The sequence below is a fragment of the Aegilops tauschii genome, chromosome 7 (genome assembly GCF_002575655.3).
Source record: "Aegilops tauschii subsp. strangulata cultivar AL8/78 chromosome 7, Aet v6.0, whole genome shotgun sequence".
NCBI classification, from domain to species: Eukaryota; Viridiplantae; Streptophyta; class Magnoliopsida; order Poales; family Poaceae; genus Aegilops; species Aegilops tauschii.
This window is the reverse complement of record NC_053041.3, coordinates 213,092,877-213,164,361: the sequence shown is the minus strand read 5'-3', so window position 1 is coordinate 213,164,361 and position 71,485 is coordinate 213,092,877. Positions and strand designations below refer to the sequence as shown.

General features: G+C 43.9%; 4 protein-coding genes and 1 pseudogene across 4 annotated transcripts; 3 read left to right on the top strand and 2 right to left on the bottom strand.

The window, feature by feature from the left end:
• The first annotated feature begins 15,272 nt into the window (after positions 1–15,272).
• Positions 15,273–19,716, top strand: LOC109750149 (probable protein phosphatase 2C 66). The gene is made up of 5 exons (XM_020309102.4): positions 15,273–15,698; positions 17,560–17,940; positions 18,063–18,180; positions 18,372–18,595; positions 18,734–19,716. The coding sequence occupies exons 1-5, from the start codon at positions 15,411–15,413 to the stop codon at positions 19,295–19,297; spliced, it is 1,575 nt and encodes a 524-aa protein (XP_020164691.1). The 5' UTR covers positions 15,273–15,410; the 3' UTR covers positions 19,298–19,716.
• Positions 19,717–21,387: 1,671 nt separating this feature from the next.
• On the top strand, positions 21,388–24,367 carry LOC109750156 (uncharacterized). The gene is made up of 4 exons (XM_020309110.4): positions 21,388–21,804; positions 22,173–22,320; positions 22,691–22,852; positions 22,991–24,367. Exons 1-4 carry the CDS (start codon positions 21,617–21,619, stop codon positions 24,182–24,184), a joined length of 1,692 nt encoding a protein of 563 aa, XP_020164699.1. The 5' UTR covers positions 21,388–21,616; the 3' UTR covers positions 24,185–24,367.
• Positions 24,368–27,244: 2,877 nt separating this feature from the next.
• Positions 27,245–29,459, top strand: LOC109750154 (putative serpin-Z8; annotated as a pseudogene).
• Positions 29,460–31,534: 2,075 nt separating this feature from the next.
• Positions 31,535–34,962, bottom strand: LOC109750147 (protein DETOXIFICATION 35). Its single transcript, XM_020309099.4, has 7 exons — positions 34,492–34,962; positions 33,753–34,378; positions 33,577–33,633; positions 33,210–33,448; positions 32,990–33,108; positions 32,783–32,869; positions 31,535–31,828 (listed from the first exon to the last, which is right to left on the bottom strand). Exons 1-7 carry the CDS (start codon positions 34,726–34,728, stop codon positions 31,754–31,756), a joined length of 1,440 nt encoding a protein of 479 aa, XP_020164688.1. The 5' UTR covers positions 34,729–34,962; the 3' UTR covers positions 31,535–31,753.
• A 12,696-nt stretch (positions 34,963–47,658) lies between these two features.
• On the bottom strand, positions 47,659–51,838 carry LOC109750157 (uncharacterized). The gene is made up of 6 exons (XM_040395818.3): positions 51,749–51,838; positions 50,970–51,099; positions 50,193–50,260; positions 48,727–48,897; positions 48,332–48,518; positions 47,659–48,174 (listed from the first exon to the last, which is right to left on the bottom strand). Exons 1-6 carry the CDS (start codon positions 51,836–51,838, stop codon positions 48,026–48,028), a joined length of 795 nt encoding a protein of 264 aa, XP_040251752.1. The 3' UTR covers positions 47,659–48,025.
• Positions 51,839–71,485: the final 19,647 nt, after the last annotated feature.

The following is a 71,485-nucleotide window of genomic DNA, read 5'->3' as shown; positions in this document are numbered from 1 at the left end:
GCTTAGGTTTCTTGCCAAACCATAGTTCATACAGTGTCGTCTCAACGTGAATGCAGCTGTCTCTAATGCATAACCCCAAAACTATAGTGGTAAGTCGGTAAGAAACATCATAGATTGCACTATATCCAATAAAGTACGGTTATGACGTTCGGACACACCATTATGCTGTGGTGTTCCAGGTGGCACGAATTTGTGAAACTATTCCACATTGTTTTAATTGAAGACCAAACTCGTAACTCAAATATTTGTCTCCGCGATCAGATCGTAGAAACCTTATTTTCTTGTCACGATGATTTTCCACTTCACTCTGAAATTCTTTGAACTTTTCAAATGTTTCAGACTTATGTTTCATCAAGTAGATATACCCATATCTGCTCAAATCATCTGTGAAGGTTAGAAAATAACGATACCCGCCACGAGCCTCAACACTCATCGGATCGCATACATCAGTATGTATTATTTCCAATAAGTCAGTTGCTCGCTCCATTGTTCCGCAGAATGGAGTCTTAGTCATCTTGCCCATAAGGCATGGTTCGCAAGCATCAAGTGATTCCGAAAGCCCATCAGCATGGAGTTTCTTCATGCGCTTTACACCAATATGACCTAAACAGCAGTGCCACAAATAAGTTGCACTATCATTATTAACTTTGCATCTTTTGGCTTCAATATTATGAATATGTGTATCACTACGATCGAGATCCAACGAACCATTTTCATTGGGTGTGTAACCATATAAGGTTTTATTCATTTAAACAGAACAACAATTATTCTCTAACTTAAATGAATAACCGTATTGCAATAAACATGATCAAATCATATTCATGCTCAACGCAAACACCAAATAACACTTATTTAGGTTCAACACTAATCCCGAAAGTATAGGGAGTGTGCGATGATGATCATATCAATCTTGGAACCACTTCCAATACACATCGTCACTTCATCCTTAACTAGTTTCTGTTCATTATGCAACTCCCGTTTCGAGTTACTACTCTTTAGCAACTGAACCAGTATCAAATATTGAAGGGTTGCTATGAACACTAGTTAAATACACATCAATAATCTGTATATCAAATATACCTTTGTTCACTTTGCCATCCTTCTTATCTGCCAAATACTTGGGGCAGTTCCGCTTCCAGTGACCAGTCCCTTTGCAGTAGAAGCACTTAGTCTCAGGCTTAGGTCCAGACTTGGGCTTCTTCACTGGAGCAGCAACTTGCTTGCCGTTCTTCTTGAAGTTCCCCTTCTATCCCTTTGCCCTTTTCTTGAAACTAGTGGTCTTGTTAACCATCAACACTTGATGCTCTTTATTGATTTCTACCTTCGTCGATTTCAGCATCACGAAGAGCTCGGGAATTACTTTTGTCATCCCTTGCATACTATAGTTCATCACGAAATTCTACTAACTTGGTGATGGCGACTAGAGAATTCTGTCAATCACTATTTTATCTGGAAGATTAACTCCCACTTGATTCAAGCGATTGTAGTACCCAGACAATCTGAGCACATGCTCACTGCTTGAGCTATTCTCCTCCATCTTTTAGCTATAGAACTTGTTGGAGACTTCATATCTCTCAACTCGGGTATTTGTTTGAAATATTAACTTCATCTCCTGGAACATCTCATATGGTCCATGACGTTCAAAATGTCTTTGAAGTCCCGATTCTAAGCCGTTAAGCATGGTGCACTAAACTATCAAGTAGTCATCATATTGAGCTAGCCAAACGTTCATAACGTCTGCATCTGCTCCTGCAATAGGTCTGTCACCTAGCGGTGCATCAAGGACATAATTCTTCTGTGCAGCAATGAGGATAATCCTCAGATCACGGATCCAATCCGCATCATTGCTACTAACATCTTTCAACATAATTTTTCTCTAGGAACATATCAAAATAAACATAGGGAAGCAACAACGCGAGCTATTGATCTACAACATAATTTGCAAAATACTATCAGGACTAAGTTCATGATAAATTTAAGTTCAATTAATCATATTACTTAAGAACTCCCACTTAGATAGACATCCCTCTAATCTTCTAAGTGATCACGTGATCCATATCAACTAACCCATGCCTGATCATCACGTGAGATGGAGTAGTTTCAATGGTGAACATCACTATGTTGATCATATCTACTATATGATTCACGCTCGACCTTTCGGTCTCAGTGTTCCGAGGCCATATCTGTTATATGCTAGGCTCGTCGAGTTTAACCTGAGTATTCCGCGTGTGCAACTGTTTTGCACCCGTTGTATTTGAACGTAGAGCCTATCACACCCGATCATCACGTGGTGTCTCAGCACGAAGAACTTTCGCAACGGTGCATACTTAGGGAGAACACTTATACCTTGATAATTTAATGAGGGATCATCTTATAATGCTACCGTCAATCAAAGCAAGATAAGATGCATAAAAGATAAACATCACATGCAATCAATATAAGTGATATGATATGGCCATCATCATCTTGTGCTTGTGATCTCCATCTCCGAAGCACCGTCATGATCACTATCGTCACCGGCACGACACCTTGATCTCCATCGTAGCATCGTTGTCGTCTCGCCAATCTTATGCTTCTACCACTATCGCTACCGCTTAGTGATAAAGTAAAGCATTACAGGGCGATTGCATTGCATACAATAAACCGACAACCATATGGCTCCTGCCAGTTGCCGATAACTCGGTTACAAAACATGATCATCTCATACAATAAAATTTAGCATCATGTCTAGACCATATCACATCACAACATGCCCTGCAAAAACAAGTTAGACGTCCTCTACTTTGTTGTTGCAAATTTTACGTGGCTGCTATGGGCTTAGCAAGAACCGTTCTTACCTACACATCAAAACCACAACGATAGTTTGTCAAGTTGGTGCTGTTTTAACCTTCGCAAGGACCGGGCGTAGCCACACTCAGTTCAACTAAAGTTGGAGAAACTGACACCCGCTAGTCACCTGTGTGCATAGCACGGCGGTAAAACCAGTCTCGCGTAAGCGTACGTGTAATGTCGGTCCGGGCTGCTTCATCCAACAATACCGCCGAACCAAAGTGTGACATGCTGGTAAGCAGTATGACTTATATCGCCCACAACTCACTTGTGTTCTACTCGTGCATATTACATCAACGCATAAAACCAGGCTCGGATGCCACTGTTGGGGAACGTAGTAATTTCAAAAAAATTCCTACGCACACACAAGATCATGGTGATGCATAGCAACGAGAGGGGAGAGTGTTGTTTACGTACCCTCGTAGACCGAAAGCGGAAGCGTTAGCACACGCGATTGATGTAGTCGTACGTCTTCACGATCCAACCGATCAAGTACCGAACGCACGACACCTCCGAGTTCAGCACACCATCAGCCCGATGACGTCCCTCGAACTCCGATCCAGCCTAGTGTTGAGGGAGAGTTTGGTCAGCACGACGGCATGGTGACGATGATGATGTTCTACCGACGCAGGGCTTCGCCTAAGCACCGCTATAATATTATCGAGGTGGACTATGGTGGAGGGGGGCACCGCACACGGCTAAAAGATCAAACGATCAATTGTTGTCTATGGGGTGGCCCCCTGCCCCCGTATATAAAGGAGCAAGGGGGGAGGTGCGGCCGGCCAGGAGGAGGCGCGCCAGGAGGAGTCCTACTCCCACCGGGAGTAGGACTCCCTCCCTTCCTTGTTGGACTAGGAGAGGAGAGGGAAGGAGAGAGGGGGAAAGGAAAGGGAGGGCGCCGCCCACCCTCCTTGTCCAATTCGGACTTGGGGGGGGAGGGGCGCGCGGCTGCCCCTTGGCCGCCTCTCCTCTTCCACCAATTGGGCCCATGAGGCCCAATAGCCTCCGAGGGGTTCCGGTAACCCCCCGGTACTCCGGTATATATCCGATAACACCCGGAATCATTCCGGTGTCCGAATATAGTCATCCAATATATCAATCTTCATGTCTCGACCATTTTGAGACTCCTCGTCATGTCCGTGATCACATCCGGGACTGCGAACAACCTTCGGTACATCAAAACATATAAACTCATAATATAACTGTCATCGAAACGTTAAGCGTGCGGACCCTACGGGTTCGAGAACTATGTAGACATGACCGAGACACGTCTCCGGTTAATAACCAATAGCGGAACCTGGATGCTCATATTGGCTCCCACATATTCTACGAAGATCTTTATCGGTCAGATCGCATAACAACATACGTCGTTCCCTTTGTCATCGGTATGTTACTTGCCCGAGATTCGATCGTCGGTATCCCAATACCTAGTTCAATCTCGTTACCGGCAAGTCTCTTTACTCGTTCCGTAATACATCATCCCACAACTAACTCATTAGTTGCAATGCTTGCAAGGCTTAAGTGATGTGCATTACCGAGAGGGCCCAGAGATACTTCTCCGACAATCGGAGTGACAAATCCTAATCTCGAAATACGCCAACCCAACAAGTACCTTCGGAGACACCTGTAGAGCACCTTTATAATCACCCAGTTACGTTGTGACGTTTGGTAGCACACAAAGTGTTCCTCCGGTAAACGGGAGTTGCATAATCTCATAGTCATAGGAACATGTATAAGTCATGAAGAAAGCAATAGCAACATACTAAACGATCGAGTGCTAAGCTAACGGAATGGGTCAAGTCAATCACACCATTCTCCTAATGATGTGATCCCGTTAATCAAATAACAACTCTTTGTCCATGGTTAGGAAACATAACCATCTTTGATTAACGAGCTAGTCAAGTAGAGGCATACTAGTGACACTCTGTTTGTCTATGTATTCACACATGTATCATGTTTCCGGTTAATACAATTCTAGCATGAATAATAAACATTTATCATGATATAAGGAAATAAATAATAACTTTATTATTGCCTCTAGGGCATATTTCCTTCAAGAATGGCTAACTCCTACTTTAAGGAGTTTTTCACAAAAGATCCAACCCTCTCTTCGGACGTGGTGCTGGACTGTATTGCCCCAAAAGTTACGGAGGAGATGAATGTTTCGTTATGCAGGCCTTACTCAGATGAGGAGATCTCTAATGCTTTATTTCAGATCGGGCCACTGAAAGCACCGGGATGTGATGGACTACCTGCTAGGTTCTTTCAACGGAATTGGGCACTGCTAAAAACTGAGATTGTTGCTGCGGTCCACGAGTTCTTTGCTTCTGGTGTTATGCCTGATGGAGTTAATAACACGGCTATTGTGCTAATTCCTAAGGTCCCTCATCCGAAGGACCTGAAAGATTTTAGGCCGATAAGCTTGTGCAATGTTATATACAAGATTATCTCAAAATGTATGGTAAACAGACTGCGGCCCATTCTGACTGACCTCATATCTGAAAATCAGAGCGCCTTCATCCCTGGGATGCTGATCTCTAATAACTCTATAATTGCGTTTGAATGTCTCCACCATATTCAGTCGATAAGAAACAATGCAACTGGTCTATGTGCTTACAAGCTTGATCTTTCTAAGGCCTATGACAGGGTGGATTGGATTTTCTTGGAAAAGGCCTTGGCTAAATGGGGCTTCTCGCCCATCTGGATTGCTCGTCTTATGGCTTGTGTCTCGTCGGTGAAGTACTCGGTAAAATTTAATGGGAAGCTACTGGAGTCCTTCTCTCCCTCAAGGGGACTCCGTCAAGGTGATCCACTGTCTCCATTCCTCTTCTTATTTGTAGCTAATGCTCTTTCTGCGTTGATTGAAAAGGCTGCAAGGGAAGATGGTCTCAGTGGAGTCAAGATAAGTAGAGATGCTCCGAAGATTACACACCTCTTGTTTGCGGATGATTCACTCCTATTTTTGCATGCAACAAATCAGCAGGCATTGTTAGTGAAAGGGGTGTTGAACACATTGGCGACGGCGACTGGACAAATTATTAACCCGTCGAAGTGTTCCATTCTATTCTCAAATCAGTATCAACCTGATGTGGTTCAAGAGGTAAAAAACACGTTGGATATCACCCAGGAGGCGTTCGAGCCAAAGTATTTGGGCTTGTCGGTTCCGGAGGGGAGGATGCATAAGGGGAACTTTGAGACTATCCAAGAGCGTTTGAGGAAAATACTTGTGGATTGGAGTGAGCAGTACATGTCGTCTGGGAATAAGGAGATCCTTATCAAATCAGTGGCACAGGCCATACCAGCATATGTTATGAGTGTTTTCAAAATCTCGGCTTCAGTCTGTGATGATCTAACACGGATGATACGCCAGTATTGGTGGGGGGGGTGGAGAACGGGAAGAAGAAGATGGCCTGGATGAGCTGGGATAAATTGCGATTGCCTAAATCCATGGGAGGTATGGGTTTTAGGGACATGAGGGCGTTTAACCAGGCGCTGCTAGCTAAACAAGCATGGAGGCTCCTGGATAGGCCGGATAGCCTATGTGCGCGTCTGCTAAAGGCAAAATACTATCCTTCTGGTCAGCTTTTGGATACGGTGTTCCCGGGCTCCGGGTCAGAGGTGTGGAAAGGAATCCTACATGGCCTTGAGTTGGTCAAGAAGGGCGTCATTTGTCGAGTCGGTAATGGCATGAAGATTCGTACTTGGCGAGACCCTTGGCTGCCTCGGCCTTATTCCTTCCGTCCGATCACTCCGAAGGGAAACTGTCGCTTCAACAGGGTCTCTGATTTCTTGGATGGCAATGGAGCGTGGAAGCAGGACCGGTTGAGGGAGTTTTTTGGGCCGATGGATGTTGATCACATTCTGAAGATCAGAACCTCGCCTCGCCAAAGAGATGATTTCTTGGCCTGGTATCCGGAAAAAAGTGGTGGGTTCACGGTGAGAAGTGCATACAAATTGGCTACACATGATCACAATGTTGTCGCTGCCAATGGTGCGTCGAGTACTGCCCCAGAGGGGAACCGAGCTGGGTGGAACTACATTTGGAAGTCCGGGGTACCTCAAAAAATGAAAATCAATGCATGGAGATGTGTGACAGGGACGATGGCAACACAGAGTTGTAAGGTCTTCAGACATTTAGCGACGCGCTCAACCTGTCAGCTATGCGGGGTGGAGGAGGAGGACTCGTTCCATCCATTGATAACTTGTTCACATGCGAGAACGCTCTGGACAAATATGCGTCGCCGTTGGCCACTTCCTGAAGATGATCTTCTTATCCATGATGGGAAGGAATGGCTAACTTCATTGCTGGCGAAGTGTTCGATCGACATCCAAGATATGTTGATTATGTTCATTTGGCGGATTTGGCAGCTCCATAATGATTTGACCCACGGGAAGGAAGTGCCTCCTGTGCCAGCCACTGTCGAATTCTTGGACAGTTACTACAAGTCCATAAAGCTCGTTGCGCGTTACACTACGGAGGAGATTATTAAAGGGAAAATGTCAACCTCGGCTGTGCTGGTGCCAACCCAAGGAGACAAGCCCCCGGCGGCTCCCTGGCCGGCGCCGCTGCTTGGCAGGGTGGCGCTGTTAGTTGATGGTTCTTTCCTGCATGAGGATGGCTCTACGGCCGTCGGTATGGTGCTTCGGAACGACAAAGGCGAGATCCTAATGGTAGCTTACCGTTTCATCTTCCACTGCAATGACCCACTCGAGGCAGAACTGCATGCGATTATGCAGGGGTTGGCCCTAGCATTACAACATTCTGACCTGCCGGTGGTGGTTCAAACGGACTCCTCTGAAGCACTGTCTAGCTTGACAAACGATGCACTTCTTCGTTCGGCATATGGACAAATCGTCCTGCAGATCAAGGCCCTGTTAGGTACTAGGGAGTTTTTCCCTCAAAAGATTAGTAGACTTCAAAATAGAGTTGCGGTTGGCTAAGTATAGCTGCACCGAGCGTGCCACGGCTCTTTGGCTTGGCTCGGTTCCACCATGTATCGAGGATTTGTGGCCTCTCGACTGTAACTCTATATCTATGCAATAAACTCTCTTTACCCCTGAAAAAAAATGAATTGGATAAACACTGTCGTAGTAGACACTCGAAAAATCACGGTGCCACGTCACTGCGTAGCAACCAACGAGATACCTCCTAAAAAAAAGACCAACGACATACGAAGGAAGTTCCGGGCCTTCATTCTCATCGATGGAGTGAGTGACGCGCACACACGCCAACGCCATTTCTCGGAGCAAGCCCGGACAGTGTGAATTCCATGGAACCCGCGAGTCAGCAAATAGGCACCTACTACGTAGGAGGCGTCAGACAGACCTGGGCCTTGTTGGCACACGACACCTTCGGATTTGTCGATTTGCCATTCACGTTTCGACTGAACTTTTTTGTTGTTTGCGGAAAGAAGACTTTGGGCGTAACTGATATGACACCCTCCCTCCCTCCCATGGAAACGGCCAAGCACCAATAGCGTCGAGATTACGAGATCGGGCGGGGCTGCAAAACGCACACGCAGAAAGAAAGTCGGCGAGCTTCTCCTCAAGAGTGGCCGGTGGGCACTGGGTGGGGTTGGGTGAGTAATTCGGGTCACCATCACCGTCGGGCGGCTGCTCTGGAGCGATCTCGGCGGTGGCCTCATTAAGTAGGCGAACGTGATAGGTGGGTTGGGTTGGGTTTGGTTCGCTCGCTCGCTGGCCTCGCCTCGGGGTCTAGTGAACTCCTCTCGGACGCGTATGTCCGATCCGATCCGATCCGTGACGCATCTCCATCCGTTTGTAGTAGCTTCGGAATGCAGCATGCTCCTACTGGCCAGGCAACCTGCTCTTGGCCCGGACGTGTCCACATCTACTCTCTTCCCTCTCTAATAAAAGGGGACCGGACCATTAATTTCACCCATGGAATTCGGCAGTACGCTTGTACTAATATAAAATGATTATTATGTCAACAGCACGGGAGCACCACACACGGGAGCAGTAGACACTGCATCCATCTTGGTTGTAGCCAGGCAGCAGCAGTGAACATTACTGCTTGCGGCGAGGTGAGTGAGCCTGCATGCAACTAAATGAATAAATTGGTTCATTTGTACCCCCTGACTCAGGGTGTGCGTTCGGTTTTTTCGGTTTGATTCGGTTCGGTTTATATGGTTTTTGGTTTATACGGTTTTTATATTTCGGTTTATATGGTTTAATACATAGACACGGTTTGGTTTCGGTAATAACCGTTTACTTTCGGTTCGGTTTCGATGATAACCAAATTAACCAAAGTTAACGCGAATTTTTGAGCAACACAATGTTTGGGTACATGAAGAAACAAATTTAGTATACAACGGCAGGACACAGACATGAAATGTATTAATACATGACACATACATGACAATACATGGCCTCGATGTCCTGTACCGAGAGCCTCAAGTCAAAGGCCAAAGCCTACTCACGGTGAAACTGCTCTTTTATTTTCTTTTTTATATTTATTCTTAAGCAACATAAAGTAGCACACGTTTGTCCATGTGTAGTGTACTGTGTAGGCCTTGAAAGTTTGATCTCTCTCTCACAGACTCACACGCACACAATTTGTAGCATCACAGCCCAATACTTGTTGATCCATCGGCCCATGTAAGTAGAAGTACAACACGGCAACGGTGAGAGGCGCTGGCGCGCAGGCAATTCATGCACTAGTTTAGTACCACCTCAGGTAGCTACAAGAAATTAAGGAAGCGAAACTGCTCCATGAACGATATTTATGCCCGACGTATGCACGACATTCAGATCCAGCGGCCGGTGCTGTTTCAATGATACGCATGTGCGGCCTGATTCAATCATCGTCTGTGAATCGTCCGCTTTTTGTCGTTGTATAGCATGACTCGTTCATTGTGCTCAATCCCACAAGTGCGCAGCGCACTGTGCAGGAGTTTCTTCTCTGTACTCTCCAGTGCGAGAGAAGTTATATATTTTTCGGTTTTTTCGGTTTAACCATATGGTTTTCGGTTATTAAACGAAAAAACCAAATTGAATATGGTTTGCTATTTTGCAAACTGTAACCATAACCAGAACCTGAAAAAACCGAAATTTTGGTTCGGTTTGGTTTTTTGGTTCGGTTTTATATTTCTGAAAAAAACCCTGCCTACTGTTTGATCCATGACTTATTACTACCATCAACTCCCGTCCACCCTGGAGTGTGGTGAGGTGGGTCGGTGTTGCCGTTTGCCAACAAGGGGCCAACGTACTACGTCCATATGCCCAGTGCACAACACTCACGTGAGAGGTTGAAATGATCGACGATGCCACGAGGCATCAAAGATCTGGGTTTCTGGGAGCATCTACAATCACGCATACCTAATAGAACATGGCTCACAGACCCGCTCATGGGACTCAAGACTCCGCCGTCTCCCGTTTCCTACTTTTTCTCATCGGAGTCCGTGACCTGTTCGTCACCGGTGGACGTGAGATCGATGATGGAACTGCGGGGCAGATGGGCCTAGCGGCCTGAGACTCCGCCCCCGTAGCCTCGACCGCAAGAGCTTCCGCAACCATCCATTCTTGGTGCCTTGCCCGGCGGGCATGCCTTGCGTCGGCAACGTGCGACTCCGCCTCCACGGCCATCCGCGCTTGGTGCCTTGCACGGCGGGCATGCCTCACGTCTACAGCGTGCTTGCCGTACACCATGCCGGTGTTTACCTCCGACTCGGAGCCCGACCTCACGAGGACGACGCACCACCGAATGGGTTGCGCCGCCATCATAGTTTAAAAAACCGAACTGAAAATCGAACCGGAAAGGTTGTCGGTTCAGGTTTTTACCGGTCGGACCGCCGGTTCACCGGTTCGATTGTTGGTTTTTTAAGAAATAAAATAATATATTGATTAATATATGTGCTAACATAGAGTGAAACAATGGTCAATTAAAATTATAACCATGTAGTGGACAACAAAGTAGCACAACCAAGTTGGTTATTGGGCCATGGGCAGGCCCCGCCTACTGCCCACATGCCCTTGGATCGAATCCTACTTTCCCAATTTCTATTAAAACTTTTTTCCTGGTTTTTCCCGGTTCAATTGCCCGGTTTTTCACCGGTTTTCCAGAAAACCGGCCGGTTCGATTGGTTTTTTCCGGTCTGGATGCATATCGGTCTTATTAGCTTAAAAACCCGATGAGGCTGCCGGTTCCGGTTTTTCCGGTTCGACCGCCGGTCCAGTCCAGTTTTTTAAACTATGGCCGCCATCCCTAGGTTCGGCGCCAGACGGACCACACCGCGTCCGGCAAGGCAGGTGTACATCGCCTCCCACCACGAGCCCCGGTGGATCCAATCACCATTTGTGCGGACGCAATGGATTCCCGCCAGAACGAGTCCGTCCGCGTCCTGGTGCACTCCTCCCGGGAGCGTCAGAGTGCAGCGCAGACGACCATCTCCTCGTCGGAACTACAAGGGATGAGATCCCAGTCGTCGGATCCGGACATCTTGGAGTCGGATCCACTGTCATCCATGCCGGAGTACGCCAGAGTTCACCGGAAAGGAGCATGGGGGCAATGGGGAGTGGAATGGAGTGCGGTTAGGGTTTTCTCCGGAGCACGGATATGGTTGAATATATGTGGGATTGGGCGAGCCAATGTGGGCAGGATCCGACATGGCAGATGCGTCCGGGTGTCTCCATATCCGCCCCACATATGGGTTGGATATGGGGTCGCTGGTCAGCCTGGACGTTTACACTGCGTTTCGCGTCCGGTTGAGTAGCAACTTTATGTCCAGACAGTGATCAGGTAGACTGCTGGGACGTTTGGACTGCGTTTCATGCGTCCAGTTGGGTGGTAATTTTAGGTCCAGACAATGACCGAGCGTTTGAGGCGGGTATGAGACGTCAGGTTGTAATGCTCTCAAGCACCAATATGGGCGTGTTTGGTTGCCCGCATTAGGCCCAGCCTGGCCCGCGCAGGAAGAAAGTGGCCCATTTGGTTGCCTGCGTTCACTGTGCGGCACGCATCGCACGAACCTTAAAGCACGTCCAGGCCAGGCCCAGGAGAAACGCCCGAATCGGCAGTAGCTCGCGAGCCTGGCTGAGGCGAGCACACAAGGTGGGCCACTTGCACGAGGGGAGATGGGAGGTATACGAGCTGGTATGCAGCTTGTGCGTGCTTATCTTCTCCTACCTCCAGTAACCTTCTCTCTAATCGTGTTCTTCCTAACCCCTTTCGATCTACACAACGGTGCTTCGATTCGAGGTAAGCTCTACACGAAAAAGATGCACCTCGATGCTACGGTTCCATTCAAGCGATCGGTTCGTAGTTTCGTCGGTTGTAAGTTCTTAATTTCGTCTTCCCATTTGAAGTTGTTCTTGACGAATTTTGTCAGATTCGTCGCGCACGATCGATCGTTTGAATTTTCCTTTGACCAGCAGCCTAATCTCGCAGTTCCTCACAACATTCGTGTTGTAAGTTTTTGGTTTCGACGATCGTAGCTTCATCTCTCTTTGAGCAGCAGTCTACTGCACTCACGCCGCCATGTCGAGCTCCTCTGTCCTCTGCACACTGCAGTTCGCCGCGCCGCCGACGGGGTCGATCATCTTGGCCTCCTCTCTCTCGCCCTACTACACTGGAGTCATTTCCGGTGTCGATCATCTCGGCCTCTCCACTGCACTGACGATACCATGACGCGGGCACTGCATTCTCCTCCTCTGTCGACTGTCTTTGCGCGATCATCACAACTAGTTCGCCGACGGTGTCGCTCGCCGTGCCGCCGACGGGGTCGCTCGTCCACGATTCCATGCTCGTCATGTCGGACACGGCGCCAGGGCCACTATCCACCGCAGTCGCCATGGTCCGGCGCACACTGCATTTCTTCTCCCACTTCCTCTGCTATCTCTTAACCCTGTGTGCTAAGTGCAAGTGCTAGCTCTTAATCATACCCCATGCGGGCAACCAAACAGCGTGTAGTTGCATGCGCCGAGACAATGTAGACAACCAAACAACGTGCCAAAGTTGATCTACTAATACAGACAGTCCATATGCAGGCAACCAAACAACTCACAGATGTCGCATATGAGGCTGTTTTTTAGAGCCAGGCCGAGTGGAGATGTATATGCAACGCGGGCACTGCAGCAACCAAACACGCCCTATATGCATTAGCAGATCACCCAGGGTTGGGCTCTCCATTCCCCAGACGAGCTTCTGCCTCTGCATACGTGTTTGCCTCCAAGCTCCAACTACCTTCTCCTCTCCTCTCTCCTCCTAACCGCATATCATTCATGTAGTTAGTAGTTAAGCTCTGCGAGGACGAAAGTATCTTGTTCTATCTTTCTTGGCCAACAATAACATATCTGATCTCTGTACGGTTGATCGCTACCACTATCATACTGTACAATTCTATAGTGGATGCTACATTAAAAATCATCACCAGTGGTGCATTGACAACTCAACCCACAAATCACTACTTAATTCCTCTGCTTGACCGTCCAAGTCTGAAATGGGAGCTTATCTGAACGTTGGACCTGGACGCGCCCACAGCTTCCTTCCACACATCGCTTTTCTGACCAAGATTAGTAGCAGCATACTTTGCTGCTGCCCCCCATTGACTTGGCACCAGTTCAACCTCTCAATCAGGAGAGCAAGCACAATTAAAAACACAAATAGCCCCCTTCACATAAAAATAGAGAAAGGAGTCGGAATACCCATGGATACACACAGCTGTGTCACCATCTTGCATCACTGCGCAAGTAAGCATAGCTCAGCGACAGGGACACTCGGGCTGATCCAGTTCCCTTTGCCTGCGCTAACGAGGACACAGAGCAGCCTAATCTCTCATCTTTTCCGGTGCAGATAAAAAGGCCCATTCCAAAAGAGGAGTCCCAATGCTCATCACAATCTAGAAACCCAAGAAAAGACATGAAAAGCACTTCGCTTTTCGTTTGGAAGGAACGACCGGCTGGCCGGCTGAAAAAGATGTCTGAAACGACGACCGGATTTCACCGCTGCTTTGCCATCTCCGGTGGTCAGCGGCGCAATGTAAACCTTCAAAAAATCAAATTTGACAGACGGTCTTCCTTCTGATCCACCGAGAAGAGAACACACATCGCTGGTCTGCGGAGAGGACACGTATATCATGTGGGGTGTTGGAAGCCAGCGCTCTCGAATGGATCTGCCCATTAAAACAGTTTATGTTTATATGTATAGCACATCGGATTTTAAGATTCTTTTGGCACTTGCAAATAAAAAATATGCACGCTTTTTGTACCGTTGTGCCCATCAATGTGCCGAGAAGACAGACCCACATGCTTCTTGGTGTGCCCTCGCTTCGATCCATGGTGGAGTGCGCCAATACCAGCAGGAGTACTTGGATTTGCTCTACCTTACCACGATGGCCAACAGTACTGGTACTTGGATTTGCTCTTCATAATTTCCTCATTTTCACTTACCATCATACACCCAATTCAAGCTTAAAAAACATACATTGTTCTTGCAAAGGCTGGGTGTACTCGCATCGCGATGATATTAATACATTTCCTTTGATAGAAAAATATAACTACATTCCATGGTATAACTGGAGTCGGTGTCCTTTGCTGTTCGGAGCTGTTGGTGGCGTCTGGTTCTAGTTGCGACACGACTGCCTGCTCATGCGAGTATGGTCTTCACTTGCGTAGCACCTCACGTCAAGACCGCGGTGTGCATGTAATTGCTGAGATCATGAAAAATGGTGACGGTATCACAAGATGATTTTGATTTGATGGTGCTTCTCAAGCATCGGTTTTGAGCTCTGAGGTGAAAACCCAAAATCCGGCATTCAGTGGTTGGATCCGACGGCGATGGCGCTTGATCGTTGATCCTTTGGAGAATTTCTTCTCATTGTATTGAAAGAGATGATTGGTGCGGATGTGGTTGTTGTTATGGTTGATTCTTTTATCATTATTTTGATTGCTTCAGAGTTTTTTTTTTTGCTCCACCAAGGCGTAGCTTCGGTCTTGTTAGACTTTGCTAGTCGCTGGTGTGATTTTTATGTGTGTTGGTGTTAGTTGCGTGCATCTTACCTATACAGAGGTTGGATGTGTGCTCATTATGTATGTATCCCTTAATCCTGCATTTAAGCTAATAAAAATTTCCTTTATCATTTTTTAAAAGCCCACAAGAATGCACAAAATTACCACAACAATCTTTCATTGACACATATATCCATTATAAATCTATATTCATTGACACAAAGACACATCACTATAGAAGCCTAGACAAAGTATTTTAACATAACTTGGAGATGATTTTATCTTGGAGTAAAATTCTCCCCATCCTAGGATTCCTTCACCCAAAAGGTGGAACACCATGGCTCCTACATGCTAAACATAATCACTTGTACTACTCCCAACCTAACCCCACTTATAAAAAAATAACAATTTTTAACCTTTTGTTTAGCCCAAATCTCCAAGCAGTAAGAAGGCCATACAAACCAAATGATGCAAAAAGGGAAGCTCAAGCCTACAAGACGAGGAAACATCAGGCATCAAAACCCTACAACCACCTAGCATTAGCACAGCGCCGCGCAGCAGTTACTGCCGCCCCCAACCCTGTGCTCTGCCGTGTTGCCCCGCTCCCATTGGCCGCCATGGGCTCCTGCCTCTCCACCCAGCCCGGCGACGAGCCGGCGTGGCCGCTGCGGTGGCGCAAGAGGCCCCATGGCGAGCGGGAGGGCGCGGCCGCCGGCGGCGCCTTCTTCTCCGGCGGCGGCGGGGGCGGAGGCGGCAAGAAGCTCCCCGGCGAGGGCGAGATGACCGAGGAGGAGCTCGCGCGGGTCGCCGGAAGGACGTGCGCCAACGGGGCGAGCGCGGCGGCGTGCCTCCACACGCAGCAGGGGCGGAAGGGCACCAACCAGGACGCCATGGTCGTCTGGGAGGTAAGCTGCCAGCGCCTAGCAACCGCTATATTTTTCCTTCAGCTTGGTGGTTTGTTCCGGTGGATTTGGAGTCCCGATCGGCGGCGGCGCTGGGTCCACGGCCGATTCTTGGTTCAAACCGCGGCCTTTCTAAGTCAACTGCTCGCGTTTACTCTCGGAAGTCTTCCCTCAGCGCTTCGTGTCAATCACTTGGTTTGCGCCTGGATTACTGGTCGATTTGGATTCCAATGTTGTTTGAATCAAGGGGAGACGCGTCTTCGTCCAGCGGAGTGTTTGATTCGAAATGAGAGGGATTTTACTTCAGAACAGTGATTAGTTTGGATTTCTAGTGGGGTTGGAGTTGGGTCATTGTTTAATTTGGTTCCAGAGGATGCACCATTTTTTGCTCTTCTGGATCGATTCTTATGAAAACGAGCAGTCTGCTAAGTTTTTGTGTGTGCTCCTAACGGTTTTCTGATAATTTCTGTGAAGTGTTCTCTGGTACTCCCTCCGTTTCAAAATAGATGATCCAACTTTGTACTAAAGTTAGTACAAAGTTGGGTCATCTATTTTGGAACGGAGGGATAGATGGGACATGAGTTGGTTGTGGTATTGAGTCACTGTTCTTGCCCTTGGCTTGATTCGAGACTTTGTGCATGGTGCAAGCAAGATCCTTCGCGGATGTTTGTACCTTTCTTTGTTTTGTTCTCTTCTTCGATGTAAAGAACGTTATGTTCTTGTTCCTTTCTTCACATGGATGTGATTGAGGGGTCAAGTGATTGGCTGTGGCGATTGATAGCTGGCTTGCTCTATCTAGGGTCCATCCCCTTCTATTAATCAGTCCAGCTTAACTGCTATATTGGTTCCTTAAGCAGTAGGCTGTGATAACAACTGGAGTTCAACATTCCTCAAATTTTTTTATTAACTCAGAAAAAAATTATTCCTCAAAAACATCTGGAGTTTAAACTGAAGAGAGGTGCAATATGGATTATTATTTTTCATTTCTTGAGAACTAGGACTAGATAAAATGCATGTAGGTATCTAAGAATCATTTCTAAGATGCATGAAGAGTCATGTACTTAAGATGACAGCAAAGAGAGTTTACGCCTGTAGATTCTCAGAATAGTGCTTTTGATTGCTAATATTCAAAGCAAAAATCTACTACCTACTTTATTGGAGTGGGAGGTACTTCCTTGACAAATTTGTAGTGTTTCTGTTGGAATTGAATTGAATCAGCCTTTAGTTCTATCGCCTGGCTTTTATTCCTTCTCCTTGACAGTCTTTTCTCATATCCATTCATTCTTTGAGATATAAGTTATACTGGCAGTCAAATTTTTATCGTATTTCCACATTTCACTGTGAGTAATAGAACTTTCTTAATGTAGAAATATTCTCAGAAATTATAGAATGTCATTCCAGTGGTTATGAAACAAGTCTAATGAATTTATTAAGTCACATGGTATAATGTCCCATGAGTTAACCTTGACTAGCTACCGGGTTTCACCCTCGTTTCTTTAGGTACTATTTGAAAGTCTGATTATCTGATTCTGTCCGTAGGTAAATTTCCTACATATTGTCTCCTAAAAATCCTTTATGCCAGTGAAGTCACTCATTCACTCTACCATATTCTTAATATTTCATGGTGAAAATATGAGCATACTAGACGTGTAAGATTCCATCAATATAGTTCATTGTAGCTCGGCCCATCTCTTTGATACTTTTTGGGAATAGTAAGGGCATGGCTGCATTTACTTGTAAGAAATGAACAATAGTCACTACTAGCTGATCAGATCACTTGATACCGAGGGAAAAGCAGACACTTATATTGCAGTAAATTGTATTTACTTGACAGCTATGTAATATTCCCTTGCTTTCACTGCAGAGTTTCAATTCAAGTGATAGTGTCTTCTGTGGCGTGTTTGATGGTCATGGTCCATATGGCCATTTTGTCGCCAAAAAAGTTAGAGATTCTCTTCCTGTTAAGTTACTCGCACAATGGAAAACTAGTGCTAATGTGGGCACTAGTCCTCATCTAAACGGAAGCATTTCCGGAAGTTTGAACTCCGAAGAAACAGCATCTGCTGTTGATGATGAATGGGGTGAGTCTGCTGATGTTGAAGGGAGTGATATGCTTCCTGAGACATTTCTTCCACTTAAACAGTCTTATTTGAAGGCTTTCAAATTGATGGACAAGGAGCTCAAGATGCATCCTACGATCGATTGCTTTTGCAGTGGTAGTACGGCAGTCACATTGGTCAAACAGGTGATTGATATTTCTAAACATGCCTTAGTGTTCGTAGATAAATTGCTGACTGAAGCTTTTAAAAACAAGTGGTGGAGTATAATTTTGATTGGTGGATGAACTGGACATGGCTTATTCTCCAGGGATGGGATCTTGTAGTTGGAAATCTTGGGGACTCGAGAGCAGTAATGGCGACTCGGGATGCCGCTAACAATCTAACTGCTGTACAACTCACTGTTGATTTGAAGCCTAACCTTCCCAGTATGTTCATTTCTCTCCCTTAGTATTTTAATTGATTTTTTCTATTTTCAGTATTTTCATGTGGTTGCAATACTCTTCCATTTTCCCTGTAAATGCCTTGATCGAACTATCATTTAATATAGTGGCTATTGCTACTTATCCAGATTGATCACTTTTTTTTTAATAATTATTCTTCATTTCTTTTTCTACAGAGGAAGCTGAGAGGATCCAGCAATGCAGAGGAAGGGTTTTTGCTCTTCAAGATGAGCCAGAAGTTTCAAGGGTATGGTTGCCGAATAATGATTCTCCTGGATTGGCAATGGCAAGAGCTTTTGGAGACTTCTGCCTTAAAGATTATGGCTTAATATCTGTTCCACAGATATCATATCGCCGTCTTACTGAAAAGGATGAGTTTATAATACTAGCCACTGATGGGGTATGCTTCATAGCATTTTACTAACAATGGTCCTTCAAATTAGAAATTTCATATGTTCAGGCATAAAGCTTTTACATCCTTCACCAGCTTCAGTCCTGTTATATGTTATTATATTCAGAAAAAACTCAATTGCTGTAGGTTTGGGACGTTCTTTCAAACAAGGAGGCCATTGATATTGTAGCTGCAGCTCCATCTCGAGCAACTGCTTCCAGGGCTCTCGTTGATTGTGCTGTCAGATCTTGGAGATTGAAGTTCCCAACATCCAAGAGTGATGACTGCGCTGCTGTCTGCCTGTTCTTGGACCATGAAAAGTCACCTAACTTGGTTGAAGAGAGTGAAGCCAAGAATGAAAAGGCAGAACCTGCGAAGGATGCTTTAATCTCAGATGCCGGTGATAAAATCAATGAAGACATTGCAGATGTGAATGAACACATCTCCAGGGAAGAGCATATCCCTGAGCCCACATTGGAACACTCATCCACGCTAAGAAATGTTGACGAGATTATGCCGGTGGACGAACCTCCTGTATCAAAGGAACCTGAAAGGTGCGGGTCTGCCCGCAGCCTGGCTGACTGCATATCCACAAACGAGGAGGAAGAATGGTCTGCGCTCGAAGGCGTGACACGGGTAAATTCCCTCTTGAACCTTCCAAGAAAACTCTCAGGTGACAAGAAATCTACCAGCTGGAAGAAGCGACGCTGAGCGAACATTATGAAAAGAAAAAACCATCTGCTCTGATGAAAGTCAGGTAGGGTGCTCGCAGTGGTGCATCACAGCCGGCATTTTTCAGCCGAGCGCGTGCAAATTCTTCAGCCGATTTTAGGTCCCTGCCCTAGATTGTTTCAGGCTGGCTGGCAGGTGTGTACATTCAAGAAAATTGTTTTTTCTTCTTCCTTGTGGTATTTGTCAGGAGGCATTCCATACTTGGGCTTCTTTGCTTGTATGTGCATATGAAAGTTTTTGTTCTGTGAGAAGCTTTTCTGTAAATCATGTAAGACCTCCTCTCTAATGTCGGGATGTTCGGTTGTAGCTGTGCCTGTACTAGAACAATAACTCAATTCTCTATGTGTCGTAGGCCATATGAATTTTCGCCTCAAGAGTGTAAGCTTCTTTAATTTGTACCGGCTCTTCTCAAGATTATCACTTTCTTGCCCTTTGCATAAGACTTGAATTTGGCAGGAATTTAGGCAAAGCAATGGCTTCTTATCAAATATAGGAAGCCAAGAGATTTGGTGCTGATATGTAAACACACTGATATTTCTACATAGTCGCTATAAAGTCGTATGTTTAAACATAATAGTTCTTATGAAAATACCAAAGGTGAACATAGTTTCACGTGCATCCACATAAATAGTAAAATTGAAAAACATAATTACTCTCCCAGATTTATACTACTACTTGTCCTGCTTTAGTATAACTTTGTTATTTAAAAAAAAATTGGGTATCAAACTTGGTTGGCCGTTCAACTCACGTGTGAAGTTTCGTGAAGGAATGACATATGTGGTATTCTTGTGAAGAAAATACAATCAAGGCCTTAAAACAGTGCTTTTTCGTAGCTTTCGTTTTGACCTTCTATAGCTTCTTTTACTCAGGTCTTACACATGATTATTTTTTGCGGAAGACATGGATCTGATTGGTGTCATGACATCGAAGTTTATTTACAACAATAATCTGACTTGGAGGTTTTGAAAGCCTATGGACAACCCACTTTCAAAGTTGTTGGAGTACCGCGGAGGAAGATCGATCGAGAGGGGCAACCCGCTCTCAAAGTGTTTTTTTTGCAATAAACCTTTTAATCTATACATCATCAATCATGATAGTACAACAGATATCAGAAGTATTAAAAAAATTACATTTAGATTCGTAGATCACCTAGCGACGGCTACGAGCACTGAAGCGAGTTGAAGGCGCGCCGCCGTCATCGCCCCTTCCTCACTGGGGCCGGGCGAAACTTGTTGTAGTAGACAAGCGGGAATTCGTGGTGCTAAAGCCCTATAAGACCAACGCACTAGAACAACGACCACCATCATTGAAGAGAAGTTTAGATCAGAAGGATCAACCTGTAGACACACGAACACAAACGAACAAATATCGGATCCACGTGGATCCACCGAAGACAAACGCCGACCGAATCCCGCGAGATCCGCCGAAAAAAAATCTCCACACGCCCTCCGATGGCGCCAGAAGCACTATCGGGACGGGGGCTAGGCGAGGAGAATCTTATTCCATCTTCAGAGAGCCGCCACCGCCTCGTCTCTTTGAGCAGGACACAAACCCTAAGAAAACTCATAAAAGCATCAAAAAATGAAGCCCTACAGTCGGCAAAGGCTGAGATCTGTCATGCCTCCATGGCCCTAAGGCCACAGGAGACGATGCAGACCGGCGTCAGCGTCGACGGGAGGCAGAAGAAACCCTAGTGGCGGCTGGGTACGACGCTCTCAAAGTTGTTGGAGTACCGCGGAGGAATATCGATCAAGATGGCTGCTAATAGGAAATATTCCACAAGTATAAGTTTTCCACAAAATCAATTTTTAAGGATATTCCACAAAATCAATATTTTTTTAGAACATCCACAAAATCATTTTTTTAGGGGATCCACAAAATCAATATTTTTTAGAACATCCACAAAATCATTTTTTTAGGGGATCCACAAAATCAATTCAGAAGTTGTGGACATTGTTCACAGGATGTTAGGCCCGACTTGCAGACTCGGCCCAAATAATATAATCTCGTTGGGCACAACGGGCCCCGGTCTCGTTTCCACACGAAATACGCTTTCCCGTGCGGAAAACGGGGGCTTACCGTTTAGTCGCTGGTGGCTGAGGCGGCGGATTGCGCTTTGGCTACCTCCCGATCTCTCTTTCTCCCCCATCTCGTTTCGTTTCGAAGCCGACGCGGAGGAGGCCAAGTCGCGAAGAGGCGGAGAAGCCGGCAGGCAGGCTGCGCCGCCGCCAGGTCTAGCGCCTCGGGCAAGGGAAGGGGAGGGGGAGGGGGAGGAGCAGGAGGAGGAGGTTGCCCGCCATGGGGATGAAATTTCTGAACAAGAAGGGGTGGCACACGGGGAGCCTACGCAACGTGGAGAAGGTGTGGGTGGCGGAGCAGAAGGAGAAGGAGGAGCAGCACAAGATCGAGGAGTACAAGAAGCAGCTCAAGGAGGAGAGGGAGAAGGCCGAGTTCCGCGCCATCCAGGAGCAGGCCGGATTCAAGCCGTAAGCATCCTCCGCATCTCCTCCCAATCTATTCCCCTTTTTAGCTAGCTATCTAGGGTTTCGGGTGCGGAGAGATTAATTGACGCGCTCGTGAGATTCAGTTCGATTTGGTGGTTTATAGGCTGCTTTGATTTGGTAGTAAGTCACATGGCATTTAGGCTCGAATTTGCAGGATCTGAAGTAAATTCCTGTTCGATCTTGTGTAAGATTACTGCTAGAGGCTACCTGTTCCACGGGCTAAGCTTTTCGTAGGATCTGTTCATTTCGATTTGTCACGCAAACTGTTGGGAAATTCAGGATTCCTTTTCTTTTTTTGGGGGGAATTTTGCTGTCACTCGCTTATGTGTATGTGGTTTCATTGTTTGCAGGAGGCAGGAGAGGTTGGAATTCCTCTACGAGTCAGGGTTGGGCGTCGGCAAGGGGAGCTCGGATGGATTCCAAGCACTGCAGCAACCTGGCCCAGCGGCGGCCGCTGCCGCCTCCTCTTCTGCTCCAACGGCTGCTGGCTCTTCCAAGGTATCTCAGTTGTTCCTTATCTCTCTGGTGATTCTAGTCCATTGTTCTTCGTGGATTTCAGATTTGCATGTAATTTGACCTATACAGTTGTCAAAGAAATATCGATGTTACTTGTGTAAACTGTATGTTTTCTTCTTTACTTTTGAATAGAGATCAGATACCTGTTTGGTGGTTTCATATTGAATTATACTATAGGTTCTCTTATTAATAGTTGAACTGATAATAACCACGGTATGTTTGGTTTATAGAAAAGACAAACTTTGTTTTTAAGGGTTTATCAAGATACCTATCATCTATCATCGCATCGCTATATACGGCTTGACTGATTTTGCAGTTGCAGCGCTTATTTTGTTCTGTCTCGATGTTTCAGGATACTTCACTGGGAGCTCTATTTGAGGAGAAGCCTCAATCTGCAAATGACACATGGAGAAAACTTCACTCTGATCCTCTACTCCTAATAAGGCAGCGGGAGCAGGATGCTATTGCAAGGATTAAAAATAATCCAATCAAGATGGCCGAGATAAAGAAATCAGTAAGTTCTCAGAATTGATTCTGTGCATCTGAATTAGAACTAGCTAGTGAACTCATCCACACATAGCATAGTAGCCTATTGATGGTCTCCAATGATTTCATCTGAACTACACTCTCTGATACAATCTTATTTCTGTAGATGGAAGCAGAAAAAATGCAGAAGGAAGAAAAGAAAGAGAAGAGAAAGCACAAAAAACATCGTCATCATAAGTCAAAGAGTAAGAGGCATCACTCAGCTGAAAATTCTGATTCGGATGACGTAAGTGATGGCAAGGACGAAGGGAGAAAGAAAGTTCCTTCTGCTCCAGAGCATAAGAGGGAAGTGAAAAGGTCAAGGCATCAGAAGAAAGAAAGCAGACAAGAATCCTCGGATACGGAAGATGATGAACCAAGGAAAAGAAGGCAGGAGATTTCAGAAGATGATAAACCAAAGAGAGGACGACAAGACAAGTCAGAAGATGCTGAACGGAGAAGACGGCAGGAGATATCACAAGATGATGAACCAAGGAGAAGACGGCAGGATACGCCAGAAGATGATGAACCAAGGAGAAGACGACGGGATACGCCAGAAGATGATGAACCAAGGAGAAGACGGCGAGATACACCAGAAGATGATGAACCAAGGAGAAGACGGCGGGATATGCCAGAGGATGATGAACCAATGAGAAGGCGACGTGATATGCCAGAAGATGATGAACCAAGGAGAAGACGGCCGGAGATGTCTAAGCATGATGAGCATCCACGCCGGGATCGGCCAGATGCTGATGATAGGAGGAGACACAATTCAGGGTCAGACCGCCACCATGCTTATCCAAAGCATGACAGCTCAGACTCGAAGCAGAGAAGTATTGGAAATGGCCGGAACAATGGCAATTCCACTTCTGAACACCGCTCCCATGCTGAAGTCGCTTCAGGAGATCAACGAAGACAAGAGAGCCGGCAGGGCAGGGAACTAGGTTCAGAAGGCCGTGGAAGACAAGACGGCCAGCAGGGCAGGAACAATGGGCCCACAACTAACCGCCGTCGAGGGGGCGTGCACCATATGTCGGAAGAGGACAGGGAAGCTCGTCTGCGGCAAATGCAGGCTGACGCTGAGGTCCATGAAGAGCAGAGGTGGAAGAGGATCAAGAAGGCTGCAGATGATGATGCCAAAGAGGCGTCCACGGTGGCTGCAAACCAATTCAGAGGGAAGAACTTCTTGGATGACGAGAAGAAGAGTATATTTGGCGCTGACAAGGGCGGCAGCGCCACCATCGAAGAGAGCATCCGCCGCCGCGCTTATTATTCTCAGGGTGGCGGCGATGCCCATGAGGCCAATGCGTTCAGGCGGTGAAATCCCTAGAGTGGCAGCTCAGGCAGTCAGGCTTCATATTTCTGTTTGCATCTTTGTCTCTGGTCTTCCTTTTCCAGTCTCGTGTTTGTATGATGTACGATATTTGAAGGAATTTTAATGTCATGTACACAATACATGGCCCTCGTTATTTTGAATCCAGAAATTTGTATTGAAACTAGTTAATTGCCTGTGCGTTGCCACGGGGGCAATGGGGCATACATACTTCAGTGGTCCAACATCAATCGTTTGGATCCTCGTTCACACCCTTTCACTCTCTCTCCCTCCCTTTCACTCTCCCTCCCTCTCCATTTCCGTCTCATATTTTCTTCAATCTAGAATACTAAAATTGCCATAATTATTTTCAAGAGAACAAAAATGATTGTACATTATGATAAGATACTAAAAGACATCTTGTAATGTATGTAGGCTCCGTCCTGAGATCAGAAGACCCAATATTCAAAATCTCTGCTCCTATAAAAGACTCAGTTGGTGATGGTGTGTCTGTCATCCGTCATTTCTAATTATTAGATCTGCATCTAACAATCGTGAGGTAAGTTATGGCCTTTTTGTAACAATAACCGACTTCTCTGCTCCAATTTACAGAAACCACTTAGTATCTTGAAGCCAACCACATTACTCCCTCACCTCATCAAAACAGTTAGAGGAATATATTTTGAGTGAAACACAATATATTTTTGGTGACATATACACAACTAGAGTGTTTTCTTTCAAGTTTGTGAACAAAAATTATTCTACTTTGGATCCGTTGCAACGCACAGAGACATTGCTAGTAGCAATGAAAATAATGACACATAACATATGAGAGAGATACGGCTAGAATATGTACACCATTTGTGACGAGGGAAAGTTGTATCAGGAAAGCCAAAAAGAAGGTCAGGATCCGAAACACATCAAGAGCCCGCTGAAATTCTCAGGAACCAAACAACATCCTGATTCCATGGGAAAATGAATCAAAAGCGCAGACCAAATCAACAAAATTCGGATCTAGTATCATGAACCAAGAGCATCACGTCCTCATAGATATTTTGGTTCTTATACTGCAGTTTTGAAAATCACTAGAAGCAAACTGGCACAGGCATCAAAATGGGTCTGAACATATGATAAACATATAACATTAGCTAAGCACATGTCTATGCAGAAGTAATAACAAAGATGACTATTGATTGTAATCATATGTCATAATCCTATTTGTATGTCCGGGATCCTATAGCATAAGCAGGCATTGTCCGGGATCCTCCACTCCCCCATGTTGCGCGTGTGCCGACACGTCCTCCACTGGTGGACGCAAGCCAGGGGAGTGTGTCGTGACACGGGAGTGGAGGGAGGCTGCCGATGGGCATTGGGTGAGGAGGTGACGTGCATCCTCCTCTCCCTCATCTCCTCCCTCGCTACATGCGGTGGCTAGGGTTTGTGGAAGGGGAGAGAGACCTACGTGTGTTTCTGTTTATGAGGATTAGTTTTTTCCCCTCTTTTCTACTCCCTCTGTAAAGAAATGTACGAACGTTTAGATCACTAAAGTAGTATATATGCCGCTTGTTTATTCTGTTGCGTGGGAGAGAAAAATCGGCGGGGCGAGGACGTGGGACGAGGGGGCGAATCGGAGGTGAATCGAGGAAGTGGACGACGATGACGATGTACACATGGCCCTTTAATAGTACAAGATCATTAGAGAGAAGTGTTTGACATATACAACATCTGAAATAAAGAAACTTTAGAGAGATTTGAGTGGACCTGAATGCAAAGCAATCCTTGGAAATTCCAATATTACACAGGAGAATTTATTTAAGTCCTCTAAATAAAAAAAAATATAGTTTGCATAGAAGAATCTCTTAATTAGGAAGGATAATCAAATTAATTAGAAAATTGGCACCCTTTTCATTGATAAAAAGGAAGCAAATGATTCTGAAAAAAAAACATTTAGAATTGAGATTTCTTAAGCTGGAACAACCTGCACAATCGACAATATAACAGTAGAAAAATAATTATCTAAAAAACACAATATAGGAAAAGGAAAAAAACTAACGCCCACACGTGTGGCATCTTGCACATCGTTCACACGTCACCTTTACCACTCATTTTGCCACATGTGAACAGATGACATCGGCAAAAAAAAAATTTGGTTTCGGCTTAAAAATATTTTGTCTTCTAATTAAAAAATCAAATTAAAAATCCATTTTCACCATTAATCCGTCTCAACGAGATTTTCAAAACTAGACCTCATGTTGATATGTTTCGACGAATTTTTTTTGCCCAAAAATTATCATGATGTTTACACTGTAGTTGCCATAGTGCTTAAACTAAAGTTGTCATGTGACAATTTTAGTTTGTAAAGCATGGCATTTTTAATATTTTGATGATGGCAACTCCAGTACTTTAACCATGAAAATTATTTTTGTATGAATCATGACAATTTTAAGTGCATGTATCATGGCAATTTTAGTTTATGGTTCATGGCAAGTCTAGTTTTTTAATTCCCCGTTTTATAAATGTCAAATTTTATTTTTAAATATAAAAGAAAATAGCTGAAACATATCATGACAACTTCAGTGTAAACTCCATAGCAATTCATGTGCAATAGACATGACAACTTTTAACAAAAAAAAAGTTCGTCGAAATATATTGATATGAGATCTAGTTTCGAAGATCTAGTCGCGAGGAATTTAATGATGAAAACGGATCTTCAATCGGATTTTTCATTTAACAGATAAAACATTTTAAAAACTAAAAATCCAAAACAATTCTCACATATATGCATGCGGTGACATTACGCAGTCTGTGTGTTATAGGGCATGTGAGCGGGTTTCACTCCCACCACATATGTGAACCTTAGGGTTGTCCTAGGAAAATAAGTACATAAGGAAAGAAAAAGGCAAAGGGGTCAGAAACTGGAACGAGTTGTTTCCTTTTGTTTCTTTTTTACCTTTCGACTTTCGAGACCGAAACTTGTCACGTATGCCTAGCAATCACCGAGCATAAATAGAGCCGATTCTTGTGGACGTGCATCGCGGTGAAGAACCGATCATTGTTTCTCTATACGCGGTTTTTCTCTCCGTCTCGAGATCAAGCGATGGAAGTGACAAGGGACACGACGCAGTCCTGCTCCGGCGGCCTGGCAGCGCTCGCTGCCAGCCTCGCGAGTCGCCTCGCCGACGACAACGCGGACAGCAACCTGGTGTTCTCGCCGCTGTCCATCTACGCGGCGCTCGCGTCCTGGCCACCGGCGCCCGGGGCGATACACTTGACGAGATCCTCGGCGTCCTCGGCGCGCCGTCTCGCGCCGCGCTCGACGAGTTCCTCTCCCGCGTGGCGGAGGACGCGCTCGAGGACCACTCCGAGTCCGGCGGGCCGCGCGTGGCGTTCGCGTGCGGCGTGTGGACCGACCTCACGTGCCCGCTGAAGCCAGCCTACCGCCACGCCGCCGCGAGCACGTACAAGGCCGATGCCAGCACCGTCGACTTCCGCAACAATCCGGAGGCGGCACGGGGTCAGATCAACGCGTGGGTCGCGCAGGTCAAGAGGAAGCTGATCGGCTCCGTCCTTGGCCCGGGATCAATAACGCCGCTCACCCGCGCCGTGCTCGGCAACGCTATATACTTCAAGGGCAAGTGGGAGAAGCCCTTCCGCAAGAAGCGCACCGCCGACAAACTCTTTCACCGGCTCGACGGCCGCACCGTCGACGTGCCCTTCATGCAGAGCCGGAGCTCCCAGTTCATCGCCGTGCACAAAGGGTTTAAGGTGCTGAAACTCCGGTACCAAATGGCTTAAGCGCAAGGTAATTCGTCTGTCCATCCACCGTCTCGCACTCGCGGGTCACACCGATGCATTACATCTTGCTAACATGTTGACAGGACGGCGCGCCGATCGTGACAAGCGTGCACAGTTTTCTATGTGCGTCTTCCTCCCTGATGCCTTCAACGGCTTGCCGGGCCTGGTCGACGCGATAGCGTCCCAACCTGGCTTCCGGCACAAGCACCTGCCGAAGGAGAAGATCCACGTTAGGGAGTTTCGGGTGCCCAAGTTCAAGCTGTCATTCCACAGGAGCGTGGTCACCATTATCAACAAGCTGGGGCTCCGCTTGCCGTTCAGCGACCAAGCCGATCTATCTGACATGGTGGAGGGTGATGGATCCGGCTTGCCATTGGTCCTGAGTGACATCATCCACAAGGCGGTCATCGAGGTAAACGAGGAAGGCACCGAAGCTACAGCCGTCACATTGATGGATATGGAAATTGGATGTAGTCGAATACCGCCGCCACCGCCTCCTCGGGTGGATTTCGTAGCTGACCATCTGTTTGCATACTTCATAGTGGAAGAGGCGATCGGCGCGGTTGTCTTTGTGGGGCACGTCCTCGACCCCTCAGCCTTATGATTTTGCTTTGATTTGGGTTGGATCCCGGTTGGAGTAGTAATAATGATTTTGCTAAAAAAAATGATATGGCATCATGATTTTTTTTCTTTTTCTATATAGCAAACGTGACTGTGCATTGCAACGGGAGAAAATAAATATTGCACACACCCAACTCAGTTCTTGTTGCCACTTATTCTTCTACCCTCACCCACAAAGGTCATGAGATTCATCTGATTAAAACTTGTTCAAACTTGACCAATCCCAAGGCCATGAACTCGGCCCCCACATGACCCATCTATTTTCTTAACACAGTAAATGTAGATGCCCACAAACATGCACATGCACTCACCCCTAGGCACACACGGTCGCACATCCTTTGAGCACCTTCAAGATACCGAGCCATCACTACGTCTTGAGATTACCGAAGCCACCACATGCGTCTTCATAGTTGACGGGAGCGTCTTCTTTCACCGAGCAGACATCGCCGAAAATCAAAAATAAATCCAGAAAAATATGAGCACCATCGCAAGTATAGAACTAGAACAATATCTTTGTGGCTAACACTTAGTCACAATACTAAAAAATTACACCAGGACTAGCACATGATTCATCAATAGCGTGTATGACACTCATACTCGAGCCGGACTTTCCAGACTTTTCTTTTCTGCCAATATTCTTCTTGTAGTTTAACTTCCAATGTCCCTCCTACTTAGAGAAGAAACACACAACTCCAAGAGTGGCACAAGCCATGGGCATCCCGACGAGTGTTATTTTTACACTCATCACATGTGAGTTTAAACATATTTATTTCATAAAAATAAGACACCACTCTGATATTCATACAAATCACTAATGGACTAAATCAAGTGCATATATGAAAAGGAGCAAATTGGAGATAAAGAGGATCAAGTGGGAGGCACGGGTAGTACAATAGAGTGCAAGACGACGTCTGGTACGAGCGCACGCGCTCATACCAGCACTCGTACCAGGTGCCCACGGCGCCATGGCGTCCAACCCTGCAACATTCGTTAAAGGGGCAGCGCCATAATTTGATCGGAGCAATCGTCAGACCTTTATCTTTGTCGTCACCAGCATCCACAAACCCTAGCTGCCGCCATTTCCATCTCAATCTCCATAGCCATCTCCACCACCATCACCGCAACATTCATCCCCAAGTTAGCCACAACTTGCAATCGTGTATCACATCCAATAACTATTGTAAGACCTATTATTGATACGTCTTCGGCGTATTTATAACTTTTGAAGTACTCATGCTATATTTACACCATTTATTAATGGTTTTTGGTGCACTTTTATATTATTTCTCTGGACTAACCTATTAATCTAGTGCCTAGTACCAGTTCTTGTTTTATGCATGTTTTAGTTTTGAAGAAAATCAATATCTAGGAAGGTGAAAACACCCCGACATTTTAATATGTTTTTTCTGTAGTATATGTGATTTTTGGGCGAAGAAATCAACTCAAAACGGTGCCCGAGGGTTCCATGACCTCCTGTTCCGGGAGTAGGGGTTTTCCCCTCTGGTTGGTCCTGGTGCCCAGGGTTCCTGACCCCCGGGTGCCCGGTGCTCCCTAGTGACAACCTTTTGGTTGGTCCGGGTGCCTGGAGTTGCTTGCAGGAAATGATCACTTTCGGCTTGGGGGTATATATATGCGGCTAGGGCTGCAAGGTTTGTACTGAGAAAAAAAAAGAAAAAGAAATAAAAAGAGTAAAAAGGGGCGGGACACGTGCCCTTGACTATCAGTTTTTCATGCGCGTGTGTTCGTGTGATTTGATGTGATTGATCTTCCCCCTCCATCCAAACACTTTGATTCTTTGGGTATAGGTGAAGATTCATCCGATCTACATTCCTACCAAATCGATTTGTGTTTTCCTGAGTTCTTCAACATCAACTTGTTACTCTTGGAGTTTGGGCTCCGGAAGCTTCCTTACTTGTGTTGTGCTCCGGAAGCTTTCTTACTTGTGTTATGCTCCGGAGACGTATGTAAAAGTGTAGTGGTCGCCTTCAAGACCAACCCCGAGTGATTCGAGGTTCATCCGTTGGGGGTGACTCGAGGAGGATATGGTGAGCCTTCCGTGGCATTTCGGAGTTTTGGCTTCGACACCGCTCCAACGAAGATTAGCACTTCCACGAGTGTGAACCTCGGGATAAAGCCTGTGTCATCAACTCACTTCTGGTTAATCATTTCCCACACTTTACTTTCCTTTTTATGCTTGTGGGCTTGCTAATTATTTTGTTGCCTAGCTTAGTTTGCGTGGGCATCAAGCCCAGTTTCGGCTGAAGTAGCTCATCGGGGGCGAGACGGCCACCGGCCGTCTAGGAAATGCGTCATGTGGGGGAGGGGGGCAAAGGCCTTAGGGGTGTTGGGGATGAGTCCAACTCTGGCGGCGCTACGCCGCCCGAGTGCCAAGAACTCAGCACAGAGTCACAACTCAGCGATGGTCGTGTTACTCTCGTGGTGGTCGCCCGGCCGCTAATTGACCCCGGCAGGCGGCGACGAGCATATCGGGCAGTGGCGGGGCGGGAAAACCGCCGAAATCGGCGACTTCGGGCGGTGGCGTCCCGAGCTTCCGGAGGGGTTGCGGCGAACATCTCGACCGGTGGGAACAGGCGGCGGGGCTCGAGGCGGACGACGGAATGGCGGAGGTGGTGGCCGTCTTCGAGGCAAGGTGGGGAGGGACGGGGGCGATGAAATACCAGGCGGATAGGGTTTCCGTGGGTGTGTTTTGTGTTTCTGATTTGTATCTGTTGGAGACCCATATTTCTCAATCCTATAGTCTAAAAAAGTTTGGTCGCCGTGCAGATTTTGGTATGCCGTTGAAGCCATTTTTTTTCCAAAAAGAAATACCCTAAAAGATCTGCTTTTTACCAAGTGACTGTGTTTTTGGTCTGCCCATTGGAGAGCGTTGCCGTGCCTTTTCTTATTTAAACACAAGCAACATTTTAGCAGGCAATAGTTCAGTTCCGCTCATGATAAGTCTTTCAGATAATAGAACAAACTTCTGGCATCCGCATACAAAAATGTCTATTCAGGCTCATAACGATACAAGACATATAGTTATTCAACCTGGTTTCCATACCCTATTGATACTCGAAGAATTTCCATGGTATATGGTGTGATCAGTACAAAGACGAACAATGTTAAAGAATAAAGAGGGAGATAAACAAATGCTTGTGTGATCTAATTCTCTTCCAGGAGAGGTTTGGTTGCTTCGGTGCCACCCCACTTTCGGACACGGCTTGAAGCTAGCGCCGCCTGCAATTGTAGGGTATGAGAGATGAGCAAGGTGAAAAGCTCAACATTTTCCATGTAAATAACGTTTACATAAATATTTCTGAAATCAAACAATTGAAAAAAGAAGTCATAAGTCGTATGATATGGTTGTAACCCAACGCCGAGTGTCCCTATCTCCCTCACGGATGAGTACAAAAGGCGGTGTGACAGTGTCTAGAAGCGGGGCACCGGGGCCCTCTTCCTGCTCCCGATGTTTTCCGCAGCGGCATGGGTGGTACTAGTATTTGGAATCTCACAAGAGCGGTCAATTATGTGAGTCATCATCATTCGACGACAATTATGTGCATACTCCAGGTCGTCATCATTCGACGACAATTATGTGCATACTACTCCGGGTCATCATATTCGAGGATGAAAATCCCAACATGCAACCTTTGGTTGGATCCGCCGACATTGAGACGCGTGTTGTGATTCCTTAATGAAGGCTTCCTCTACGAGTAGTGTTTTTGTTCATTGTTCGGACACATGACATAGGCTTGGTTGTAGGTTTGGGGAGAAATTGTCATGAGGTGGGTCCCTTCTGTGGATGGCCTTGGTTTTTTAAGGCTAATTCGTTCGACATTGTTGTTAGGCTTTGCTTGACATTGTTGAATAACTAATAATATATGGTTGCGTGCATCAACTGATGCAGATGCCAAAGGTTGATCCGCCTTTCCGAAGAAAAAAATGTAAGTGCTTACTCAAGATTGGAAAGGTTTTATGCCCTCTGTTCCTATATCCAAAGTTGTTAAATTGATTCCTAATGAACATCTAGCTATTATAAAGATGAACTAACATTGAGTTATTAAATTGGTGCCTAATGGACACTTAGTTATTATAAAGACGAACTAACATCCTCCAGTTGACTTTTTTAAAGTTGTGTTCATCACAAATGAAAAACATGGTGAAATTTGGGAGGGCGAAGGAATTTCATACCTCTGCGTTCCAATCTGTTCTCCACACTATGACGAGTAAAATCAATGTCTGAAGTGCAACCCCGCAAAGCATGCCAGCCCAAATCCCCTAAAATTTAGAACCAATGTCTCAAATTCACAACCGATGTCGCAGAATCATAGCATAAATACTCTTCATTTTATATTTTGCAATCTGCAGTGCTCCAGTTTAAACAACATAATCAATTACCCCAACTCCATAGTTGAACTTGTAGCCGAGGAGATATCCCAATGGCAATCCGAAAATGTAGTAGCAGCCAAGGTTGATGTATGCAACAAGGCCCTGCCATCCTCCTCCAATGGCCACCCCTGAATCATCATCCATCCGATCAACGTCGTCAGCTCGAGAGATGAGGTTGAGGTGGCATGAACAAAATAAAATTATCATGCTGCGAGGGGGAGAAGCATACCTGAAAGCACAGGCTGCACGCTGTTGAGCACCATGGTCAAGCCAAGCAGCCCTGCAATCTTGGAGACGGCCTGCCGGAGCTCCACATCGCTAGTGTAGATGCTGGCGAAGTTATCTCTGAAGATCAACACGAGGGCCATGCACAGCAGCCCAATGAGCAACGACTCGCCGATGACAACGATGACGGCGTGCATGGCCGCCCTTGGACGGCCAGAGCCCAGCTCATTGGAGACTCGAACACTGAGAACGTAAGCAGGCAATTGGTAATAGTTTAGAAAGTGAAATTTGATAAGTTCAGTTGAGTCGTTCAAGATTTCCTGAACAAAACAAGAATCACCGGACAGTTTTGAAATTTGAATTAGCCTGACCTGATAGCAGCATTGAGGCCAATGAAGATCATACCCTCCCATCCGTTTATATTCATGCTGAAAATTAAGGCACAAATATACTGTGAGCTAAGTACTATAGTATCTTCAGTTAGTTCAGAATATTCGAAAGAGAGTTGAGAATGTTATCAGGTTGTAATTTTGGTAGTAAGAAGTACCAGACGCCAAGCGAGTCGACGGCAATCTGCGCATCCTGGAGGTCGCCGGTGAGGACGGTGATCATGCCGAGGTACCAAATCTCAAGGCAGAGCATGACGGCGGACTCGAGCGAGAGCTTGACGAAGGCCCACATATCGTTGAATGCCGCCATGGACCAGCCCCTCCAGCCGTCCTTGCACCAGCCGATGATGTAAGCCGACTGGCCCAGCGCGATGGACCAGAGTGACAGGTCGTAGGCGACGGCGGCGCCTGGGTAGCCCCATCCGAGGACGGTAACGAGGAGGTAGGTGACCACGACGTGGAAGCAGAGGCCGCCGATGCCGATCCAGGCGAGCACGAGGACCTTGCTCTGCGCTTGGAGGAACTTGGCGGTGGGGAAGTTGACGGCGAAGGAGAAGGCGCCGGGCAGGATGTAGAGCGCGAAGCGGGCGGCCTCGCGCGCGACTTCGGCATCCTGGCCGAGGGCGAGCAGCAGCGGTTCGGCAAAGACGTAGAAGGGCACCATGAGGAGCGCGGCGGCGATGAGGACGATCCAGGAGCGCTGCAGGTAGACGCCGAGCATGGCCACCTGGCCGGCGCCGAACGCCTGCCCGCACAGCGTCTCCAGCGCGCTCCCCATGCCGAGCTGCAACGTATTGGCATCAGCAGACGGCGGTCAGTCGGCAATGGTATGCGGTGCCGTTGCCGTGCAGTGCTGGGGGAGAGGAGGAGATGGATGCTGGCAGCGAACGCACGTACCAGGAATCCGAGGGCGAAGGTGCCGAAGACGGAGAGGCCGATGGACGCGGCGGCCAGCGGCAGGTTGCCGAGGTGGCCGACGAAGATGGTGGTGACGGAGCTGACGGCGTACATGCTGAGCGTGGCGATGGCGATGGGCGTGCCGATGCCCCAGAGGCGCTTGGACTCCTCCCACACCATCCGCGAGGCCTCCCCCACGGTGCTCACCTCCTCCGAGTCGTCGGCGACGGACCCCATCGCTCCCTCCCTCGGCCGGATTGCAGCACTGGGTCTGGGGCTCTGGGCTGGGCGCGTCCTCTGCTTCCGCGTCGATGGTTGCGTCGGCCCTCGGCTATCTATGACTCTGATCGAGGAGTAAGATCCACTGGGTAGGTAGCAGGAACGGCGGGAGAGCCTCGCCCTCGTGTCTTGTTTGTGTCCGTGAGATTAGGCAGCTCGTCATCAGTTATGAATCCACGGGACTGGCCCCACAATGTCTTCTTTTCTTTTTTTGCAGGAGGAAATGGCATATTAAGTTCATCCCTACGCAAACCAGAAGTAGGGATACCAGCAAGCTCACTCATACTCCCTCCGTCCGTGAATAAGTGTACATCTACCTTTGGTCCTAAGTCAAAACTTGGACTAACTTTATCAGGAAAAGTTGCAGCATTTATGGCACTAAAGTAGTATCACAAGATTCGTTTTGAAATGCACTTTCATAATATACCAATTTTATGTCATATATGTTACTATTATTTTTTATAAAGTTGATCAAAATTTTAAAACTTTGACTTAGAGCAAAACGTAGAAGTACACTTATTTGCGGACGGAGGGAGTAAGTCACAGTAATTATTATTATTTTTGTGGGGGGATAAGTCACTGTAATTAAATTGCAAATGTTCTCCGCAAAAGAAAAAATGAAAATGAAAATACAACTAAAAACAAAATAAAAATGTGAGGCAACCGGCATACATGTCATAGACCCGAGAGATATAATTTTGTCAATTTTCATCAGTCCGAATTGGCAATGATTCAATGCTCAGAAAATGAGAAGCGGCATATCTTGGGAAGCACACCTCATATGCCTCCTAACTCTGATGAACCACCATTTTTTTTATGTTTTAACACGGAATGAGGCAACCATAACTTGTATGATTAGATTAAGAACAAGATGTGAATAGCTGATTAATATCAGCTAAACTCCCTGTGTGTGTTAGGAATTTAGCCTCTATGTGTGTGTGTGTGTGTTTGAAAATGGGAGAACTCGGCCTCTACATCATCATGATACACAGAACCAACTTTAATTTAGTGAAAAAGGAGAATAATTCGAGTAGTTCAGGGTGCCAACTAAAGAAAGAAGAGAAAATCCCACAATCAATTGGAAAAGGGATTATATGAGTTAACCACATAATCTATTAATGACATGTCATCTAAACCGGTTGAATAACGCTTGTGCAACCATATTCAGGTGGTTGCACACAAAGGCCATCTCCACAACGCTTAAGCGACGAAATGATGACCACAAACGGATATATGTTGTGGCCCGAAGATAACCGACAAAAGAATAGGCCTTCACATATATCCATTTTATCATTTTGCGGGTTATTTAGATATATGTGGAGAACTAATAGGTTTCCACATATATCCGTATTATATTTTTGCAGGTTATCTCAACATATGTGGAGACCTATTAGCTTTTTGCATGTTATCTTCAGAGCCACAACATATATCCGTGTGTGGTCATCAAAAAGGAAAAGTTGATCTCTCTTCACTTGTGTGGGGACAAATGGAAGGACAAACACATGTTACGTTGATAATACAACAAAAGATATGAGAAATATAAACACTTAGTCATATAAATTTAGTTGTAAGATGAACTAATGAACCACATGAAAATTGAGAGCAATCAAATAAGACAAACTATGAGAAACATACCCGTTGAAACTTCTTCTATATCGAAACCGCAAATTATGATTATCAACAAGTATACAATATATACATCTGGGCTATTCTGTTACGCGTAACAAAATATTATTCTGTTACCCTACTTGAACTGATGAATTCAAGCGGTTGAACTGATGAAATTCGAGCGGTTGAACTGATGCTTTCTGTTCCTGTTAAAAATCGTCTTCTTTAGTTCAAATTTTTTTGCAATTTTTTTGTCGAAACGGGGCGTGTAATATATCGTTGAAATCTCTTGACATCCACATTACAATCTTATAATTTTTTTTTGGCAAAAAAATTATGATTTAAGAGCAGTTTTGAAAAAACCTTTTTTTTCCAAACCGAAAACGCGAATTGTATTTTGGACTTAATTTTCAAACGGTTTGTCGGAATTGAGCAAATGAGATGGCGTTGGAAATCTTGTGAAAATACGCATCTTCCATATATCTACTATTTTTTCAAATTCTATATGATTTAAAAGTAATTTGGAAAATGGTGAAATTCTGGGAGAAATGTTTTTTCACCTGTTTTTTGCAAACGGTTTGTCGGATTGACGTAAATGATACGGCGTTGGAAAGCTATGGAAAATGCACAACTTTTGCGTATAGAAAGTTTTTTCTAATTCCTTACGGTTTAAATACGAATTCAAATACAGTTAAAATTGATTTTGAACGCGTTTTTTTTTAAGTTTGTCGAAATGGGGCAAATAATATACCGTTGGATAGCTATCGAAAATGCGAAACTTAGTCATGTTGGACGTTTTCTCTACTTCGCAACCGTTTAAAAGTAATCTTGAATACGGCATGACGGATCCTGCTGTTTTCTCGTCTGAAAAACAGAGTAGTAGTACTGATATATGTGTATGTTTGTACTGAGCTATTTTTTGTAGTGTAATTTTAAATGGTTCCGAAAAAAGGTACTTGTACTGACGCTTGCATGGGTTTGTACTAAGCGTGTTTTCACTAACTAGACTTTGCTATGTTTTTTGGTAATATTTTTCTCGTAAATTTTCAACGGTTTACTGTATCCTATCCCTGAACTTGCATGGTTTATATTGTTGAACTGAATGTTATTGTATCGTCGGCCCTGAACTTGCATGGTTTATATCATCGAACTGAATGATATTTTTTTTCAAAAAGAAAATGTTTTTTTATTCTTTTTTTGAACTAAACATTTTTTTACAACGATGTTCTGGACTTCTCTTATTTTATGACTTGCACTTTTACCATTTGAATTGCATGGGGTTTCCTTTTGCTTGAACTTTTACAATTTGAATTTCTGTCATTTCTTTTATTCCGAACGGACCATCGTTTTTAACTTGTACTGATCAATATTTTTAATTAAACCAATTTTCCTTTGTAGAACGGACCATCGTTTTTGTTTGTACGGATCAGTTGTAGAACTTGGACGTCAATGCCACATAATTAATTTGTGAGCTTCTCACGTTTCCTTTTAATGTTGTTTTTTCCCTCGAACTTTATTGACATCAAATTTTCTTTTCCGTACCTCTCGAACTGATGCGATTTTTTTCGACGAGTACGTACCAAATTTCTCTGTACTGTTATGTTTTTAACACACACACATATTGAATTGTTCCCACATTTCATTATGCATTTATTATATATAAAAGTTGAACTATACAACACTTCTTAAATGAATCTAACAAGTATTTTCGCTCGCTAAACTTCCAAATGTTTTTCCGTTGTAAACTCAAGTCTGAACAGCTGTAAATACTTCAAAATTGAACTGAAATAAAATATAGGAACACTCAAGTCTGAACAGTTGCAAATAGTTCTAAATTGAACTGAAATAAAATATAGGAACTCAACTGAGTGTATTTTCAGATTTCTGCTAGCATGCATCAAGACATTTTATGTCTTTTACAGTAGAACATATACTAATTTTTTTGCCAAATAACTTCAAACAAAACAAAAGTGGAACTTCATTTACAAGAATAGAACAGAACATATGCTAGTTTCGATCCATACAAGGTTTTCTCAAATGCTTATTAAGGCATAACACAAACACCTAGTGTACTATAGAATCCTTAAATAGGTGAACTAGAAAGCACACAAAACATGTACTTTAAAAACACAACATGATGAGCGCTGCATCGTCGAACGGCCTCCTGTGGCAGAGGTGAACGCCTTGAGCTGGCAGAGCTGAACGGCCTGATCACTGCACAAAGATCAACGCTAGTAATTTTGTAATTAAACGGCTTAAACAAGACAACAATGATCACTTGAACTGATGGGACTGAAGGAAATATGCCCTAGAGGCAATAATAAAGTTATTATTTATTTCCTTATATCATGATAAATGTTTATTATTCATGCTAGAATTGTATTAACCGGAAACATAATACTTGTGTGAATACATAGACAAACAGAGTGTCACTAGTATGCCTCTACTTGACTAGCTCGTTGATCAAAGATGGTTATGTTTCCTAGCCATAGACATGAGTTGTCATTTGATTAACCGGATCACATCATTAGGAGAATGATGTGATTGACTTAACCCATTCCGTTAGCTTAGCACTCGATCGTTTAGTATGTTGCTATTGCTTTCTTCATGACTTATACATGTTCCTATGACTATGAGATTATGCAACTCCCGTTTACCGGAGGAACACTTTGTGTGCTACCAAACGTCACAACGTAACTAGGTGATTATAAAGGTGCTCTACAGGTGTCTCCGAAGATACTTGTTGGGTTGGCGTATTTCGAGATTAGGATTTGTCACTCCGATTGTCGGAGAGGTATCTCTGGGCCCACTCGGTAATGCACATCACTTAAGCCTTGCAAGCATTGCAACTAATGAGTTAGTTGCGGGATGATGTATTACGGAACGAGTAAAGAGACTTGCCGGTGACGAGATTGAACTAGGTATTGAGATACCAACGATCGAATCTCGGGCAAGTAACATACCGATGACAAAGGGAACAACGTATGTTGTTATGCGGTCTGACCGATAAAGATCTTCGTAGAATATGTGGGAGCCAATATGAGCATCCAGGTTCCGCTATTGGTTATTCACCGGAGACGTGTCTCGGTCATGTCTACATAGTTCTCGAACCCGTAGGGTCCGCACGCTTAATGTTTCGATGACAGTTATATTATGAGTTTATATGTTTTGATGTACCGAAGGTTGTTCGGAGTCCCGGATGTGATCACGGACATGACGAGGAGTCTCGAAATGGTCGAGACATGAACATTGATATATTGGAAGCCTATATTTGGATATCGGAAGTGTTCCGGGTGAAATCGGGATTTTACCAGAGTACCGAGGGGTTACCGGAACCCCCTGGGGGCTTAATGGGCCTTTGTGGAGAAGAGGAGAGGCGCCAGGGCAGGGCCACGCGCCCCTCCCCCCTAGTCCGAATAGGACAAGGAGAGGGGGCGGCGCCCCCCCTTTCCTTCCTCTCTCCCTCCTCTTTCCCCCTCCACTCCTAATGCAACTAGGAAAAGGGAGGGAGTCCTACTCCCGGTGGGAGTAGGACTCCACCTGGCGCGCCCCTCCTGGCCGGCCGCACCTCCCCCTTGCTCCTTTATATACGGGGGCAGGGGGGCACCCTATAGACACAACAATTGATCGTTTGATCTTTTAGCCGTGTGCGGTGCCCCCCTCCACCATAGTCCACCTCAATAATACTGTAGCGGTGCTTAGGCGAAGCCCTGCGTCGGTAGAACATCATCATCGTCACCACGCCGTCGTGCTGACGAAACTCTCCCTCAACACTCAACTGGATTGGAGTTCGAGGGACGTCATCGGGATGAACGTGTGCTGAACTCGGAGGTGCCGTGCGTTCGGTACTTGATCGGTCGGATCGTGAAGACGTACGACTACGTCAACCGCGTTGTGCTAACGCTTCCGCTTTCGGTCTACGAGGGTACATAGACAACACTCTCCCCTCTCGTTGCTATGCGTCACCATGATCTTGCGTGTGCGTAGGAATTTTTTTGAAATTACTACATTCCACAACAGTGGCATCCGAGCCTGGTTTTATGTGTTGATGTTATATGCACGAGTAGAACACAAGTGAGTTGTGGGCGATATAAGTCATACTGCTTACCAGCATGTCATATTTTGGTACGGTGGTATTGTTGGATGAAGCGGCCCGGACCGACATTACGCGTACGCTTACGCGAGACTGGTTCTACCGACGTGCTTTGCACAAAGGTGGCTCGCGGGTGTCAGTTTCCAACTTTAGTTGAACCGAGTGTGGCTACGCCCGGTCCTTGCGAAGGTTAAAACAACACCAACTTGACAAACTATCGCTGTGGTTTTGATGCGTAGGTAAGAACGGTTCTTGCTAAGCCCGTAGCAGCCACGTAAAATTTGCAACAACAAAGTAGAGGATGTCTAACTTGTTTTTGCAGGGCATGTTGTGATGTGATATGGTCAAGACATGATGCTAAATTTTATTGTATGAGATGATCATGTTTTGTAACCGAGTTATCGGCAACTGGCAAGAGCCATATGGTTGTCGCTATATTGTATGCAATGCAATCGCCCTGTAATGCTTTACTTTATCACTAAGCGGTAGCGATAGTCGTAGAAGCATAAGATTGGCGAGACGACAACGATGCTACGATGAAGATCAAGGTGTCGCGCCGGTGACGATGGTGATCATGACGGTGTTTCAGAGATGGAGATCACAAGCACAAGATGATGATGGCCATATCATATCACTTATATTGATTGCATGTGATGTTTATCTTTTATGCATCTTATCTTGCTTTGATTGACGGTAGCATTATAAGATGATCCCTCACTAAATTATCAAAGTATAAGTGTTCTCCCTGAGTATGCACCATTGCGAAAGTTCTTCGTGCTGAGACACAACGTGATGATCGAGTGTGATAGGCTCTACGTTCAAATACAGCGGGTGCAAAACAGTTGCACACGCGGAATACTCAAGTTAAGCTTGACGAGCCTAGCATATAACAGGTATGCCCTCGGAGCACGGAGACCGAAAGGTCGAGCGTGAATCATATAGTAGATATGATCAACATAGTGATGTTCACTGTTGAAACTACTCCATCTCACGTGATGATCGGACATGGTTTAGTTGATATGGATCACGTGATCACTTAGAGGATTAGAGGGATGTCTATCTAAGTGGGAGTTCTTAAGTAATATGATTAATTGAACTTAAATTTATCATGAACTTAGTACCTGATAGTATCTTGCTTGTCTATGTTGATTGTAGATAGATGGCCCGTGCTGTTGTTCCGTTGAATTTTAATGTGTTCCTTGAGAAAGCAAAGTTGAAAGATGATAGTAGCAATTACACGGACTGGGTCCGTAACTTGAGGATTATCCTCATTGCTGCACAGAAGAATTACGTCCTGGAAGCACCGCTGGGTGCCAGGCCTGCTGCTGATGCAACTGACGACGTTAAGAACGTCTGGCAGAGCAAAGCTGATGACTACTCGATAGTTCAATGTGCCATGCTTTACGGCTTAGAACCGGGACTTCAACGACGTTTTGAACGTCATGGAGCATATGAGATGTTCCAGGAGTTGAAGTTAATATTTCAAGCAAATGCCCGGATTGAGAGATATAAAGTCTCCAATAAGTTCTACAGCTGCAAGATGGAGAAGAATAGTTCTGTCAGTGAGCATATACTCAAAATGTATGGGTATAATAATCACTTGATTCAAATGGGAGTTAATCTTCTGGATGATAGCGTCATTGACAGAATTCTTCAATCACTGCCACCAAGCTACAAGAGCTTCGTGATGAACTATAAGGGCCTGCTCGGCAACCCTCTGCTCCTCACTTCTCAACTCCCTACTCCACGTAGATGCGAAGCGCGCGGAGCGTCACTTGGGCCGCTCCGAGAAAATGGCCTGCTGGCCGCTCTGCTCCGCTTCGAGGAAAGCGTGACGCTAACGCGTTCGGTGTCACACTGGCCGCTCCAGGAGCGGTGCCGCGGAGCCGAGGGCTGCCGAACAGGCTCTAACATGCAAGGGATGGATAAGACGATTCCCGAGCTCTTCGCAATGCTAAAGGCTGCGGAGGTAGAAATCAAAAAGGAGCATCAAGTGTTGATGGTCAATAAGACCACCAGTTTCAAGAAAAAGGGCAAAGGGAAGAAGAAGGGGAACTTCAAGAAGAACAGCAAGCAAGTTGCTACTCAGTAGAAGAAACCCAAGTCTGGACCTAAGCCTGAGACTGAGTGCTTCTACTGCAAGCAGACTGGTCACTGGAAGCGGAACTGCCCCAAGTATTTGGCGGATAAGAAGGATGGCAAGGTGAACAAAGGTATATGTGATATACATGTTATTGATGTGTACCTTACTAATGCTCGCAGTAGCACCTGGGTATTTGATACTGGTTCTGTTGCTAATATTTGCAACTCGAAACAGGGGCTACGGATTAAGCGAAGATTGGCTAAGGACGAGGTGACGATGCGCGTGGGAAATGGTTCCAAAGTCGATGTGATCGCGGTCGGCACGCTACCTCTACATCTACCTTCGGGATTAGTATTAGACCTAAATAATTGTTATTTGGTGCCAGCGTTAAGCATGAACATTATATCTGGATCTTGTTTGATGCAAGACGGTTATTCCTTTAAATCAGAGAATAATGGTTGTTCTATTTATATGAGTAATATCTTTTATGGTCATGCACCCTTGAAGAGTGGTCTATTTTTGTTGAATCTCGATAGTAGTGATACACATATTCATAATATTGAAGCCAAAAGATGCAGAGTTGATAATGATAGTGCAACTTATTTGTGGCACTGCTATTTAGGTCATATCGGTGTAAAGCGCATGAAGAAACTCCATAATGATGGACTTTTGGAACCACTTGATTATGAATCACTTGGTACTTGTGAACCATGCCTCATGGGCAAGATGACTAAAACGCCATTCTCCGGAACTATGGAGAGAGCAACAGATTTGTTGGAAATCATACATACAGATGTATGTGGTCCGATGAATGTTGAGGCTCGTGGCAGATATCGTTATTTTCTCACCTTCACAGATGATTTGAGCAGATATGGGTATATCTACTTAATGAAACATAAGTCTGAAACATTTGAAAAGTTTAAAGAATTTCAGAGTGAAGTAGAAAATCATCGTAACAAGAAAATAAAGTTTCTACGATCTGATCGTGGAGGAGAATATTTGAGTTATGAGTTTGGTCTTCATTTGAAACAATGCTGAATAGTTTCGCAACTCACGCCACCCGGAACACCACAGCGTAATGGTGTGTCCGAACGTCGTAATCGTACTCTACTGGATATGGTGCGATCTATGATGTCTCTTACTGATTTACCGCTATCGTTTTGGGGTTATGCTTTAGAGACGGCCGCATTCACGTTAAATAGGGCACCATCAAAATCCGTTGAGACGACGCCTTATGAACTGTGGTTTGGCAAGAAACCAAAGTTGTCGTTTCTTAAAGTTTGGGGCTGCGATGCTGATGTGAAAAAGCTTCATCCTGATAAGCTCGAACCCAAATCGGAGAAATGTGTCTTCATAGGATACCCAAAGGAGACTGTTGGGTACACCTTCTATCACAGATCCGAAGGCAAGACTTTTGTTGCTAAATTCAGAATCTTTCTGGAGAAGGAGTTTCTCTCGAAAGAAGTGAGTGGGAGGAAAGTAGAACTTGATGAGGTAATTGTACCTGCTCCCTTAAAGTAGTTCATCACAGAAACCGGTTTCTGCGACGCCTACACCAATTAGTGAGGAAGTTAATGATGATGATCATGGAACTTTAGATCAAGTTGTCAGTGAACCTCGTAGGTCAACCAGAGTAAGATCCGCACCAGAGTGGTATGGTAATCCTGTTCTGGAGGTTATGCTACTAGACCATGACGAACCTACGAACTATGAAGAAGCGATGGTGAGCCCAGATTCTGCAAAATGGCTTGAGGCCATGAATTCTGAGATGGGATCCATGTATGAGAACAAAGTGTGGACTTTGGTTGACTTGCCCGATGATCGGCAAGCAATTGAGAATAAATGGATCTTCAAGAAGAAGACTGACGCTGACGGTAATGTTACTGTCTATAAAGCTCGACTTGTTGCAAAAGGTTTTCGACAAGTTCAAGGGATTGACTACGATGAGACCTTCTCACTCGTAGCGATGCTTAAGTCTGTCCGAATCATGTTAGCAATTGCAGCATTTTATGATTATGAAATTTGGCAAATGGATGTCAAAACTGCATTCCTGAATGGATTTCTGGAAGAAGAGTTGTATATGATGCAACCGGAAGGTTTTGTCGATCCAAAGGGAGCTAACAAAGTGTGCAAGCTCCAGCGATCCATTTATGGACTGGTGCAAGCCTCTCGGAGTTGGAATAAACGCTTTGATAGTGTGATCAAAGCATTTGGTTTTATACAGACTTTTGGAGAAGCCTGTATTTACAAGAAAGTGAGTGGGAGCTCTGTAGCATTTCTAATATTATATGTGGATGACATATTGCTGATTGGAAATGATATAGAATTTCTGAATAGCATAAAGGGATACTTGAATAAGAGTTTTTCAATGAAAGACCTCGGTGAAGCTGCGTATATATTGGGCATCAAGATCTATAGAGATAGATCAAGACGCTTAATTGGACTTTCACAAAGCACATACCTTGACAAAGTTTTGAAGAAGTTCAAAATGGATCAAGCAAAGAAAGGGTTCTTGCCTGTGTTACAAGGTGTGAAGTTGAGTAAGACTCAATCCCCGACCACTGCAGAAGATAGAGAGAAGATGAAAGATGTTCCCTATGCTTCAGCCATAGGCTCTATCATGTATGCAATGCTATGTACCAGACCTGATGTGTGCCTTGCTATAAGTTTAGCAGGGAGGTACCAAAGTAACCCAGGAGTGGATCACTGGACAGCGGTCAAGAACATCCTGAAATACCTGAAAAGGACTAAGGATATGTTTCTCGTTTATGGAGGTGACAAAGAGCTCATCGTAAATGGTTACGTTGATGCAAACTTTGACACTGATCCGGACGATTCTAAATCGCAAACCGGATACGTGTTTACATTGAACGGTGGAGCTGTCAGTTGGTGCAGTTCTAAACAAAGCGTCGTGGCGGGATCTACGTGTGAAGCGGAGTACATAGCTGCTTCGGAAGCAGCAAATGAAGGAGTCTGGATGAAGGAGTTCATATCCGATCTAGGTGTCATACCTAGTGCATCGGGTCCAATGAAAATCTTTTGTGACAATACTGATGCAATTGCCTTGGCGAAGGAATCCAGATTTCACAAGAGAACCAAGCACATCAAGAGACGCTTCAATTCCACCCGGGATTTAGTCCAGGTGGGAGACATAGAAATTTGCAAGATACATACGGATCTGAATGTTGCAGACCCGTTGACTAAGCCTCTTCCATGAGCAAAACATGATCAGCACCAAGGCTCCATGGGTGTTAGAATCATTATTGTGTAATCTAGATTACTGACTCTAGTGCAAGTGGGAGACTAAAGGAAATATGCCCTAGAGGCAATAATAAAGTTATTATTTATTTCCTTATATCATGATAAATGTTTATTATTCATGCTAGAATTGTATTAACCGGAAACATAATACTTGTGTGAATACATAGACAAACAGAGTGTCACTAGTATGCCTCTACTTGACTAGCTCGTTGATCAAAGATGGTTATGTTTCCTAGCCATAGACATGAGTTGTCATTTGATTAACGGGATCACATCATTAGGAGAATGATGTGATTGACTTGACCCATTCCGTTAGCTTAGCACTCGATCGTTTAGTATGTTGCTATTGCTTTCTTCATGACTTATACATGTTCCTATGACTATGAGATTATGCAACTCCCGTTTACCGGAGGAACACTTTGTGTGCTACCAAACGTCACAACGTAACTAGGTGATTATAAAGGTGCTCTACAGGTGTCTCCGAAGGTACTTGTTGGGTTGGCGTATTTCGAGATTAGGATTTGTCACTCCGATTGTCGGAGAGGTATCTCTGGGCCCACTCAGTAATGCACATCACTTAAACCTTGCAAGCATTGCAACTAATGAGTTAGTTGCGGGATGATGTATTACGGAACGAGTAAAGAGACTTGCCGGTAACGAGATTGAACTAGGTATTGAGATACCAACGATCGAATCTCGGGCAAGTAACATACCGATGACAAAGGGAACAACGTATGTTGTTATGCGGTCTGACCGATAAAGATCTTCATAGAATATGTGGGAGCCAATATGAGCATCCAGGTTCCGCTATTGGTTATTCACCGGAGACGTGTCTCGGTCATGTCTACATAGTTCTCGAACCCGTAGGGTCCGCACGCTTAATGTTTCGATGACAATTATATTATGAGTTTATATGTTTTGATGTACCGAAGGTTGTTCGGAGTCCCGGATGTGATCACGGACATGACGAGGAGTCTCGAAATGGTCGAGACATGAACATTGATATATTGGAAGCCTATATTTGGATATGGGAAGTGTTCCGGGTGAAATCGGAATTTTACCGGAGTACCGAGGGGTTACCGGAACCCCCCGGGGGCTTAATGGGCCATAGTGGGCCTTTGTGGAGAAGAGGAGAGGCGCCAGGGCAGGGCCGTGCGCCCCTCCCCCCTAGTCCGAATAGGACAAGGAGAGGGGGCGCCGCCCCCCCCCCCCCTTTCCTTCCTCTCTCCCTCCTCTTTCCCCCTCCACTCCTAATGCAACTAGGAAAAGGGAGGGAGTCCTACTCCCTCCACCTGGCGCGCCCCTCCTGGCCGGCCGCACCTCCCCCTTGCTCCTTTATATACGGGGGCAGGGGGGGCACCCTATAGACACAACAATTGATCGTTTGATCTTTTAGCCGTGTGTGGTGCCCCCCTCCACCATAGTCCACCTCGACAATACTGTAGCGGTGCTTAGACGAAGCCCTGCGGGTAGAACATCATCATCATCACCACGCCGTCGTGCTGACGAAACTCTTCCTCAACACTCGGCTGGATCGGAGTCATCGGGCTGAACGTGTGCTGAACTCGGAGGTGCCATGCATTCGGTATTTGATCGGTCGGATCATGAAGACGTACGACTACATCAACCACGTTGTGCTAACGCTTCCGCTTTCGGTCTACGAGGGTACGTAGACAACACTCTCCCCTCTCGTTGCTATGTGTCACCATGATCTTGCGTGTGCGTAGGAATTTTTTTGAAATTACTACGTTCCACAGCAGGGACAATATCATGGGAACTTATAGCAATTGATCATTTGAACTAATAGCAATAGAAATTAGAAATGTATACTGATGGGACAATATCAGGGGAACTTATAGCAATTGATCATTTGAACTAATAGCAATAGAAATTAGAAATTTGTACACGGATACAACTTATTGGCTGAGGTAGAAACAAGAACAAGAATTACAAGAATGAACCAACCTCGATCCAAACCAAGCATCACAAGAATTAACACTTAATGAAAGTACAAAATATTTACCATACAGAAACTGAGAAACATAGTGATGGCTCGGAATTTATATAATATTAAAAGAAAGTAACCATGTATAACCAACATGAGTATTCAACAATCACAAAGTGGTAGGGGAGGGGGGGGGGGGGGGGGGGCTGCTTGAAGCTCCTTGTGTCCCAGGCTCTGATAGTTCCATCACCAGAGCAAGAGCATATCACTTGCAGCGAAGACGGAGCTGAAAAGGCAATCTCATGGATACTCCCCGTATGGCCTGTGCATTCCCCCAAATACTGTCCAGTTGCTGGAGCATAGAACTTGAGTGCGTTTGTTGACAGGGACACTGCGAGCGTTGAGATCTCCTGGCTTGTCATGAGATGTAAGAAATTAGATGCAACTATATATATCAAGTACTGTAACATGTATTTTTATCAACAGGTTCATTCAGTTATGAGCAACGGGAAGGAAAAACTTGCTGGAAGCTAGACTGAAGCTACACCATTCTCTGTTCTTATCTGCCTACCAAGAAGCAATCTGGAAGACGTAGTCGTCGCCGAAGTTGGTCTGGATGCTGTTCTTGAGGCCCAGCCGCCTGGCCGATGAGCCACGCCGCCGGGGACCGGGGAACCGGAGGTCGCCGCCGCGAACAGGCTCACTTCCGCCTCCAACTCCATGGCCGAATCGCCCCTGTTACCAACCTCCATCGCGCCCTTGAATCAGCACACACCGCCCAGAAAGAACAATCAGCATGTATGTCAATGTCCAAAAATCGCACCTTCTCCCAAGAGAGGAGAAAAAGAAATTGTGGCAACGGAGTACCACAATTTTCTTGCAACAGAGTACCACAATACTAACTGGTAGCCTAATCAAGGATCCATGAAGTTCAAAACTAGAGGAAACTAGAGGAAAGGCTCTGACCTCCACCAAGTGCAGTAGCTGAGCCACGCTGCAGCAGGAGAGTGACGACGTGCTCGAACGGGCGTTGCTGGTGGGAACCAGCGGGATCCAGGTCGCTGTTTTTGCGATGAACCGCCTGCGGAGGTGGCGTTGAACGGCCTGCGGTGGTGGCTGTGATCGGCCAGGGCGCTCCTAAAGACATGCCAACATAAAAAAAAAATCTTAGTGTTACAAGAGATAATACAAGCAAAGATGCATTCCAGTTATACGAGCAAATGAAAAGAAATTCAGCCATACAAGCCTAATGAGTTATTGTTGTTTGTATGGCCCAAAAAGAAATGAATAATCACATGTAATTTCCAGAAAGGAAAGAACATTTTGAACTCTTTCGCAAGTATATGTGATAAACAGATACAACGTATCCATTGAACTGATTTTTTTTCTCAATGAACTTTGTCATATAGAAACTAGAATTTGTACCAATAGTTTATTTTTACCATGTCAAAAGCAAACAACATGCATATATATTGATCTGCTAGTCAACACATCAACAAGCACGACACTAAGATACAACAACAACCAGTCATGGTGCCTTGACCCGGCCTCCTTCGACCTATGATCCGACGTCGTTGGTTCATTGTCCTTTCCATTAGTGGCAATGCCCCTGAACTTGGCGTAGACTGGTAGTAGAACTTACCGGCCCTCCACATTTGCACTGTAGACATTTAAACGAACACGAAATGAACCTCCTAGCATTTATTTTGTAAACTCTTCTCAAGGTACACATGTTTCCCTAAATTTGCAAGTGGATTTTCTTCTTTCTTTTATCAGATAACTTGCACATATAGATCTTCTTTACAAAATTATATAAATCATGGCAGCATTATCATGCTGAGATGAGTTATCTAATAGATCATGGCAGCATTATCATGTATTTATGAGACTACAATATCTAACCATCAAGCCTGAGCATTATCATGCGCATTGTCTTGTACTACAATATCATGTAATACTACATTTTTCATCAACTCGATATTCATCAGTACTAGTATGACTGGACAATAAGTTGAGATTAGTAGCAGCACGCGCAAGATGTACACTCCTGAAAATAAAGTGTATGAACTTTCTTATTGACTGTAGTTGAACTTTCAAGCACATTTTTTTTCTGTAAAATTTACTTTTTACCGAATTGAACTCTATTTTGTAGGCGAACCTTCCCTGTAGATGCACACGAACTTAATTTTGTGTTTGCACCTGGACTACCAACATGAATAAGCTATGATGACAGAAGAGTTGTATAAACTCCACAAATAACAGGAATCTTTTCTGTCAAATGGATCATACAAAATATTAACCAAAAATCATTTTGTATACACATTATCCTCATATCCCATAAGCCATTTTGTGTACAACATCATTATCAGGCATAACCACAAGCACCTGTTTGTACTATAGGAAGATGGAAGCAGAGAATAAATTTGACTTACCAACGGGAAGTAGATGTACTGAAAAGCATCCAGAAGATGAACTTGTGAATCTTGCTTTTTGCTGCATCCTGCAAAAAATAGGAACAAGTATGAGACTTGAGATTTGTTCTGGGGCTGCCGGTAGAAGGCATAGTCCAGCAATGGAATACGGTAGACCTACATCATGGGAGTATGGTGCTCGAAAATTTAATCAATCACAAAATGAGATTTTCAATTAAAATCAGCATGAACTAAATGAAATCAGGAGCAAATTTATAGAATTGTTTTTTTGTTGCAGGGAAATAGCAAGAACTTCTAGGCCTAGAGAAGTAGACGGGATCCAGGCACAGGAGCAAGAAGTGACAGCTTGCCAAAGTGTGAGGAGGGGCTCGTCCGGTGGCGAATCAAGGAGAGATTGTGGTGGCACGGCGAGGTCGTGATGCGGGCGCCCCTGAACTGATGTGAATTTTCTTGCCAAACTGCTGTGCACCATGTTTATGTTGTTCAGTACACCATGCTTATGTTGTTCAGTACACCATGCTTATGGAACTACAAACTCTTTTTCTCTCTGAAACAAGCAAGATTCACACAAACATCCTACATCTCTAGCATCCGAAGTTACTTGTCATGAACTGACAGATTTACACAAGTAGACCAACCAATGGCGAAATCTACTAACCGATTTTTAAAAGAATCAGTAATTTGGTGCGCGTTGGGCATTCATGTGTTTCGTTGTACTGAATTTAATAACCAAAATGCACATTCATACAAAAAACATCCAAAAAGAAGTGAAAGCACCTAGGTGGAATAAAGTTGAAGCCGACAGCCATGGACTGCTGGTCGCGACGAACTCGACCACCCTGATGCCATGGGGTTGGACTGAGGACGTCACACATGCGCCCTTGACGATGGCAAAGAGCGTGGGAGACTACAACTACCAGCACTACAAAAACACATATCGACTCTGTAGGCAGAGACTAAAACACACACACCCATTCCTGAATTGCAAATTTGCAATACATATTTACATTCTACAACAAGGTGGTATCTCTGTACTTACAAACTTTATGGAAGGTGAACTCACAAATTTTCTTTTTGAACTTTGTTTCTTTTTTCTCTGAACTGAAACAAACTTAACCACGTACTTGTGTGATTTTATTTCCAAACAACACAAGAGAAGAGCTTTATTTACATCATCGATACATGTCCAACCATTTCATTTCTGGAAAAAAAGCAAACATCTTTGTCCTATTTATATAACCCAACCTTTTTTTTGTAGAAGTGAAGCACCTAATAGAGCAAAAACTAGAAGCTGATCATGAATAGTATTAGAAGTTCAGTGCACACATAAGAAGAAATAGCAAATACGAGTATGGAGCAGCAGCAGTACGGATATGTAAAAGTTCTAGAATTTGATTAAAGAAATGAAGTAGCTTGATCTGGTTAGTACTATCGTAACTAGATACATGTAAAAGTTAAGTGACAACAAGTTCAAAAGAAATTCAGAAAATGAAACCGAATTGATGGGCTTACTTCATGCATTAAATTGTACACCACAGCATCTTGTCTGGATGTACACGAAGGAGCTGGCGGGCTGCACGTCGAGCCACGCTGTGCAGAGAACTGGTGTCAAATGATTCAGTCTCGGCGGGCTTGGAGCATGCCATTGCTGCAATCAGAGTTTTTCACCAGTGATTTCTGAATAGTAGGTACGAGAATCACAAAAAGTTGGACTAATGAAGCTCTAGGAATTTTAGCTCGAAGAACAAACGCGTTTAAGTTCAAAGATGAAACATAGTTTGAGCGTTCCTCAGTGTGATTTTCTCCATAAGGAAAATTGCAGAAGCAACATAGTTGGACTGAAGCTTTAGCAACCTAGTTGAACTTAGGAAATTTTCCACCGGCCGGCCCTATGAACAAGTTACCATTGATAAATAATGCCCAACCTCAGCGCTAGCATTCTTCAAGTTACATCTAAGAGGAGCCAATTTTTTTGATCTGTTATCATTGACGAGAGCTAAAGTAATTACAAAATTATCCTAACCAGCATGTGCTCAAATAAGTTGAAGTTTCTTTTACTTGGGAACAACTTCAATTCAGGTGTCTCTCACATAAATAAATTTTGTTTAGGCTTAAGAGACAGTCGGCCTGTGTTAACTGAAAACAACTCAAGTTTAACATGGCACATATCCTAGAGATACATGCTTCTCAAGCCTGAACAAAGGCAAAAAAATTGACTTTTCAATGCATTGTAGGCAAGAACGGATCCGAGTCAGAACTGATGCGATTTATTCCATCGAACTACTACGAAAGTTTCTCTATAATGATACATTTTTAACATACAAGTATTGAACTGTTTACTGCCTTTTCATTATGAATTGATGGCATAATACATGTTGAACTGTTACACAAGAGCCAAATTCAGAAATACATATATATTGGCGTAATCCAAATATGTGCATTTTCAGGAACAAAACTCACTGAACCTTCTATAGGAAAGAACTTGAACGATCAGTCCAAAACATATTTGAAGTTGAATGATCATTTTTCCTTACCGAGTGTTAAGGAAAACGAAACCAGAGACGAGCTCGCCGGAGAACTTGGACTGACGAACTTGCACACGGCGAGCTGTAGGCGGTAAGGGAGGGCGGTAGTGTGCGGGGTTCTGAGGCGGCGAATGGAAGTGGAAGCAGGGAGCGAGCCGCCGACGCGGTGGAAGCAGATGGATAGCAGCGCGTGGAAGCAGGGGATGGGGTGGCGATGTGTGGAATCAGCGGGGAGCGGTCGGCGGCGCTTGGAAGGAAGGGGAGGGGGGCCGGCGACGCCTAAAATCAGGGAGGGAGCGGTCGCCTCCGCGGTGGTTGGTAGCCATGGCGACTGGTGCGAGGCGGTGGACGCGGCGGCCGGCGGGGGCACGTTATTTCGCCGGTAGGTGGGAAGGGGGTGCGGCGAGTCGCCGGTAGGTGCGAGCGGGGAGAGGTGGGGGCGGGGCTGCAGCTGGTCGCCCGGGAGGTGGGAGGCGGGGGTACGGCTGGACGCCAGGGAGGTGGGGGCGGGGCCGCGGCTGGTCGCCGGGGAGGTGGGAGGCGGGGCCTCGGCTGGTCGCCGGGGAGGTGGGAGGCGGCGGCACGGCTGGTCGCCGGGACGTTTTTTTTAGCAGACGCCGGGAGGTGGGATGCGTCTGCGAGGAGGTGGGATGCGTCTGCGAGGAGGTGGGCGCGTGGGAGGATGGGCTCGGGGGGATTGCGCCTGACGGCCTTTTTCCAGGAAATTAGTTCGATCGCTCCTTATATATATATATATATATAGCAGAAAATGGAAAAGCATTTTTCAGAAAAGGGGCTTATCCCGGCCTCTGCACCATAGATGCACACATCAATTTTATTAAGAGCAAAAGTAGTTCAAGTAATTCACCAGTGTCAACTAAACCAAAAGGAAAAAAGACCACAACGGTCGGTAAAAAGGATTACATGACTCATTATCAGAGTTGACTCCAGCAGATCCCTTGGTAGGGTACCCCGGCAAAGTGATTAGGTCGAAGGGGAAACATGAGGCAAGATTTACCTAGGTTCAGAGCCTCCTTACAAGGTAAAATCCTATTCTTGCTCGTTTATATTGCGATGGGGTGTACAAAGTACAAGTATAACCGAGAGATTGTAATTGCGAGTTGTGCTATCGACTAGCCCAACACCTGCTTATATAAGATACCGTGACCTTAGGGTTACAAGAGTCCTAGTAGGCTACGTTGGTAGAGAGGAGTCCTCCATGGATCCTACTTCCCTGTCTTGAACGGCAAGGCTCCCGAATCTTCCTTCTATTGGGAGCATGGGCCAGCATGATGTCACAGGGCAGAAACCGGTCTAGGGGGCTCGGGCTGACCTACATGGGCTGACAACCTGAGAGGTGAGTCACCCCATGTGTTGTAACACCATCACTCATTAACCATATAATATACTAATGAGATGCCACCCAAATCAGTTGAATAATACTTGTGCAACCATTTCCAGACGACTGCACCCAAATGCGATGTGATGTGAAGCGTCCACCCAATGTAGTAAGGACCACGTATGGATTGAAGAAGTGGCCGGGGAGATAACTTGCAAAAAGTTAGGAGATTGTGATATATTAAAAACACAGCAATTCCAAATTGCTCAAAGTAAGGCGCAAACCCCTACAAGAATATGATCCTTAAGTTGTTTGTTAAGGCCAACCAACCAACTCCCAAACAAATTAGTGGTTCTACTTGGAGGTGACAAATTATAAGCAACATGAACAGTACACCAAATCGAAGCAACAAAAGGGCAAGAAATAAAAAGATGTTGAATTGTCCCCTCCTGATAAAAACAACTTGTTTTTTTACATCCATGTCAGTTTCTTTTAGCAAATTTATCTTTAGTGAGGATCGCCTCCCATTGTACAAACCATGTGCTTTTTTATGGAACTTTGTTTTTCTGAATGTTCTTTCTACGGAACACTATCCATGTACCGATAGGATCTACACACATAGACTTGACAGTACATACACCCCATTTTCATATAGTCTCCATCTACAAACATCAGGTGTATGAGAGAGATTGATCATCATCAATCTTTGAACTAAGTGTAATAAGGACATCCATTTATCTTCAATCAAGGCCCTCCTAAATTGGATGTTTAAGGGAGATTATCCAAGAACATATTGAACCATAACATCTTTCTTGCATGCTATATTATAAATCAAGGGATATTGTAATGCAAGAAGAATTTCTCCAAGCAAGGTGTCTTCCCAAATACTCATAGTCTAACCATCACTAATCACAAACAAGCCTCTCATGAAGGAACATGACTTAACCTTCACCAAGACTTTTCAAAATGGTGACAAAAGATCTTGCCTTCACTTGAGGCAAAGTCTTAGAATATAAATATTTGTTGTGGAGTGATTCTTACCAAACACCCTCCTCATTTTGTAACTTGAAAAGCCATTTATAAGCAAGCACATATTTTCAATCTCCAAATTTCCAATACCAAAATTGTGTTGGTCCTTTGGCTGACACAAGATATCCTATTTAGCTAATCTATACTTCCGTTTGTGCTCGTCACATTGCCAGCAGAATCTAGACTGATAAAAATCTAAAAAAATCAACACCTCTTTGGGCATTTCAAAGATAGACAACATAAACACAGGAAGGCTTGTGAGACAGCATTGATAGGTTAACCATGCCCCATATGACATGAGTTTTCCCTTCCAAGAACTCATTTTTTTTGTAATGGTCTCAATTAGTAACCTTATGGTGGTGGATGGGAATACCAAGGCATGTAAACTAAAGAGAGCACACTTCACAGCTGAAAAGTTGCCTATATTGGTTTTATGTTTTGTTGGCCATACCAAAGGAAAAATAGTTTGCTCTGATCAAATTTAATTTTGAGACTTGAAAGTTGTTCAAAAAGGCAAAGTATGAGTTTCATATTGATAGCCTTCTGCAAATCACTCTTCGTAAAATAATTGTATCGTCTGCATATTGCAGGATAGACACCCCCAAGCACCAGGTGTGGGATGATCCCACCTACCTAGTCATCCTCCTTAGATCGTGCTATGAGGATTGCTAACATATCCGCGGCAATATTGGAAAGGAATGGAGACATAGGATCACACTATCTTAAACCCTTCATGGTCTAGAAATAATGACGAACATCACCATTAACCTTGACCCCAACACTCCCCCAATGAAGGATTTGACTTGTTGACGCCATTCAGCCAATAAACTCTTCATACGCAAAGCCTGCTAAAGAAAAGGTCGCTTGACTTTATCATATGACTTTTCAAAATCCACTTTAAAGATAACTCCATCGAGTCTTTTTTTTTGAAGCTCGTGAAGGACAACTACCCCCTCCAAGATATTGCGTCCAGCCATGAAAGCAGTTTGCGTAGATCAAATATTTATTTTCACATGCAGATTGCTTGGATTTTTAACAAATGCCTTGTGGGCACTTGTCATAGATAATAAAAATATCTACACCAATAAACATGACGAAGGTTCGAGATAAAATTTGGAAACACACTGTCATCGCAGATATTGTAAAAAATCCATACAAATGCATCGTCATGGTCGGCGCCAATGTTGTAAATATACCCTAGAGGCAATAATAAAATGTTATTATGTTGTTTCCATGTTTGTAATTAAGTTTATATTTATGTGCTATAATTGCAATTTTCTTTAATGTGAGATTCGACAAAAAAACTCGGTTGCATGTGTGGAAACTTAAACACAAAATAGATCCCTAGTCTCGCCTCCAAGACTAGCTCATACATTGCATATGATCATGTTTTCCTGGTCATGGGCATTGTTGAAGTAACAAGGATGGTAGCAATAATGAGAACACATTTTTGGTTGAATAATGGTGTTGGATAGGCTAAAATTATGATGTACTGGGAGATCACATCCTAACTTAGTTATCAGTATTATCATATTATGTGTAATATTTACTCACGTGCTTAGACCATGAGAATATCGTAGGCCTTCATACCGGAGGGTTACTTTGGGGTTGCCAGACATTTCCCATAACTGGGATATCATAAAGGTAGCTTACGTGTACATCGAAAAAGTATGTCAAGGTCCTCAATGATTCAAGATTGCGACCTACTCCTCTGACGGTGAAGAGATACTCTCCAGGCCCACTCGATATTATGGTATACATCATTGTCTGGCTAGACACAAGCGTGATAATGATCACGGGGATACCGGGAAATGCAAATGAAAAAGGAGAACAAAACTGGTATCGGGGAGAACAAGTATAATGGTCAAAGTGTTGATCACGGAAATACCGTCTCACCTCGGGTTTTGTAAACGTATCATGTAGCAAAGGGAATTGTATACAATGAAAAAAGGTTCACTTGATAAAAAGCTTCGTCAATATGTGGGGATTATTAAGGGTTGATACATCTCCAACGAATCTATAATTTTTTATTGTTCCATGCTATTATAGTATCAATCTTAGAAGTTTTATATGCAATTATATGTCATTATATATCATTTTTTGGGACTAACCTATTAACTTAGTGCCAAGTGCCAGTTGCTGTTTTTTGCTTGTTTTTGGTTTTCCATGAAATCAGTACTAAACGAAGTCCAAATGCCATGAAACTTTTTGACAATTTTTCTGGACATAAGAGACCCTAGAAGCTTTGGGCGAAAGTCAGAAGACGAAGGAGGTGGCCACAAGTCACCAGGGCGCGCCCGGGGGGGGGGGGGGTAGGCGCGCCCTGGTGCCTTGTGTGCCCACCTTTGCTCTGTTTGACCTAATTATGCCTCTATAAATTCTCTAAAATCGGGAATCCAACAGAGAGCCACCCAAAACACTTTTTTCGCTGCCGCAAGTTTCTGTTCTCGCGAGATTCCGTCTGAAGGCCTTTTCCGGCACTCTGCCGGAGGGGGAATCGATCATGGAGGGCTCCTACATCAACCTTGCTGCCCCTCTGATGATGTGTGAGTAGTTTACCACAGATCAACGGGTCCATAGCTAGTAGTTAGATGGCTTCTTCTCTTTCTTTGATCTTCAATACAATGTTCTCCTCGATGTTCTTGGAGATCTATTCGATGTATTTTTTTTGTGGTGTGTTTGTTGGGATCCGAAGAATTGTGAGTTTATGATCAGATTATCCATGAATATTATTTGAGTTTTCTCTGAACTCTTTTATGCATGATTATTATAGCTTTGTATTTCTCTCTGATCTATTGATTTGATTTGGCCATCTAGATTGATTGATCTTGCAATGGGAGAGGTGCTTTGTGATGGGTTCAATCTTGCGGTGATCTATATCCCAGTGATAGAAAGGGACAAGACACGTATTTGTATTATTGCCATTAAGGATAAAATGATGGGGTTTATTCATATTGCTTGATTTTACTTTGTCTACATTGTGTCATCTTGCTTAAGGTGTTACTCTGTTCTTTATGAACTTAATACTCTAGATGCATGCCGGATAGTGGTTGATGTGTGAAGTAATAGTAGTAGATGCAGGCAAGAGTCGGTCTAATTGTCTCGGACGTGATGCCGACATGATCATTGCCTTGGATGTCATCATGATTATTCGCTTTTCTACCAATTGCCCAACAGTAATTTGTTTACCCACCGTATGCTATGTTCAAGAGAGAAGCCTCTAGTGAAAACTATGGCTTCGGGGTCTATCTTTATCATATATTAAAATCCAAAAATACCTTGCTGCAATTTCATTTACTTTATTTTATTTTGTATTTTTATTTACCTATCTATCACTACGAGATTTGATCCTTGCAATTAACCACCAAGGGATTGACAGCCCCTTCTTTGCGTTGGGTGCAAGTATGTGTTATTTTGTGTGTGGGTACTTCTAACGAGGTGTTGCTTGGTTCTCCTACTTGATTGATAACCTTGGTTCTTAACTGAGGGAAATACTTATGTCTAATGTACTGCATCATCCTCTCCTCTTCGGGGAAATCCCAACGCAGCTCACAAGTAGCAGGAAGTATTTCTGGCACCGTTGTCGGGGAGACATCATCAACATCTATCAAGTACCATCGCATAAACTTTCATCTCCTTGCATTTACCTTATTTTCCATTTGCCTCTCATTTTCATCTCCCCCTTCTAAAATGTTTTCACAAAAACACAAAAGTATTTTCCGTTTGCCTTTTTGCTAGTTTGCTTACTTTTTCGCGATGTCTCAAAATACAAAATTGTTTGACTTTTCCAATACTAATAATAATGATTCTATTAGTACTCTGATTGCTCCTGCCGCCACTAGTGCGGAGTCTTGTGATATTAATGCCGCTTTGCTAAATCTTGTTATGAAAGAACAATTTTCCGGTAGTCCTAATGAAGATGCCGCATCCCATCTTAACACTTTCGTTGAATTGTGTGATATGCAAAAGAAAAGGATGTGGATAATGATATTGTCAAATTAAAATTATTTCCGTTCTCACTACAAGATCGTGCTAAAACTTGGTTTCCATACTTGCCATGAAATAGTATTGATTCTTGGGATAAGTGTAAGGATGCTTTTATTGCCAAGTATTTTCTGTAGGAGATATGCCCTAGAGGTAATAATAAATGATATTATTTATCTCCGAGTTCATAATTATGTTTATGTTCCATGCTATAACTGCAATGATTCTCGAGTCTGCAATATCCACGAGGCTCGGAGGAAGACTCAAATGCACGTGTGGAATAATAAACGGTAAGAAGTATTCCTAGTCTGGCCTCTAAGACTAGCTCAAGTGTTGCATGATGATTCTGTTTTCCTGGTCATGGGCATGTCTATGCCAGCAACTTTGAGGGCACAATGTTAAGAGAACATTTGTGTTGAATCGACCCGGATTGATGTTATGCTATGAGATTCATTCGTCACAAGTTTATTGGTTCATAACACAGAGATGGTTAACGTTTGCATGATTCCTTAGACCATGAGAGTATCGAGTTTCTTCATGCTTGCTTCATGAACTTTGGGGTTTGTTAAACGTCATCCGTAAATGGGTGGCTATTACGGCGGCTTACGGGTTCATGGAAAAGTGTGTCAAGTAACTTGATAGCTCAAGATTGGGATTTGCTCCTCCGACGATGGAGAGATATCTCTGGGCCCTCTCGGTGTTACGGTATCCATCATCGTCTGGCCAGACACTTTGTGATTTGATCACGGGGATGCCGGAACACGATAACGAGAAAAGAGAACAATACCGGTAATGAGGTAACTAGTATAGTGGACAAGTTGTTGATCCACGGGAATGCCAACATGTCTCACCTCGGGTATTTGTAACATATCGCGAAGCAACAGGAATAGCACGCGGCAACTGGAGGTTCACTCGAATATTTATTCGTGTGGGCATAGGGGTCAATATGGGTGTCCACGGCTCCGATGTTGATCATTGATCGGAAGGGGTTCCGGGTCATGTCTATACTTCACCGAACCTATAGGGTCACACGCTTAAGGGTCATCTATCTGCTGAATACTAGACAGGGAGTCTGAGAGAAAATCACCGAAAAAGTTTCGGACAGCGGAATCGTACCGCAGAGAGAGGTCATCGGATAAGTTTCGATGATACCGAAAAGTTGTTTCGGGATACACCATTAAGTCAAATTGGCTTCGGCACATGCCTGATAATTCTTGGAGGATGCCAGAATCATTCTGGAAGCTTTTTGGAATTTTCTGAGATAAAAACCGGAAATGTTCCAGAGCTGCCGGAGCCACTTCAGATGCGTTTCGCAGATGAAAATCACTAAAACCGGAATTGTTTCGGAACGCGTTGAAAATCATTTTAGTGGGTACTGGAAATGTTCTTAGCCCACATAAATATTTTCAGTTCGATCAGACGCTGAAAAATGTCGTCGTGAATAGTGAAAATCAGCTTTATGGTTACTTTATGGAAAGCCACCTTTTGGGGCTTTGCTCCAAAAGATCTTGGGGATGACATGGATGGATAGGAGCCATTTTTTGGGCCCCTCATGGGGGTGTGGCCGGCCACATGGGGTATCCCCCCTTGGGGACCCTCTTGTTCCTTGGTTTCACTCCTAGGTCCTTGTGGAAGGACTTCATTCATGTGCATTTTGGGTTTTTTGTGAAACTACCCTACCCCCTTGGGATTTCCTATAAATAGAGGTGGAGGGGCAGCCCTCCACACTCATCCCTTGCTCTCATACACATGCCATGCATTATCTGGCTTCTTCTCTCCCTCCCACGAAAAGAGTTTCGTAGAGCCGTAAGGCTGTCTGGGTTCCGGCAGGAACTAGTTCTGGACGGCGAAGCCCTGCCGGATAGATGACACCGTATGTGTGCAGCTCTGTAGAGAGATCGTAGTTTCGGTCTTAGTTCGTGAGTGCCTCCCGAAGGGCTGTCCGTGTGACTTTCCGAGTTTCGAAGGTCCTCCCGAAGGGCTGTCCGAGTGACCGTTCGAGTTTCGAAGGTCCTCCCGAAGGGCTGTCCGCGACACCGTCCGGGGGGCTGTTCGACCGCCTCCCGGAGGGCTGTCTGAGGAGCAGATGAGGGTATACATCCTCGCGGTTGGGAGGTTGTAAATCCTAGCTGCGGGGATCTGCACCGCCGATCGTCATCGACTCTACTTCCCGCTGCGCTACGAGTCGGTAACGAAAAAGATCAAACCATGTATGCAGTCTCCATAGTGGTCCTGGGCTGGTGCGTAGGTCAGAAAAATTTTGTTTTCTGTCGCGTTCCCCTTCAGTGGCATCAAGAGCCATGCTATGCGTAGATGCAGGTTTCGATCTAGAATACATGGAGATGTATGGGTATTGCATAATATAATTAGGTAGTAGATGAGATCTATTGCTGAAAATTATTTATGCGGGTGACAGATGAAATCTGTTACCCGAGGTTCTTGTTGCTTCCCTAGAATTTGCGTTTGCTCAATCTCGAGACAGCATGGTGGAATTTGACAAAGTTCTGGCAATCCGTGATCCTGATTGATCATGGAAGTGCTATCAGTTCTTTGGGTTCTGCCGTAGTCAAAAGAAAGATGAAATTCGCAAATGAAAGGGCATTGCAGATATGATCTGCACGGGGGTCATGCGTATGATGAAGTTTAGTATGGGGCTCGAGATTTAATTATCCCGTGTTTCATACACCCCGAGATGTTAATCTAGCAACTTGAATAATCATACTTGATGATAAAACGTTGGTCGCTGCGGTTTAAGTCAAAACCTTAGAAGCCACGTAAAATAAATTTTGCATAAACCGATTAGAGGCGTCTAACTTGGTTTTGCAGGATGTGCATATGATGTGGTATAGCAGTGCTCATACTAATTCGATTATGTATGAGATGACTATATGATGTAATTTGATTAACATGACCTGCGTGTCATGATTCGGCATGATGGTTGGAGCCATATGATTGCACTTTAATGACCTACGTGTCAACCTTGTTTTAATGCATTATTTTGTTAGCTATAGAGATAGCAATATTATCTGGTGCATCGACAAGGTGGTGGCAATCTTCGCGAAGGTGAACACCGACGCGAATGCCGAAGACGAAGAAATGAAAGACTTCTCCGTCAGAAAGGGCTATACCATATCATGCTATTATGAATTGCCTGAGATGTTTATCCCTTATGATGCACCCTTCTTGATTGCGCGGTAGTCGCTTTTATTAGGGTGATCTCTCACTTAAAATACCAAGTAGTTAGTGTTCTCCCAAGTGTAGCACCGTCACGGCACCTATCTTTTCGGGGTGCGCCGTGTCACACGGGTACGAACGATTAGAGAAGTGTGAGGCGGGTGAGTTGAGACCTCGCAGCGAGATCACTTGGTTGTCTTGACGTTCAGGCATGACCGTCATGAGCTCGGAACACACGCATCGAAAGATGAACAAGAGTCACATAGAGATGTGATTGGCAAGTTGGCCTACCGGTTGAGATTTTTCGTCATCAGTGGTGTTACACCAATGGCGAACAATTGAAATGTGGGTCTTGTATCACTCAAAATCAATTTTGAGAGATATTGATTTGAGTGGGAGCGCACTGTTGAATTAACATGTTTAATTCTTAGTGCAATTAATTATGAACATTGTCTAAGTGTTATATGCAAAATAGTTGTAGAATAATGGCTCGCGTTTCCACCTTCCCTGTTAAAATTGAATAGCTGTTAAATATCTGGTTAAAACTTTACGATTGGTACCGTAATATGAGGATTGTCCTCAAAAGTGCCGAGAAGGACTTTGTCCTATCGCATGCTTTCCGTATCCTCCCGCTAATGCTATGGATCATGTGACTCTCGTCCTTTGATCCAAAAGCTAGAATTCTGTTACGGTCAAGTGGAATATGTTTGCTTCCATGAAACCCAAACTTCGAAAGTTGGGATAGTTATATGATATTCATGGAACTGAAAATTATTTTCAGATACAAACAAAGCAATGTTTGTTTGCAAGTATTAGTAAAAGTGTTTACTATGCATTTGACTGTTGGGAAAGGGATCCAGAAGAACGCCTGTCATATAATGAAAGGTGAATAAAACAACAACTTAAAGAGAAAGGAAGTGTCCAAAGGGTGTTAGTATGACTTACACGCCTAGGAAGTCCGGGGCTAATGCCACTCTTAAGTTGGGTGCTTCTTCTGAGAGTAGGAGAAATACTAAAAGTTAAACTGCTAGAAGTATAAAGGCAAAAGGAAAGAAGACTGGAATATCCAGCTCATGTATGAATGTCATACAAGTTTTTGATGTATAGAAGGCTGGTCAAAGATATAGTTCTTGCGAATTATGGTTAAACATGTTAATCACTAATTCTTGGGTATTGTGAGTTCATCACAAAAATGCCCGCTCGATTGCATTCTGTTGCAACTCGATGTAAGAACTACTATGGCCTGAAAGACTAGCTAGAAATGAGGTTAAGGTATACACAGGGAACATAGTAAATGTTACTATACCTTCCATCGGTGTATTGCCGTCTGTATTTATTTTCATATTTCATTTAGAGTTTTACAAACTCTATCCCATTGCATAAGGCATCTTGCAAGAAGGTTGTTCATAAGAGAACTTTTTATGTTTGATGTTATGAATAACACAAGGGCCATACTTTCATTATGAATGAGATGTATGTTATGAATATTGATAATAATACAATACCTCTGGGTTTACTTTCATAATTCATTTTAGAGTTTCATACACTCTAGCCCATTGCACAATGTTTGTTGCAAAAGAGTTGTTCATAAAAACAACAATTGTTGTTAAGTATTATGAATAACATAAGGGCCATACTTCCATCATCGATGGGACGTATGTTATGAATATTGAGGGTAATATGATACATCCATAACACTGACGCTAAATGTCGCAAGACTAAAAGAATACCACACAAGTGTGGCACTACATTTGGTCACATTGGAGAAACCCGCATGGAAAATTCCATTATGATGGATTTTGAAGTCTTTTTGATTTTGAATCATCTGACACTTGCAACTTTCCTCCAAAAAGTGAAGTGACTAAAATACCGTTCACAGGCCATAAGGAACGAACAACAAACTTATTAGTGATCATACATTTGATGTGTGTAGTCCGATAAGTGTTGTTAGTGGTGGATTTTTTATCTTCAGAAATGACTCAAGTAGATATATGGATATTTACTTGATGAGACATAAGTCTGGATCTTTTGAAATCATTCGAAAGGTTCTCAAAAATGAAGTAGAAGTTATTGTAACAAGAAAATTATGTTTCTGCAATTTGATTGAACAAAGGAATATTTGAGTTACATGTTTAGCGAATGTCTGATGAGTTGTGAAAGGGGTTTCATAAACTTGCACCTCCCGGAACACCACTGCAAGTGGAAAGTCCGTGGAGATGTAATCAAACCATTTATGACATGGTAAGGTCAAAGATGACATAAATAAATTTGCCATTATCCCTTTTAAAGTGATGCTTTAGAGACTGCGGCTTTTACACTGAAAAGAGCTACATCGGGTCTGTTGAAATGAAGCCATGGTATGGTACGCCCAACCATGTTATATCTTTTCTTAACATTTGGAATATGGGGCTTGTGTAAAAGGTTACAAACCTATTCCAAATCAGACAAGTGCTACTTTGTAGGTTATACCAAAATGTTGGGTATTCCTCCCTCACTATACCGAGGCAAATAGTTTTGCCGCGAAACGGTGTGCTTTTAAAGAGAATGGTTCTTTCTAAAAGGTGAGTGGGAGAATAGTGCAACTCGACGAGATAAACAGTATCTTCATCAGATCAAAGGAAAGAGACCTTGAAAGAAATTCCAGAGTTTCCTACTGCGACTGATACAGAAGTCTCTACAATAAAATGTATGAACTTCGGTCGAACTTGTAGCTGAACCACGTAGGCAAGGCTCGTGCAAACCTCTCAGGTGCGCAAACGATATATTGTTGTTAGACAACATTATACCTACGATACACAAGGAAGCGTTGATGGGCCCTGACTCCGGAATTGGCTAAATGCCAATACAACCCGAGTTAGTTTCCATATAAGTGATTCAAGATTAAAACCTTGATACACCTTTCGGAAGACTTAGAGTCTAACGAATATTTATGGAACTTAAAACTGATACGGATAAAATGTTTTATCCATAAAGCTCGACTTGTTGAAATAATACGATGAGGTTGTTTTCATCGTAGCGATGCTTAAAGTCGGTTCGGGTTGAACTAGCAATTAATACATATTTCAATCATGAGATATGAAACATGGATGATAAAAGGATTTCCATCTGATGGAAATGAAAGCTAGGACTTGTATATGATGCAGTCCAAAGTAATTTGTCGATCCAGAGGATGCTAGTAGGTATGCAAACTTCAGAGTTCCAGCAATGGACAGAAGAGAGCAAAATGGAGTTGGAATCTTCGTGTTTTGATGAAATGGTCAAAGGGGTTTTGACTTCATCAATGGGTAACGAAGATGCTTGTAATTCAAGAAAGTAAGTGGGAGCGTAATAATATTTCTAAAAACCTTATGTGCTTGGCACATTGGTAATTGGAAATAAATTTCTTGACACAAATTAGGACTTCATTTGAAAATAGTTTTTCGATGAAGTGCTTAGGCTAAATAGCCTCAATATTAGGCATGATGATCTATGGAGATAGATTTACCTAATGGGGCTAAGCAATGAATACATATTGACAAGATGCTAAAACCTTTTAGCATTTAAAATGCCAAGGAGTGATTCTTGCCAAAGTCACATGGAAAGAGTTTTTGCAAGACTCGGTGTCCCAAAACACTGATAAGTAAAATACATGATGCAGATTCCACACACTTTTGTGTTTGGATTAATCATGTATTCCATGGTATGTAAACCAACCAGATATGTCCGATACTCCCAAGGTGTTGCGAGTATGGATACCAAAGTGATCAAATTACTGATCATGGGACAACAGTGAAAGATGTCACAGAGTACTAGAGTAAGTACTGATGACATGGTTTTCTCGCAAGCAGAGATCATGAAGAGTTCGTTGTAAAATGTTACATCGATAGAGTCTACATCTTTTCTCCATGCGATTTTCGATTTAAAATTAAGGGTTTTGTGTAACACACAATGTGGTGGCACAGTTAGTTGGAATTTGTTCAAACTAGTTACTGTGGCGAATTCTATAACAAGGGCTAAGTATGTTGACGCTTTAGAAGTGACAAACAAGATGTTGAATCATATAGTTCATTCATGAACTTAGTATAGTTCCAAGATGGCTTTTGACAATGGGACACTACTGCAGGTAGTTGCTCCATAACTCAGTCTGAGGAATCCAGGTTCGACCTGTGATTCACATACATACAAAGCCAAGTCCACACAAAATATGAATTTTGTGAAAACGTGAAAACGCGAGGACATGCAAAGATACACACGGAACTGAAGTCGTTAGATCCGTTGGACATCAGGCTATACCACAAGCGAAGCATATTTACACCGGTGTGCCACAGGTGTGAAGTGCATTAGCATAAGCTAGATTATTGACTCTAGTGCAAGTGGGAGTCTGTAGGAGATATGCCCTAGAGGTAATAATAAATGATATTATTTATCTCCGAGTTCATAATTATGTTTATGTTCCATGCTATAACTGCAATGATTCTCGAGTCTGCAATATCCACGAGGCTCGGAGGAAGACTCAAATGCACGTGTGGAATAATAAACGGTAAGAAGTATTCCTAGTCTGGCCTCTAAGACTAGCTCAAGTGTTGCATGATGATTCTGTTTTCCTGGTCATGGGCATGTCTATGCCAGCAACTTTGAGGGCACAATGTTAAGAGAACATTTGTGTTGAATCGACCCGGATTGATGTTATGCTATGAGATTCATTCGTCACAAGTTTATTGGTTCATAACACAGAGATGGTTAACGTTTGCATGATTCCTTAGACCATGAGAGTATCGAGTTTCTTCATGCTTGCTTCATGAACTTTGGGGTTTGTTAAACGTCATCCGTAAATGGGTGGCTATTACGGCGGCTTACGGGTTCATGGAAAAGTGTGTCAAGTAACTTGATAGCTCAAGATTGGGATTTGCTCCTCCGACGATGGAGAGATATCTCTGGGCCCTCTCGGTGTTACGGTATCCATCATCGTCTGGCCAGACACTTTGTGATTTGATCACGGGGATGCCGGAACACGATAACGAGAAAAGAGAACAATACCGGTAACGAGGTAACTAGTATAGTGGACAAGTTGTTGATCCACGGGAATGCCAACATGTCTCACCTCGGGTATTTGTAACATATCGCGAAGCAACAGGAATAGTACGCGACAACTGGAGGTTCACTCGAATATTTATTCGTGTGGGTATAGGGGTCAATATGGGTGTCCACGGCTCCGATGTTGATCATTGATCGGAAGGGGTTCCGGGTCATGGCTATACTTCACTGAACCTATAGGGTCACACGCTTAAGGGTCATCTATCTGCTGAATACTAGACAGGGAGTCTGAGAGAAAATCACCGAAAAAGTTTCGGACAGCGGAATCGTACCGCAGAGAGAGGTCATCGGATAAGTTTCGATGATACCGAAAAGTTGTTTCGGGATACACCATTAAGTCAAATTGGTTTCGGCACATGCCTGATAATTCTTGGAGGATGCCAGAATCATTCTGGAAGCTTTTTGGAATTTTCTGAGATAAAAACCGGAAATGTTCCGGAGCTGCCGGAGCCACTTCAGATGCGTTTCGCAGATGAAAATCACTAAAACCGGAATTGTTTCGGAACGCGTTGAAAATCATTTTAGTGGGTACTGGAAATGTTCTTAGCCCACATAAATATTTTCAGTTCGATCAGACGCTGAAAAATGTCGTCGTGAATAGTGAAAATCAGCTTTATGGTTACTTTATGGAAAGCCACCTTTTGGGGCTTTGCTCCAAAAGATCTTGGGGATGACATGGATGGATAGGAGCCATTTTTTGGGCCCCTCATGGGGGTGTGGCCGGCCACATGGGGTATCCCCCCTTGGGGACCCTCTTGTTCTTTGGTTTCACTCCTAGGTCCTTGTGGAAGGACTTCATTCATGTGCATTTTGGGTTTTTTGTGAAACTACCCTACCCCCTTGGGATTTCCTATAAATAGAGGTGGAGGGGCAGCCCTCCACACTCATCCCTTGCTCTCATACACATGCCATGCATTATCTGGCTTCTTCTCTCCCTCCCACGAAAAGAGTTTCGTAGAGCCGTAAGGCTGTCTGGGTTCCGGCAGGAACTAGTTCTGGACGGCGAAGCCCTGCCGGACAGATGACACCGTATGTGTGCAACTCTGTAGAGAGATCGTAGTTTCGGTCTTAGTTCGTGAGTGCCTCCCGAAGGGCTGTCCGTGTGACAGTCCGAGTTTCGAAGGTCCTCCCGAAGGGCTGTCCGAGTGACCGTTCGAGTTTCGAAGGTCCTCCCGAAGGGCTGTCCGCGACACCGTCCGGGGGGCTGTTCGACCGCCTCCCGGAGGGCTGTCTGAGGAGCAGATGAGGGTATACATCCTCGCGGTTGGGAGGTTGTAAATCCTAGCTGCGGGGATCTGCACCGCCGATCGTCATCGACTCTACTTCCCGCTGCGCTACGAGTCGGTAACGAAAAAGATCAAACCATGTATGCAGTCTCCATAGTGGTCCTGGGCTGGTGCGTAGGTCGGAAATTTTTTGTTTTCTGTCGCGTTCCCCTTCATTTTCCTCCCCCAAAAATTATTTCTCTTATAAATAAAATTATGAATTTTAAGTAACTTGAGCATGAACATGTTTCCGAATCTTGGGAGAGGATGAAATTAATGATAAGAAATTGCCGTACTCATAGTTTAAGTTTGTGGATGATCATACAAAAAATTTATGCGGGGTTGAACTTTGTTTCTAGAAATCTTTTAGATTCCGCCGCGGGATGTACCTTTATGGAAATCACATTAGGGGAAGCTACCAAATTGCTTGATAATATTATGGAAAATTATTCGCAAAGGCATACTAAAAGAACTCCTACTAGTAAAAAAATTGAATTATGTTGAAGAAATTAGTACTTTGAGTGATAAAGTAGATGCGCTTATGAAAATGGTTGCTAGTAAAAGTACTCCTATTGATCCTATTGATGTGTCATTGTCCACTTTTATTGAGCAAAATAATGATCCCGTAGATGTGAGTTTTGTCTCACGAAACAATTTCAATAGTAACGCTTATAGAGGTAATTTTAATCCTAGGCTGTTTCCTGGAAATTCCTCTAATAATTATGGCAATTCCTATGGTAATTCTTATAATAATAATAGTATGCCCTCTGATCTTGAGAGTAATATCAAAGAATTTATTAATGCTCAAAAGGTTTTTAATACTATGATAAAAGTAAAATTGAGTAAACTTGATGATATGTCTAGGAGCATGAATAGAATTGTTCATGATGTGGAAAATCTTAAATCTAAAATTTGGCCACCCAAGCTTGATATTAATGAATCCATTAAAGCATTTTATGTCTCTATGGATGAAAGTAAAGAAAGAACCCTAGGTTGAGGGTTAAGCAAGAATTCTTAGAAAAAGCGATTCCGCCCGGTTTTTATCGCAATCATGATGAAGATATTAAAATGATTTGTGTTACACACATTGAATCTTTGTTTAGTGATATTAAACTTGATGAAAAGGGGACTGAACAACATTCAACTTTAGTTAGAAGGCGTCCCCATTGTTCGGAGGGTGAAAATCTTAATGAAAAAAATTGATAAAAGCGGGTTTGGAGAGGTCAAAACTTTAAATAGCGATGTGCCCAGTGGATTTCAAGGACTTCAATTATGATAGTTGTCCTTTAATTGAGTGTATTTCCTTGTTGCAATCCGTGTTAAATTTACCCAATGCTTATGAACAAAATAAGGCTTTTACTAAACATATTGTAAAAGCGATGATGAAAAGCTTTAGAAGAAAAGCTAGAATTGGAGGTTTCAATACCTAGGAAATTATATGATGAGTGGGAACCTACCATTAAAGTTAAATTAAAAATTATGAGTGCAATGCTTTATGTGATTTGGGTGCTAGCATTTCCACAATACCAAAATCCTTATGTGATGTGCTAGGTTTTACCAATATGGATGAATGTTCTCTTAATTTGCACTTAGCGGATTCCACTATTAAGAAACCTTTGGGTAGAATAAATGATGTTATTATTCTTGCAAATAGGAATTATGTGCCCATTGATTCCATTGTTCTTGATATTTATTGCAGTCCATCTTGTCCCATAATACTTGGTAGACCTTTCTTGTGAACCATAGGTGCAATTATTGATATGAAAGAAGGGAATATAAAATTTCAACTTCCGTTAAAGAAGGGTATGGAAAACATCCCTAAATATAATTAAGCCACCATATGAATCTATTATGAGGGCCAACTGTGGAATTAATTTGAAGGATGACAACACTTGAAACTATGCATTACGCCTAGCTAGGGGCGTAAAACAATAGCACTTGTTGGGAGGCAATCCAATAGCTATCTTAATTTTTCTAGTTCTTTTTCTATTCTTTTGTGTGCACAAAATTATTATACTATTATGGTTGTTTTTTGTGTTTTAATTATTATCTGTGCCAAGTAAAGCCTTTGGGATGATTTGGATGATAGTTGCTTTGATTCTGTGAAAAACAGAAACTTTTACGTCCAGTAGAAGAATTGTTAAAATTTGTTGGAGCATCATAAAATTCTGAATTTTTTACACATGATTTATATACAAATTTCCCACATTATATTAATTTTTCATAATTTTTGGAGTTACATAAGTATAGTCATTGTTCGAATCACTATAGACTATTCTGTTTTTGACAGATTCTGTTTTTGTTGCGTTGTTTGCTTGTTTTCATGAATCTATGGATTGTTATTGACCCACGAGTATAGGAGATCTATCGTAGTCCTTTCAATACGTAAGAGTGTCAAACCCAACGAGGAGCAGAAGGAAACGACAAGCGGTTTTCAGTAAGGTATTCTCTGCAAGCACTGAAATTAACTGTAACAGCTAGTTTTGTGATAAAATAATTCGTAACGGGTAACAAGTAATAAAAGTAACTAAGGTGCAGCAAGGTGGCCTAATCATTTTTGTGGCAAAGGACAGGCATGGACGAACTCTTATATAAAGCAAAGCACTCCCGAGGACACATGGGAATTACTGTCAAGCTAGTTTTCATCATGCTCATATGATTCGCGTTCGTTACTTTGATAATTTGATATGTGGGTGGACCGGTGCTTGGGTGCTGTCCTTCCTTGGACAAGCCTCCCACTTATGATTAACCCCTCTCGCAAGAATCCGCAACTATGAAATAAGAATTAAGATAAATCTAACCATAGCATGAAACATATGGATCCAAATCAGCCCCTTACGAAGCAACGCATAAACTAGGGTTTAAGCTTCTGTCACTCTAGCAACCCATCATCTACTTATTACT

Excerpts from the sequence above, each read along its gene's own strand:
- LOC109750147 (XM_020309099.4), bottom strand. The coding sequence starts at position 34,728 with ATGGGGTCCGTCGCCGACGACTCGGAGGAGGTGAGCACCGTGGGGGAG. Across the intron at positions 33,634-33,752 it reads GTCGACTCGCTTGGCGTCTG|CATGAATATAAACGGATGGG; the intron begins GTACTTCTTACT and ends CTTAATTTTCAG. Across the intron at positions 33,109-33,209 it reads CGTGCAGCCTGTGCTTTCAG|GGGTGGCCATTGGAGGAGGA; the intron begins GTATGCTTCTCC and ends ATGATGATTCAG.
- LOC109750149 (XM_020309102.4), top strand. The coding sequence starts at position 15,411 with ATGGGCTCCTGCCTCTCCACCCAGCCCGGCGACGAGCCGGCGTGGCCG. Across the intron at positions 15,699-17,559 it reads ACGCCATGGTCGTCTGGGAG|AGTTTCAATTCAAGTGATAG; the intron begins GTAAGCTGCCAG and ends CTTTCACTGCAG. Across the intron at positions 18,181-18,371 it reads TTTGAAGCCTAACCTTCCCA|AGGAAGCTGAGAGGATCCAG; the intron begins GTATGTTCATTT and ends CTTTTTCTACAG.
- LOC109750157 (XM_040395818.3), bottom strand. The coding sequence starts at position 51,838 with ATGGCATGCTCCAAGCCCGCCGAGACTGAATCATTTGACACCAGTTCT. Across the intron at positions 48,519-48,726 it reads AGCTACTGCACTTGGTGGAG|GGCGCGATGGAGGTTGGTAA; the intron begins GTCAGAGCCTTT and ends TGCTGATTCAAG. Across the intron at positions 48,175-48,331 it reads GTCTTCCAGATTGCTTCTTG|CCAGGAGATCTCAACGCTCG; the intron begins GTAGGCAGATAA and ends TCTCATGACAAG.
- LOC109750156 (XM_020309110.4), top strand. The coding sequence starts at position 21,617 with ATGGGGATGAAATTTCTGAACAAGAAGGGGTGGCACACGGGGAGCCTA. Across the intron at positions 21,805-22,172 it reads GAGCAGGCCGGATTCAAGCC|GAGGCAGGAGAGGTTGGAAT; the intron begins GTAAGCATCCTC and ends CATTGTTTGCAG. Across the intron at positions 22,853-22,990 it reads TGGCCGAGATAAAGAAATCA|ATGGAAGCAGAAAAAATGCA; the intron begins GTAAGTTCTCAG and ends TTATTTCTGTAG.